Source organism: Artemia franciscana, chromosome 20 (genome assembly GCF_032884065.1).
Source record: "Artemia franciscana chromosome 20, ASM3288406v1, whole genome shotgun sequence".
In the NCBI taxonomy this organism is placed as follows: domain Eukaryota; kingdom Metazoa; phylum Arthropoda; class Branchiopoda; order Anostraca; family Artemiidae; genus Artemia; species Artemia franciscana.
In genome coordinates this window covers 4,674,350-4,735,297 of record NC_088882.1, presented here as the reverse complement: position 1 = coordinate 4,735,297, position 60,948 = coordinate 4,674,350, and the positions used below count along the sequence as shown (strand labels likewise).

The 60,948-nt window shown below is 34.3% G+C and overlaps 1 protein-coding gene across 1 annotated transcript; it reads right to left on the bottom strand.

Annotated features, from left to right (window-relative positions):
- Positions 1 to 7,175: 7,175 nt before the first annotated feature.
- Positions 7,176 to 32,702, bottom strand: LOC136040328 (multidrug resistance-associated protein 1-like). The gene is made up of 6 exons (XM_065724569.1): positions 32,553 to 32,702; positions 18,875 to 19,033; positions 15,977 to 16,168; positions 12,344 to 12,510; positions 8,830 to 9,024; positions 7,176 to 7,369 (listed from the first exon to the last, which is right to left on the bottom strand). Exons 1-6 carry the CDS (start codon positions 32,700 to 32,702, stop codon positions 7,237 to 7,239), a joined length of 996 nt encoding a protein of 331 aa, XP_065580641.1. The 3' UTR covers positions 7,176 to 7,236.
- Positions 32,703 to 60,948: the final 28,246 nt, after the last annotated feature.

The window sequence follows — 60,948 nt, the reverse complement described above, 5'->3', positions numbered from 1 at the left end:
TAGAACTTTTAATTTTTTACGAATCTTTTTATTAGTAAAAGATATACGTAACTTATAAATTAGCTTAAATAAAGAACTTTTGTGTTCTCATGTTTTTATTACATATATGAGGGGGTTCACCCCCTCGTCAGTACCTCGCTCTTTACACTAAAGCTTAAATTTTTTCTCAATTCATTAAGAATGACCCCTGAACCATAAAAGCCTCGTTTTAAGTTTTAATGCTGCTCCTTACTTCCAGCTAAAACAAGTTTCATATTTATTTTTTCATTGTTTTTTTTTAATAATGCTAATAAATCCTGCGCTCCCTTCATGGAAATTTTCTTCCCCCATGACAAAATCCTCGAAGGAAAATTCCCATCGAGAAGAGTCCCCCTCCTAACAACCCCTCCCCCAACCAAAAAATACTCCTGTAAACGCCTGTACACTTCCCAGTAACCATTACTATATGTAAGCAGTGATCAAAGTTTGTAACTTGTAGCCCCTCCCACGGGAACTGTGGGAGAGTAAGTCCTCCCCATAGACATAGTTATAAGGTGTTTCGACTACGTTGAATAAAATGGCTGTCTCAGAATTTTGATCCGTTGACTTTGGGAAGATAATTAGAGTGGGAGGGGGCCTAGGTGCCCTTCAATTTTTTTGGTCACTTAAAAAGGGCAATATAACTTTTCATTTCTGTTAGAATGAGCCCTCTCGCAACATACTAGGACAACTGGGTCGATACGATCACCCCTGGGAAAAAACAAATAAACACGCATCCGTGATATGCCTTCTGGCAAAAAAAAAATATATATATAATTCCACATTTTTGTAGATAGGAGCTTGAAACTTCTACAGCAGGGTTCTCTGATACACTGAATCTAATGGTGTGATTCGTTAAGATTCTATGACTTTTAGGGGGTGTTTCCCCCTATTTTCTAAAATAACACAAATAATCTCAGGCTCGTAACTTTTGATGGGTAAGAATAAACTTGAAGAAACTTATATATTTAAAATCAGTATTAAAATGCCATTCTTTTGATGTTTCTATTGGTATCAAAATTCCATTTTTTAGAGTTTTGGTTACTATTGAGCCGGGTCGCTCCTTACTACAGTTCATTACCACGAACTGCTTGAAACGTGAAAATCCTTGGCGTCTTGTCACTATATGTCCGAAGATTTGTGCTGATTCGATCCTAGATCTATAGCAACTTGGTTTAAATTAGGTAACTTAAAAAAACCTTTAATTTGATGGTTAGCTTTGAAAGAGGAAAAATCTCCTCAGAAATACATCGATAAAGAAATTTGCAGGAATAACCTCTAGTACAAGGTGCAATTTTTGCCTCCATTTAAAACTTAGATGAATGAAAAACTTCAAAGGTAAGATGTGAGGATACATGTGAGTATAATTTCTTCTATTTCTAAATCATGTACATGATCCTTAAACATATAAATCCAATAATGTATATTCTTTGTTGTTGTGTCTAATAAGAAGAGAAAAGTGAGAATATAATGTTACTAATTCAAAGCTTTTTTGAATTGGCTGTTCTCTTTTTCGTGGGATTTTATTTATTTTTTGGAAGTGATAATTTTAGCTAAAAAGGTGGTGTAAATGTTTAAGGAAAACAACTGAATAACAAAAAAAATCCTCGATACGTTCTCACCAGTGGCCTATAGAAACCAGGGTATGGCCCAATCGTAATATCATTTTCCAAATATCTGTGTGAAATAAAAATGTGGGCCCTGTAACCTTCCGTTGTTAGGTGGAATGCAAGGAGAAATTGTGCAGTATAAAAAACATTCTTCTTCTTCTAGTGCTGGACAGGGGCAACTGGTTTGTCTGGCTCGTGCACTATTGCGGAAAGCAAAAGTTCTTATACGTAAAAAAAGAGTTTAGTGATTGTATAGTAATCACTATTGCACATAGATTGAATACCATCATGGATGGCACCAGGTAGATTATCCGAATTAATATTTATTTCGTAATTTCTGTTGAAGTTTAATATCTGTTTTTTTTCTTTTGAAGTTAAAAATAATTTTTTTTTTATTGACGTTGAATATCTGGTTTTTTTTTAATATATTCTCTAAGGCCAACCTGACTTTTTTTGAATTTAAAAAAGAGGGAATAGTTGTGGGAAAAGTGGAAATCATAGCCAATTGTAGAAAAAAGCCAAGACAGATTGTTGAATTAAGTGGGCAGCCCAGTCAAGGGTTAATTTTATCCCTTTGATTGCCGTTGTTACTGTCTGCCATTTATGCTACACCTTTCCGTGCATGTGTGTCCCTTCACAAATGCCAAACTAGAGTCGTACCTGTTGGAGGTTCTCGCTGGGGAACAGACGCAGGTTGACTACGGGTTAAATTACTTGAAAATTTTCCTCTCATGGCTATCACTCGACAACGCTGAACTAGAGTCAACCCTCTCATGCTAATTCACGGTGGGTTGGGTTCAACCTGTTGGAGGTTCTCTCTCAGGATAATTCACGGTCGCAGAAAGGGGGAAGCAGCATATTGACAAATTTGGCAATCATATTTACAACTGATTACCCCGCCAAAGAAATGAATATGAATGGAAATAACGAGTCCAATTCAAGGCCTACAAGGGCCTCCTGCAATCTGCCTCGACTCTTATGCAAGTGAACTTGCATTTATAAGCCAAGGGATTTGGGCCAGAAACAAAAATTTCAACTGTCTACAGTCTCTTTTTGTAGTCATCTCGACTACAAAAAGTCGAGTAGACATGGGCTAGATGGGAACAATCACCTGACGATGTCAGGTGATTGATTTTTCTAACGATAATTTCGACAGGACCTGTGCCTGTCATCATCAGATTAAATTCAAATTTCTTGCCAAAAACTAAAATTACTAAATAAATAAAACTAAAAACACTGAACACTACTAATCATGAGCCGAACCTGGAATTATTGTTGTGCCATGGCCCGAATTTTGGTAGAGGCATTGATGGCTGCTGTCCTAGTAGATCTTAAAAAGGTTGGGCCTTTAGGAGAGGGGGGAAGTTTTTTGTGAGTTTTCAATTTATGGGTGATGGGTTCCCAAATTTCGCTAATGTGAAACTCATCATTGTCTTTATTAATGGCTGGTTTATTTTTAGCAATTTCCAAAGCTTCTCTGATTTTCTGCTTTAAGAGTTGGGGGACAATAGCATTAAGTGGGGCTTGGTCTAACTTAATGAAGTATAGTATCTCTTTGTTTCTATTGGAATTTAATATGTTTTTTTTCATTGAAGTTTAGTATACTTTTTTTATTGAATTATTTACGCTTGGATTCAGTTTTTCCAAATAAAGTGTTCAATAAAGCAAATTACTGTAGGCTACACTCTAATTTCTATTTAAGTTTATGTTGAGAGTGAAAGTTAACACAAAATGGTTTCAACATTACACCATTCCTCCTAAAAGCACTACAAAAATGGCGAAAAAAATGTGTAGTCCGTGGTATTTCCTCGATGGCCTATTAATACAAGGAACTATACTACATTTTATGTTAGGGCTGATGAAGCAATTTGAATAACTAAATGACTAATCAGGCCCGTATACAGGCATTCTTTTCCTTGGGGGGGGGGTGTAATAAAATAACTAAATTTTATTAGGTTATTCGAATATGTGTCCAGTGGCTCTTTCTGACCACTGTTTTCTTTCTCCTATATTTTTTCTGCTACTTTTTGTCACATTATATATTTATAATTCTCAACAAAGCTGTAGTTGTCGCATCAAACCCTTATAAGGGTTAGAATAAAAAAATGCATTCCTTTGCAACAACTAATATAAAGTTGATACACACTGCTACAAATACATTTATTTGTATATAATTTATTTATTTGTATATAATTTATTTTTATTTTTATATATATTTATATATATATTTTATTTTAATTTTTATATGATTTATTTATATAGGGTTTATTTTTATACATATTTATTTGTATATAAGTACTAATAGAAAAATATTTTTTTTATTAGATACTTTAATCGTTATTGAACTGAGTTCCATGTAATCCAATCCTTCAGAATTTAGATAATTTTTATTCCATTTCTTTTTTCAGAATTATTGAAGATTTAACGATTTTTGCAGTCTTTCCTATTTCCTTTGGCTGGTCTTTCCGCTTTCCTTTCGAGTCTTTCCGCTTTCCTTTGAAGGTTTAACGATTTTTGTACTCTTTCCTCCTTCCTTTGGCTGGTCTTTCGGCTTTTCTTTAGGGTCTTCCCTTTGGCTGTAAATTTTTTTGTTGATGAAAAAATTTTGTCAACATTCCCTCAAAAAATTTTCTAAGGAAGAAAAGTGGATATTAGCAAGGCCGTAAAATTTTTAAAAGATTAGGGCTATTGCTCAACTGTAGTTCACTCCATCCTACGATGGACACCCGTGGACCAAATGTTAATTTTTTACCCTTGGCTTATCTTTTTTTTTCATTGAGTCATTGAAAGTGCATTCTTCTCTGATGATAGAAAATAGCCCTGAAACTGCATCATAATAATTGAAATCAAACTGTATAAGGAAAAAAACGAGGCTTTAATTTCTTCCCATCACCAGGGTAATTGATTTTCTAAATTTCAATGCATTATTGATTGCACCTGCTCAATTTTTTTCAAATGTTAAAAAGAGAGAGAGAGGGGGGGGAGAGAGGGAGATTGAGATAAACGGATTTTTATTTATTGGAGTCCCCTTTTTTAGGTTTTCAGATCTTAGGAAAGTGAATCAGCTTTGGAATTGAAAGTGGTGAAATCGTTGTTTTAGTTTTTTTTGCAGAATTATGGTGTTAACCAAAGGTCAAACAATAGAATTTGATTCTCCATCAGTCCTTCTAGCTGAAAAATCTTTCACCTTCTATGGTATGGCCAAAGACGCAAATCTTGTACAACGAAGTTAAAACAAATTAACTATATAAATTTTATCAAACTTTTATGACTAGTGATTAATTGATGTATGTTTCATTTTTCTTAAATATAGCTTACTTTTTGTAAATTTATCTTAACTCTTTAATAACTATTATAGTCTTAGCTATAATATCTAACTATTAAATAAATGTTTAGTTAACGCTCATTTTGAATGTTCTTTTTTTCTACGCTTACTTATTTAAGTTACAAGTAACAAGTCTGCATATAAAATTTTTAATTTCATATTAAATGCTTTTTTACTAAAGGGTATGCTGGCTTCTTTTAAGTTTAAACATCAGCAAGTCGGAGAAAACATATTTAAACTGATTCTTGGTGATGTTATAAGATGAATGTGGCTTCCTTGGACACATTCTGCTCATGGAGTACTCCAGGAGCCCCGAAGAAACTGACGCGTGGGACCTTTCACGTCTCTGGAACCACTTTACGTTCGATATAGCATGAAAATTGGTAGAACTCCCTTCAACCAGAACATATTTGCTACTTAGTATCTTCGATTATGGTTTCAGCTGACTTTTAATTATGCTTGAAATAAACTGATACCACCAAACTTATAGTATGTCATTGTTACTGTTGATGATGCTGATAAAACTATAAACGAAAAAAAAAACGGATTCAACTTTTTTCTGGTACTTGCGTAAAATTTCATTGTCCTTGTTTTATTTTAAATCTATCTAAAAGCAGTGAGTCTACCAATTTCACTTCTGAAGTTAAAAACACAACTGAACTTATTTGACGTGTATGAGCAAAAAAAAAAAAAATCTGAAGAGAATCATATCAAATACTTAGTCTTTTGAAACTATTAATTTGGTTATTTCAACAAAGGAGCACAGAATATGGGGTATTTTGCTATTTAAGTTATTTTTATGCATTAGAAAGAAATAAAAAATACCGAAGCTTTTGGTCTTATGGTAATAACTATAAACAGAACGCTTTTTAGCATGAAATTATTCAATCACCTCCTTATGTATTCCTACATTTTACTTAACCGAGCTCCGATCCTTTTTTTTTCGCTTGGATACAGTATCTCCAGATTGGCCATTTATAATTGTTAATTTGGCTATTTCAACAAAGGAACACAGAATGTGAGGTCTTTTCCTATTTAAGTTATTTTTATGTATTAAAAAGAAATTTAAAAAAAAATATCGAAGCTTTGGGTCTTCTGGTTATATCTATAAACAAAACAATTTTTAGCATAAAATTATTCAGTTATCTCCTTATTCATTCCTGCATTTTACTTAACCGAGCTCCGATCCTTTTTTCTAAGCTTGGATACAGTGTTTCCAGATTGGCTATTTTGTAGTCAATTCACCCGAGTAGCTGATTTTGTTATTGTTAGTTTCGTTTTGGATAATTTCGATGGTGTAGTTAGTTTCGATGGGTGTAGATCCAGACAATTTGAAAATAAGAAGCAACAAAAGGCATCGCATAAAACCTTCCTTATAGTTTTTCTAAGCTGTGGAGGGGGAAGGACAACGACTTCTGCAAGTTTTAATGTAAAAGAGAAAACTAATGCTTATGTTCAAAGTGTACTTCGAATTTTGTTGGTATTAAATTTTATCCTAAAGTAGTTTCATAAACTATAACTCTATATTTTAAGGTGTAACTATCAATCAGATCATCCTGGAACTTTGCTTCAATGATAAAAGAGCAAAAGAACCAAAAATAGTAAGTAAAGAAAAAGCGAAAAATTCATAGACAGCATCGACGATTATTTTTTAACAAGAAAGATCATATTTTTCCGCTGCACAACCAGTGGAAGTTTTTTTTTTTTTTTTTTTTTTTTAACCCATTTCAAGCCATTTAAAAGCAAGTGAGTATTTCTTTTAAGAATTTTTTACAATATTTGGCATTGACGTAAAATAACTTTATTTATACATCAAAGATTTACCAACCAACCAGTAAATTTGATTTTGAGAACATTAGCAAAAATGCAAGGTAAAATTTTGATCAATTATATATGAAGCCTTTTCTATTCTGGGAATCTATTATTCTATTATTAATTTTTCTAATGTTATTATTTTAACATTAAAATTATAATGCTATAATATTACTTCCTCTTCCACTATTTCTTATTGTCGCAAAGGCTCGTTACGTTCTCGATGCTCATGGATTTACACAGCATGGTAACGCTATGTTATCTGTTTGTGCCATTAGAGGTTCATAGCTTGCTAGGTTTTCAAAATATATGGATATATTCCGGTTTGTTTCGTGTTCGTTAGGATAAATTAGCTAGCATACTTTATATTGTCAGGATTCAATCCAAGTATTAGGTTTCAACTGAAATCGAAAAATCCGAATTTTTATTGAATTTTCATGGTTTACAAAAATAGCATGTAAATACTCTATGTTATAAAGCTTCTATTTCGGTCGTCAGTAGGTTAGCATCTTTCGCCATGCCAAAAAACATTGATAAAGGGTTGTTTAGAAGATTGGCAGGGGAATCGAACTCCTTCAACTCTCCTTTATCAAGTACCATAACTCTGTAAAACAAAATTCTTAAATTAGCATAGTATGTAATGATTCCTTTTAAGGAAGACAGAACTAGCAAAGGTTGCAGAAGAAAAAGAACATATAGAGACTTGCAATAAATTCATTCATATTTAGCGGTTCTTTGAATTAAAACATATTACGTTAAAAACATGTTAAAAACATATTATATTACGGAAAATATTATTGGTTCATTAACCTTATTTTAAAATTGATATAAATACAGCATTCACAATGGTGGAATGCTCCCCATAAGCATGACGAAAACAAATTCTTAAGCAACATTGGCCAGCAATTACATAAAAAAAGAAAACGATGAAAAATCGTTTTAAAGGCCAAAAGAAAATACTTAGGAAACACACAAAGCGAATATTTTGAGAGAACAACTGCGCGCACAAAATAATATAATTAAGGAAAATGCCGAAGAAAAAACCGAAAAACGAACGCCCAGAGTCAAGAAATCTAATGAAAAAAACAGCCAAAAAATTAAAAGATAGATAAAATTCAATAAAAGGCCAAAAATTATAATATGAGAATCATAATAAAATATTATCAAATAGAATTATAAAAATATAAGAATTATATAAAACATAGTATAAATATAAGAATAAATTATAATAAAAAATTAAATATAAGAACTAAAATCAAACACCTAAGAACTGTAAAGTGAGTTTACTCACTTTAATCTTATTTTTATTTATCCTATTATTTAGATTATTTTTTCCTCATTTTTAACCGAGGTTGAATTTTTTTTATTTTGACGCCTGATAAAAGCAAAGCTTTTTAACTGCATATGAAAGTCTTTTGGTTAAAATTTTAATTTTCACTGTCCTCTCCTTGGTATTTTAAAATATGGCAGCCTAACCAAATCGATGCTTAAGCCTGTCCAGAATTCATCACTAATTTTCAAATTTTCATTAAAATGCTTTTTCACAAGGTGTCTGTCAAATCATAATCTGTGTTGACCCGTGTTTCTTTCTTTCTTTCTTTTTTTTACTTGTCTTATGATTTGTATTCTATGATGAAGAGAAGAAAAAATAAACCTGGATTAAAGTAAAGATTAGTCCCAATTTTTGCATCCTCTTGAAAACACATATCGGCAAGATATTTTATAGTATTGCGTCAGTATAAGGAATTTTGGAGCAAAAATTTAGAGGCTCCCTGGTAGTAAAACTACTAAAACTCGTAGCTCCTTATTAGGAAAGTTTCCCTAATAAATGTGAGCAGCCTGTGGAAACATTTCTTTCCAGAAGTTTATAACACCATCTCTTTTGGAAAAGAAACAAGGAATTTTTAAGTGTATGATTGAAGAGGAACAAAGAGAACACATCAAAGGGAAAAGCGATGATATTCCAATGTGACAATTTTCAATAATAATAATAATATAAAACTATTACAATTACATAATTATTATATCAATAGATAATTATCCGGGGATAAATAAAAATCCTACCGATTGCTATCCATGATAGTGTTCAATCTGTGCGCTATTGTGAGTACAGTACAGTTCACAAATTCTTTTCTTATTGTTGCTTGTATAAGATCATCCGTTTCCAAGTCAACTGCAGCAGTGGCCTCGTCTAGTATGAGGATTTTCGTTTTTCTAAGTAATGCTCTTGCTAAACATATCAACTGCCTCTGTCCAACACTGAAACGAAAATCCAGAATAGAAAAGGTGCTTAACGGATGCTATTAATCGTTATGATTGAAAAAAGGGATATGGGGATAAAAAAAAATACACGAATAACAAGTAGATCTTAAACGGAATTACATTTTTGGTAAATGAGTCTGACAGAAATTGAAATCTATTTTAATAGTCTGAAACTAATTATTGAGAGGAATTTTTATTTAGTTTTTTTATTACCTGTTTGATAAGAGATTGCAGTTCTGGTCGTTATGAAAAATGCGATGTCGTTATAACTCATTGCTCAAGCAAATCAATCTTCATCAGAATAGCGAAATCAAATTAAGTAAAATCTATCCTCGAGAATAATTACTGTTGTCAGTCAGCCTCTTATAAGGTCTTCCTCTTGATTGATGTCCTGAAACTGTCCCTTCAAGCGAAATCTTTGGGTAGAGGGAGGGGTTTTATTTTCTTGATGCGCCCGAAGCAGTGCAGTTGCTGTCTTCTAACTTTGCATATGATTTTGTCTGGTGACTTAGGTCTTGTTCTGACTTATGACACGGTCAGTGTATCTACACTTTGCTATAGCCATGAGTTTGAGGGGGTAGGATCAAGGTTCTGGCCAGGGAATTATACAGCGTTAACAGACTGCCCAGGTAAAATGAATCGGCATGATTCATTGTGATTCACTGTGAATTGTCAGAATGAATTCTGAAAATTTCAACTGGAACACCGTAGTGTTTTATAATGTGCCACAAGTCTCTTCTCCAACTGATGTAGAAGGCCCGTCGAAAATCAATAAACAGTTTCTAGAGCGCTCAATTAAATTCAATGTATCGTTCTATTAGTTGTTGAATCGTAAAGATATGACCAAAACCCTGGCTGAAAACTAGCTTTCTCTGGCAATAACAAAAAGGATAAAAAAGATTTGTAACACTTTGGTTTTGAAGGAAAATTTAGTTTGTGAGGAAGAATTAGTGACGGTAATAAACGGATTAATAGATAACAAGGCCCGAGGTGCTGACAGTGTGGTAAATGAATTTTTTCAGTATGATAGTTATGATATTAGAGATAAGTAATTGAAGAATATGAATAGGATTTTTGAAAAAGGAGGAATACCTAACAATTTTAGGAGAACTCTAATTACATACCCTCTAGGAGAAAGGTAATAAGACTGAGTGTGGTAATTACAGAGTCATTAACCTTGTTTCTGTAGAAACCAAATTACGTGTGATGATTTTTTTTATGCTCTGAGAGGCTTGAGGTAAAGTTAGAAAGAGAAGAACAGTGTGGTTTTAGTAAGGGTAGTGGATCGACCAAATTTTCTCTCTTAGATTGACAATTGAGAAGCACCTGAGTCATCAAACGTCTTTATTCTTAAGTTTTATAGATTGTGGGAAAGTTTTCGAGTCGGCTGATAGAAGAGCTTTAGCGAAGATCCTATCCTTTTATGGTATATCAGATAAATACATTAAAGTATTTAGTACTATTTACGAGAATAACAATGCTGCGGTTAAGGTTGAGAATGATATTAGTGGCTGGTTTTGCATTAAACCAGGAGTTAAGTAGGGTCACTTTATATTCCCATTTATGGTGATCATTTTGATGGAATTTGTTTTAAATAGCGCAGCAAAGACAATGTGAGAACACGGAATCAAATGGAGAAGTAAAACTCCCCTAGACTTACATAATGTTGATGATTTAAGATTCCTAGATGAAAATATTTGCAAAATTAATGAACTTTCAGAGGTTTTACAAGTTCAGGGTGCAAGAATAGGTTTCAATATTAATATTAAGAGGACAAAGTCGGTAATATTCGGAATAAGTGAAGGTGAAATGTTGATGTTGGGTGACAAAAAGATGGACAAAGTAAACAGCTTTACCCACCTTTGTAGTTTTGGAAGTATAGATGATGGGTGCTGTGAAGATGTTAAAAGTAGAATAGCCAATGCTGAAGTTCACAGTTGAAAACAGTTTGGAAGAATGAGAAGATAAGTCTGCGAGGGCTCTTTGAAAAACAGATGATGATTCGCTAAATTTTTTCCTCTGAAATTGCCTACGTCTTGTTTTGGGTACCCGACTGACTGAACGTATCTCAAAGAGTAGGCCGTCTAAGAAATGATAAGGATTATCTACGTTAAGAAATATCGTTCGATTCCTCTTTCAAGGGTTATAATGAGAGAAAGGTTGAGACGACAACGACACGTTCTGTTGATGAAGACTAAAATATTGCCAAAGATTATCCTTGCCGGTCAACCATCTAGGGCCAAACGAAAAGCATTTCTCCTCGATTGGGTTGGGAGGATGTCATTAGGAAAGATTTAAGGAAAATGAGAACTTCTTGGGTGGGTGTAAATAGAGAGATTTTAAATATGGAAAGTAGGAAGAGTGCGTGTAGCTGTCTTGGCCTCCTGCAGCAATGTGCTGCAGTGGGTTTTCAGATAGTAGCAGTAGAAAGAAACATTGATACTTTCCAGTAGCATGAATGGTGACTGCTTGAATTCTATGGAGGAAGATCTTTGTCCTTTGTCCCGATTCTTACTTGATGGCCTGTCAGATTAATTGGCCGGTAGTTTTTATACCCTTTTCTCAAGCCCTTTTTGCGGATCGGGCTTATGTATACCTTACACGACTGTGTGAGACATAAGTAGTAGACGAAGTTGCTGATATAACAGTTTGGTGTAGGTCAACAACATCATGTAAACCCATATTTATCGACTCTGCAGTGACACCACTTGGTCACGGAGCTTTTCCTCGTTTTGGGGATTCTATAGCCGCTTTTGTCTCAGATCATAGTGATTGTGATTGGGTGTCATCCTTTGTGATTGTTAAGGAGCTTAAAATGCTTTGGTCTGTCAATACTTGTTGATTTATTTTCTACTCGAAGTTTTCCTTCCATTGGCCGATCTTTGTTATTCTGTCATTGATTTTGTTCCTCCTGATTCCCCAGGTCTATGTAGAGGAATGTAGAAGTCTTTCTCTCAAGAACTCTAATGAAGGGACAAATTTACCAAAAAATTGGAACCCACATTTGATAGTCTCGTTAATAATAGGAAAACAAACCATCTAATAGGGTATAAACTGACTATTAGTATATAAACCAACTACTAAGGTATAAACAAATTAATTAATTTCAATAGAGGTGGATTTATTATGGGTTCAAAAAGCGATTCGAAAAACATACACTTGAAAGAACGTAAAATAATGTTTTCTTTTTACTGAATTGGGTCCAATTTAATGGCAAACCCTCAGGTATAACGTTACCAAATTTGACTATAAACCTGTTCTTCTTATTGATCTCTCAAATGCTTTTTAATGCCCTTGCTACATTAAGCCAGTTTACCTTAAGTTCTCTCCTCCTTCGGCCACTTCATGCGACAGTCCGGCTGTGAGTGATTTGGCAAAAGATTTTAGATGAGCCAATTCTAAGGCTGTCCAAAGCTTCTCATCTGTGTGCTGCTCAAAGGGATCAAGGTTGACTCGCAGAGTACCAGAAAACAGGACTGGGTCCTGAAAAAAAATGTGAAAAAACAAGTAGATACTTTTGTGGTGAATATCTCACTATAATTCTTATTACTTTTTAATTTGGTTTGGTAGTACTATTTGATGCATACGCACACACTTTTTCAGGTTCAAGTGTACTGACCCTTGAGCAGCCCGCGAAACGGTTAAAATTCGATAGGTCTCAATAGCATTGATGATTGGGGCTTATTTAGACGAGGGAAGTTACGCTAAGGGACAAAATTCCCGACATATTTCGCATGATGCAAAAATCTACACATTGAAGTAAACGTGGCATTTTTTTTTAATATATTGGATTCTTTCGATATTTCGCGGAATGTTTATTTTTCAAATACAGAGGGGGTTAAATTTGTAATTTTTTAAACTCTGACAATGAATATTACAAAAGAGACATTTTTCAATGAAAGTAACTCCAAAAAAATATATTTATTCTAAATATAGACGGAGGGGAGGTAGAAAAATCAAGGGGCCATGTGTTCCCATCAAAATGGCACCACTGGTCTGAAGTACAAACCAGGCTTAAGTTAATTTAGGCTTATGTACACCAAATTAGTCTTTTATGCTGATATCAAATATTTAAATTCATTCATTTCAATTTGCCCATCAAAACCAAAGTTTAAATTTGCAGTCATCACATTTATTCATTTATTCATCCGCAGAGTCTTGATGTAAAACCTACTTATTAGGCTGCTTTTTTATAAGAAAAATAGCGACGAAGACCACACTGCCTTTCCATAACAAACAAATACAACGTAGAAACAATAGGGAAAGTTTTTTCAAGACAATGGAAATTATTTATGTAGATATTTCGGCCCTATGTCCAAGGGCCGTCTTCAGCACAATACAATACTATATATATATATATATAAAAGAACTTACATCAAATTATGAGAATTAAAACTGAATATAAAAACACTTATTAAACAATTTTTTTTTAAAAATATAGCCCTAGCATCCTTACTTCAGCGAATCTTGCTTGTTTAGCAGCCTGTCTCAAAGGCCTTTTCGTAGTTGGTTCAGTACTATTATAAATTGTTTAGTAAAATATTTTGTTAGATCATTTTTAATTAAATTTGAGTATAAAGAATTTAGTGAGTATAAGAGAGTTAAAAGAGCAGTTGTAATTTCCCTCATTGATCGTGCCCTAAATATTTGCTCCCATTCATATAAATGCAGAAATAAATTTTATCAGAGATATTCTTTTTGGTAATGGATACCCCATTCCTTTTGTAAATAAAATAATTAGCCGTAGAATAAAAAGACATTCTTGTAAAATCGAAGAAGATACTTCACAATGTGAGGCTATTGATAAGCCCTCAAATATTGTCTATCTTCCGTATATCCCAAAGATTACAACAAAATTAAAAAATATTTGCACAAAAAATAATCTGTACGTAGTTTTTACTAATAATTTTAAAATCATCAATTTCTTAAATTCGGGTAAAGATAAGACCCCAGTTACTCGCCAAAGAGGGGTCTATCAAATACCCTGTGATTGCGGAAAATACTATGTCGGCAGGACCCATCAGAATCTAGACAAAAGGTTACAACAGCATAAAAATGACATAGACAAGGCCTTAATTTCAAATGGTTCCAACAATTCCTTTGATTCTGCTCTAGGTTGGCATATATTTAATAATCCGTCCCACATGATACTTTTTGAAAACTCTTCACTCATTAGTAATGATTTGGGAATAAAACAGGTGGTTCGAGAATCAATTGAAATTAATCTCAAAATAAATAAAAATATTTCTTTGAACAGGGACTTGGGGGAATACTCACTAAATTCTTTATACTCAAATTTAATTAAAAATGATCTAACAAAATATTTTACTAAACCAATTTATAATAGTACTGAACCAACTACGAAAAGGTCTTTGAGACATGCTGCTAAACAAGCAAGATTAGTTTTAAGAAATTGCATCTAATCATTTTATTCTCTTTAGTTTGAATGAGTTTATATTTCTTCATTTCATTCTTTTCGCCAGTCCTGGTTGAACTTCGCTGAAGTAAGGATGCTAGGGCTATATTTAAAAAAAAAATGTTTTAATAAGTGTTTTTATATTCAGTTTTAATTCTCATAATTTGATGTAAGTTCTTTTATATATATATATATAGTATTGTATTGTGCTGAAGACGGCCCTTGGACATAGGGCCGAAATATCTACATAAATAATTTCCATTGTCTTGAAAAAACTTTCCCTATTGTTTCTACGTTGTATTTGTTTGCTTTTTTATCTTGTTGATTCATATTATTTATTGAATCAGTCAGTTTATTCGTCATAGAAAGAGATCTACTGTTACAATCACTAACAGATTATTTGGCCGATGAAGAGCGGCTTGTAGGGGGCCTCAACATACAATAATAACAAACAGAATAAATATGACAGATAATTATTTAAAGCAATAAACCAAATCACAAAAAGCACAAAAAAGAAAACAGAGAAAAAGAAAAAATATCAAGAATAGACACTAAAATACAGTTTTAGCACTAATAAAAAATAAAGAAAAAAAAGACAAGATATAGAGAAAGAACAGAAAACAACGAAGGCCTGGCCATCACTAAACCATTATCGAAAAAAAATTAAGAGTTAGAAGGATAAAACGTAGGAAGGTTCTGAATACAGTTGTAAAAGAAAAGGAGGTGTCATTGAAATATAATCCCGAAGTGAAATCGACAGAAAAACAGGATTTCTGTGGGGTCATCTGTGAACATTTTGGAGTAACAAAGGGCCATAAAGAATAATCTAGCAATGAGGAGTACTTGCGTGATGAGGACAGGGTAAACAGAGACTGGGTACGTGGTAGCAGAATTTCATGGCATGCAAAGCTATGTTTATGTTTTATTTAGAAATTATATGCTAAGCCTGTATCTGTGCAAAGGGCATCCGAAAGGTAAAACACCATTTTTATAAAATAATGTAACTTGCTATGGAGCAGTTATACCCTTATCATTTAATAGTTCCTATTTTTCATAAATAAAAACTATTTCTCACGGCATTAAATAAAATAAATTCATGTTCCTGTTTAGCTTATGTCTCAACTTTTTCTCATATAATTCTGAGGGTTTTCCGTTTCAGAAACATCTTAGGGTTATAAAAGGGAGGCTTAATACTTAGGGAGCTTATAATTGAGCTTGTATCAAAGCTTTTAAAGCTAGTAATATTAACATTTCAAACAGGAGAAATAGAAGAAGAGTGAAAGAATAAACAGAAAAAGAAATTGTATTTATACTTTTGTGGAGCCATGTGACATTCTTGCGACAGACAGGAAAATTGATTAGATCGGTTTTTAAGTCATTTAGTTCCGCCAAATGATCATTTTTTTCAATAGCAATTTAATGTTTTGTGGGTGAACTACTTTTTAGATTATCACCTGCAAGGTTGGAAATACAATCATCCATATCCAAGTGTTAAATTCGACTTTATTCAGTACGTTATGGAGGTGTACATACCTGCGGAATTATAGTGAGGTTCAACCTGAGTGAATGTAGTCCAATTTTTGTGATATCAACATCGTCAATTACGATGGTTCCTCCAGCTGGTTCAACGAGCCTGAACAAACCAAGAGTCAGAGATGATTTACCAGCTCCTGTTCTGCCAACAATACCAATCTTAAGAGAAAAATAAAAAAACAAAACAATAAAATGTTGAATATAAAATCAGTTAATAAAAACAAACCAGCAAAAATAATAATACTACTGCTACCAACAACTCAATTTAGAGGCCAACTCACCTACGCACGCCCCTCTTCCATCCCAATCTAGTCAAAGCCTCCATCTTTACACTCCTATTTTCCATGAATCTTTCCGAAGAGCCCGACAAGGGTGATCTTGGGCAATCTTTCATCCTTCATCCGCAAAACATATCCTAGTCATCTCAAACAATCTCTCATTAGAGCCCTAGAAGGCAAGATTGAGCCACACTTTTCGTACACTTTACTGTTTGCGATATGACTAGGCCTAGTTTTTCGAGCTTGTCTCCCCGTGGGCCTATGTCATATATATACATGTATGTGCGATTAATAAATAAATGAACTTGAACTTGAACTTGAACCACACTCGGAGCAGTTGGATAACCCCTTGGTTGAGCTGCTACCAACGAGATTGGTCAGTGGCGCTAATGGGCCAAGGAAGGGTCTTTTCTGCTCTGAGCAAAAATTGTTTGCACCCACAAGACTTTCTCAAACATAATAAAAATACCACACTCGGAGCAGTCGGATAACCCCTTGTTCGAGCTGCAACCTACCCAAGCCCCATAAATATTTTCTAGGCCACAGGTTCATCTGACAGATTGACCAAACCCACAAATGAAATTTATCAATATGCAGTTGCCGGTAAATTTTAGCCCATTTCTAACTAAAACAAATGATCTGACATCATTTTTATACAATCCTAGTAAGGGCTCATGTAAAATTTGCCCTTCACTCTATCGGACTATTTGTCTTAGCTTTTTCTTCAATTAGCCATGGCTAGATGCCCACACGTACTTGATTATAATTCAATAATATTATTTCAAGAAGGGTTCAAGGGACCGCTAGGCCAAAACCGCAACTGACACAACAGTATAATCCATTGATTTATTCCAAATTTACTGTTTGAACGAGAAAGAAAGACCATTACTAGACACTTTAGAACTCGATTAATGTAGCACACCTTCTTACACTTATCTCAGTCTCATGTTTTATGTTGCCATACTTGCTTGTTTCAATCGTAATATAATATTTCAAAAGTAAAATCTATAATTTCTATAGGAGGAGACTACGAAATCACAGGCTTAATACTCAATAATATTATTTTATCGTATCAAATAATTATAAGGAAACTCATCCTTTTCATTTTTCATGAAAATGTGGCTGTTTGAGAAAAATAATCTGTTTTGGATTAAGAGATGTCAAATTTGAAGCAAAATTTAGCTAGTCAAGAGTCAAAATGTTGAGAAGTGCTGAAAAAATGGCCTTCCAAATGGAGTTTCTAAAGTACTCTACTTTGTACAAGGGTAAGTCCATGTTTATTTATAATTTAAAACTGCATTGCGGAGAAGTAAGGGTATCGTCTAAAAAAATAATTTAGTTCTTTATTTTTGCATCAAATGCATGTAAGCCGTCTCCCAATCTTATCCGATCACCGTGTCCGATTTGGTCACTCCTGAAAAAAAATACACAAAAACCACATACGTGATTTTGTTTGTGGTAAAAATTTTAAATTCCGCATTTTGGTATATTGGACCTTGAAACTTGAAAATAAGGTTGTTTGATGTGGTGAATATGATGGTGTGATTTCCATTTAGATCACCTGTTTTGTGATTAAACCAAATCACAAAAAGCACAAAAAAGAAAACAGAGAAAAAGAAAAAATATCAAGAATAGACACTAAAATACAGTTTTAGCACTAATAAAAAATAAAGAAAAAAAAGACAAGATATAGAGAAAGAACAGAAAACAACGAAGGCCTGGCCATCACTAAACCATTATCGAAAAAAAATTAAGAGTTAGAAGGATAAAACGTAGGAAGGTTCTGAATACAGTTGTAAAAGAAAAGGAGGTGTCATTGAAATATAATCCCGAAGTGAAATCGACAGAAAAACAGGATTTCTGTGGGGTCATCTGTGAACATTTTGGAGTAACAAAGGGCCATAAAGAATAATCTAGCAATGAGGAGTACTTGCGTGATGAGGACAGGGTAAACAGAGACTGGGTACGTGGTAGCAGAATTTCATGGCATGCAAAGCTATGTTTATGTTTTATTTAGAAATTATATGCTAAGCCTGTATCTGTGCAAAGGGCATCCGAAAGGTAAAACACCATTTTTATAAAATAATGTAACTTGCTATGGAGCAGTTATACCCTTATCATTTAATAGTTCCTATTTTTCATAAATAAAAACTATTTCTCACGGCATTAAATAAAATAAATTCATGTTCCTGTTTAGCTTATGTCTCAACTTTTTCTCATATAATTCTGAGGGTTTTCCGTTTCAGAAACATCTTAGGGTTATAAAAGGGAGGCTTAATACTTAGGGAGCTTATAATTGAGCTTGTATCAAAGCTTTTAAAGCTAGTAATATTAACATTTCAAACAGGAGAAATAAAAGAAGAGTGAAAGAATAAACAGAAAAAGAAATTGTATTTATACTTTTGTGGAGCCATGTGACATTCTTGCGACAGACAGGAAAATTGATTAGATCGGTTTTTAAGTCATTTAGTTCCGCCAAATGATCATTTTTTTCAATAGCAATTTAATGTTTTGTGGGTGAACTACTTTTTAGATTATCACCTGCAAGGTTGGAAATACAATCATCCATATCCAAGTGTTAAATTCGACTTTATTCAGTACGTTATGGAGGTGTACATACCTGCGGAATTATAGTGAGGTTCAACCTGAGTGAATGTAGTCCAATTTTTGTGATATCAACATCGTCAATTACGATGGTTCCTCCAGCTGGTTCAACGAGCCTGAACAAACCAAGAGTCAGAGATGATTTACCAGCTCCTGTTCTGCCAACAATACCAATCTTAAGAGAAAAATAAAAAAACAAAACAATAAAATGTTGAATATAAAATCAGTTAATAAAAACAAACCAGCAAAAATAATAATACTACTGCTACCAACAACTCAATTTAGAGGCCAACTCACCTACGCACGCTCCTCTTCCATCCCAATCTAGTCAAAGCCTCCCTCTTTACACTCCTATTTTCCATGAATCTTTCCGAAGAGCCCGACAAGGGTGATCTTGGGCAATCTTTCATCCTTCATCCGCAAAACATATCCTAGTCATCTCAAACAATCTCTCATTAGAGCCCTAGAAGGCAAGATTGAGCCACACTTTTCGTACACTTTACTGTTTGCGATATGACTAGGCCTAGTTTTTCGAGCTTGTCTCCCCGTGGGCCTATGTCATATATATACATGTATGTGCGATTAATAAATAAATGAACTTGAACTTGAACTTGAACCACACTCGGAGCAGTTGGATAACCCCTTGGTTGAGCTGCTACCGACGAGATTGGTCAGTGGCGCTAATGGGCCAAGGAAGGGTCTTTTCTGCTCTGAGCAAAAATTGTTTGCACCCACAAGACTTTCTCAAACATAATAAAAATACCACACTCGGAGCAGTCGGATAACCCCTTGTTCGAGCTCCAACCTACCCAAGCCCCATAAATATTGTCTAGGCCACAGGTTCATCTGACAGATTGACCAAACCCACAAATGAAATTTATCAATATGCAGTTGCCGGTAAATTTTAGCCCATTTCTTACTAAAACAAATGAACTGACATCATTTTTATACAATCCTAGTAAGGGCTCATGTAAGATTTGCCCCTCACTCTATCGGACTATTTGTCTTAGCTTTTTCTTCAATTAGCCATGGCTAGATGCCCACACCTACTTGATTATAATTCAATAATATTATTTCAAGAAGGGTTCAAGGGACCGCTAGGCCAAAACCGCAACTGACACAACAGCATAATCCATTGATTTATTCCAAATTTACTGTTTGAACGAGAAAGACAGACCATTACTAGACACTTTAGAACTCGATTAATGTAGCACACCTTCTTACACTTATCTCAGTCTCATGTTTTATGTTGCCATACTTGCTTGTTTCAATCGTAATATAATATTTCAAAAGTAAAATCTATAATTTCTATAGGAGGAGACTACGAAATCACAGGCTTAATACTCAATAATATTATTTTATCGTATCAAAAAATTATAAGGAAACTCATCCTTTTCATTTTTCATGAAAATGTGGCTGTTTGAGAAAAATAATCTATTTTGGATTAAGAGATGTCAAATTTGAAGCAAAATTTAGCTAGTCAAGAGTCAAAATGTTGAGAAGTGCTGAAAAAATGGCCTTTCAAATGGAGTTTCTAAAGTACTCTACTTTGTACAAGGATAAGTCCATGTTTATTTATAATTTAAAACTGCATTGCGGAGAAGTAAGGGTATCGTCTAAAAAATAATTTGGTTCTTTATTTTTGCATCAAATGCATGTAAGCCGTCTCCCAATCTTATCCGATCACCGTGTCCGATTTGGTCACTCCTGAAAAAAAATACACAAAAAACACATACGTGATTTTGTTTGTGGTAAAAATTTTAAATTCCGCATTTTGGTATATTGGACCTTGAAACTTGAAAATAAGGTTGTTTGATGTGGTGAATATGATGGTGTGATTTCCATTTAGATCACCTGTTTTGGTTGCTTTCCCTCTTTCAGACATAGGTCATATTTTCACTGGCTCGTAACTTTTAATGGTTACCATTAAGCTTAATGAGCTTTATATTTTTGAAATCAACTTGAATTTTTTTTCCTAGAGGCAAATTCAAATCAAAATCTGATCGTTACCATGTTCTAACCTTTAAACTAATTAATGAAAGTAACTGCCTAGCTTTCAGCTGAGAAGTTAGAGATGAACGTTGCCATCAGATAGGCCACGTCCTTTTTTTGTAGCACTGACAATATATAAATATAAATCTACTGCATGGTGTCCCTCCTAAAAGGGTGCTTTAGCTAAAAATTAGAAGACAAGAGATGTCAGAGAAACCAGGGGATAACTTTTTTCCTTAGTTCTAACTATAGAAATTCCTTCACATTCCCAGCTTAACTAGTTCATTTCTTGTTATCTATCTAAGAGTAACTCTAAGGGAAATATCCATGCACAGCTTATTTTTGTTTGTTTTCAGGCTTAATATAGTCTTTGTTCTTTTTTTTAAAGTGTCAGAATTTTATTTTAGGGGCTGTTTTATTTTAAGGAGCTTATTTTAAGCATTATCTATCCAGCTTTTTCTTTGTAATTAACTAATTTAATGAAACAAAAGATCCCATGATGTTTTCAAAAGCGTGTATTAACTTAATGATTATTTTTGAATAGGATTTAATTAATATTACCATGTTAAGAGTTATCTACTAACGTTAAAGAAACGTGTATGTGTTATGTTCAATAAAATTAGACTTTAAGGAATGTAGACCAATTTTATAATATTACTTTTATGAAAGGGGCCGTTGATAAGCTCTAATTTCTTTAAAAATAAAGGAATTATGAAATCAAGAGGTACTTGTAATACTATTCCTTTATCTGTACCATAAAACATGGCAAATGAAACAAGAAAATGAACCCGATTCGAGTAGATTTAATAAATGTTGACAAAAGCATCTACGAACCAAGGAAAAACGTCTTTCTTTTAGATTCACGAATTTTTCTATTGATTATATAGCGATTCAATAAGAGCCGTCTTTTTCTTCTGATTTTATCGTCTATCAAAGACCCAAAAACAACAATGTAATCATTTGGTGTAGTAGGTCAGAGTAAGTGACTTAATGACGTCAAACAATAAAGCCTAAATTTATTGTAAGGTATATGTAATGTTGTTTAACATGTACAGAAATTAAAATTTTGAAGTCCTCCCTCTCCCCAAAACAGATTTAATGATAGCTTTGATGCTTTTTATAAATATGAATTTTTCTGGAGAATATACGAAATAGGTAAGGAACTCATTCAGCTTCAGTCCTAGCTGTAAGAGAAAATGATTATTCCAGCTAAGGCTCTCTAAATTGTTCACATAATTGACCATATTTCTGAAAGTTGGTCGTCGAAAAAGTAAAATACATAGCCATATTCAAATATTCAATCTGTAGTTGGTGCCTATTTTTAGTCTATGAACTGTCCATTCCTTTTTGTGTAAATAAAAAAAATTGAACATTAAGAGCAGCATTAAAAGAAAAAACGAACAGGAATTATTCCGCCTATAAGGGGGGGTCATACTTTGTTCTTTATCTTGCTTCTAGATACCAGGCTATTTATGCTAGTGCTTTTAGTCCTTTTGATAGAGCTTATTATTCTAATTAGATACCCTTTGGGCTTCAAGAGTCGCTCTTAAAACCTGGGACAAATAGTCGAACTCCCTCATATATGGAATAATTTCTCACTGTTTTCAGTATAGGGATGCTCCTTACTTTCAGTCGAAAAAACTTCCATTATGTTTCTGATTATTTTTTAAGTAATTCTGGTAAATCTGATTTTCCCTTCTTGAAAAATTCACTTTGTTCATGGGAATCTTGTCCTTGAAAATCTCTCTAATGTATACTACAACCCCCCCCCCCTGTAAAATTTCCCATGCACAGTTCTATCCTCTTAAAATTTCATCAGACTAGTTCATGCTTTCATTTGAAACAAAAATTATTTAATTTCAAACACTATGTTTGGGGAAGATTTAAGCAGGGATCTAACTTTGATAATGTCATAACAACTCAAATAAAACCGTAAATAACAATTAGAAGAGACCAAAGGAAACTGCCTAGGATCCAAGGAACCACCAAGGAAACTGGCTGATTAAACCTAAGATGGAACCGGGGAAGAAACAAACTTTAAGTTTGATGTCCTTTGTACTTAAAGATTAAATAAGATATAGCACTTTGGTTCAGGTTGAGTCAACCACACTCTTATAATGTTATACATTTTTTTTGTAGGAAAACGTGAAACAAAGATTAGTTGATTAAACCCAATTTTACAGCAAAGATAAGCGGCTACAAAACGGCTATTGAGTTACGCTACCTTTCTCTGTCAATGGCACATCAGTGTACTTTTTCCCCCCTCCCTCTCCTCAGACTGATCAGTATAATATTATTGAAATATATGAAACAGTATTAAAAAATTTGTATGAAGGAACTTCAGTAGAAAGATAATAAGAAATGACTATAAGAAAAAAAAATTTATTTTGTTAATTCGTTGTTGTTTAATTCTACTCTGACGTTATATCATCTCAGAATTCGACAGTCCTTACTGCTTCTCCTAGATTATACTTCCCTAAATTTCAAATTATTTGTATTTTACTTTAAAAGGAAAAGAAACGATAGTCTGGTTTATTATAATTTCTGTTTATATACCCTTAAGCCAAAATACATTTTAGTTGAAAAAAAAAAACAATAAAGAAAACACTTAGATTATAATTTTGCGGTTTAGTCTTTGTTGTCTATGGGTTACTTAAGAAACTTTTTGAAAATAAAATGTATATTTTAGGGGAGAGGGTTTGGGTATCCTTTTAATTTCTGTCTTTGCCTAAGTACAACTATATGAAAACATAAGTGGTTAATTTGTTTGAGCTAATTATAGATTTTTTTTCATGGCTAAAGAGCAATTGGATCTGTTCATGTGATTTTTTTCACTCTGCTTTCATTAGAATCATTTTTTTCTTGAAAAAGTCTTTTCACTTGGGCTCAAATGAACTTTATTATTCAAATAGTTTTCATGTAAGCAGCAGAGAAAATACTGAATGTTAGCCCAAATATAGAATCAGAAGAATATTAAACCGCTAATCAAGGTTTGTGGATGCCAAGTCGCCATAAAATTTGATTCTGGGAAATTTTTTTTTTACTATTAAGCAATTAATTAATTAATGACATTATTCTCAGGAAATTGGGATTCAAAAAGATCCTAAGAGACTACTGGACAAAACGAATGAATGAAGAAATAATGCATAATGATGGCTGAAGGTTTTTGAAGGATTGTAGCGTCAAACTATTCTCTGAAATTTTATAAGTTGCATATTTTTAATGATGTCTTTTGCTTAGCTGCAGCCTAAGATAAGTTAAAGAAGCTTTGGTGTTTGTTTTTGCCTTTGTATTACGTGTAAATCTCTATTCTAGTTTCGAATCATTAGATTAAAGATCAAATTAGGTAACTATATGCACAAAATTAGGATATTTTCATCTTAACAACAGTAAATTCGTTCAATGAAATAAGCTGGTTTCATTTTTCGTAGAAGCTGCCATCTATAAGCGGTTTTGATTATAAATACTTTTCAATATTCAGTAACAAAGTCAGATTACAAATCATGGGCTGAAACAAAGAATTTATTTCCATATTTTTGAGTTTGAATTTTCGACACAGTGGGAATTATAAATAGAATATATTTTGTATGTGCCCAGTATTTAAATAAAACTTAGATCTAACAAAAAACTTGTAGTATTCAATTGAAATAGCCGATGCTATACATTCTCAATTTAACTAAACTATTGTTCATAAGGTAATTGCTTTGCTTCGGACCATTTGCTTGTTTTCTTTAATTATATTAATAAAACCATCTTTCTCTCTTTCTCTCTCTATAAAAAAAAAAAAAAATGATGTTGGCTGCCAAAGTAAATGTTCCGAAATACGTGTTCCAAAAAAACGCATAGTTCATTCTTTGTTTTGTTGATAGATAATTCCATCTATCATCCGTTGATACGTAGTTTCTAAGGTTAAAGAGCGAAGGCTGAGAAAGAGGCTGTGCATTCATATTTAAATTGACTTTATTGGTCAAGTTGAAAATTTTGTGTTATAAATTGACTTTCAAAGTTTGACAAGAAATCCTTTCTCACTTTCTGTGTAAAATTTGCCATAGATATTTCCCCTGCAATATCCTTACCATGGTTATTATTCCCACGGAAAGTCTTCATACCGCCCAAAGACACCCTTCCCACAAAAATCCTTCTCATAATAAAATGTTGTATATTCTGCGATAAGAAATACTATATAGTTGGGTTTGATGCGATTATGTCTGGGAAAAAAAATATATAAGCCAGTATTTCTCCTAGCAAAAAGTATAAAATACTATATTTTACATTGAAATAGAAGTTTGAAACTTCAACAGTTGGTCTCTCTAATATACTAAATATTAAAGTGCTTGACATTTCAAAGGTGTTTCCTCCTTTGTCAAAAATCAGGTGAATTTCCTCAGACCCGTAGCTTTTGACAAATAAATTTCGTTTTTAAATTTATATTGCTGTTGGGCTGAGTCACTCTTTATTGATAATGGATTACATAAATTTTGCAGATGAATATTCAACTAAACCACAAATGTTTCCTGAAACTTAAATGCTCTATATAAGCTTTAGATAGTTTTAAACTGATTGTATATCTCAAAATACCCTCGATAACAGTTTGGACCTATTTGTTTTAAATTTTAATCCAATTTTTTTTTTGTGGGAGTAAAAATTGCAAAAAATAACAAATTTGATGTGACGTTTTGCTATTTAAAAATGACAAAATCTTAAGTTTTTGCTGGAATGAGCTCTATCTTGACATCCTAAAACAAATATTACTATTATGATCACTCGAAGAAAAAGCTAAAAAACGGTTGCATATCTTTAAGTATCTTTGTTGAGAAGAATAAACAATTTATATCGTAAGTGTGCATTATATTCAAGGCCTTTTCTAACAAACCGATTGCTTATCAACAAAGTACGATTTGAAATACTAAAACAATTTACTAATCCCTTGTTTTCCACAGTTATCTGATCAAAATTTTGAGAGAGCCTATATAATTACTGTGGGGAGTAAAAATAACCCCAACAAGCCGCAGGGAGACGCAGGTAAGCTGTGAAATTTGTTCAATCTGTACGCATAGTATTTGTTATAGGAAAATATACAGACACTTTTTGAGAGGGAGAATTTTGTGCCTAGGGTGGGTTTCTTTGGTGGAATTTTAAATGGAGATGGAAATTTCTGGGGGAGGGATTTTTCCATGGAAAATTCTACATGGGGCGATCTGAAAGAATTATTGTTCGAAATTGTTTTTAATTGTCATACTCTCTTTCCCAAGACCGATTTTTACTGAAGATGGTTCAGGAAAAATTATCCTGAGGCTATTTTCAGTTTGGATTTCCAGAAAAACCATTTTACGGAAAGAGAGGATTTCCGAAGTGATTGAAGAAATAATTGGAAATTAGTCTTTTTCAAATGACAGCATGCTAAGGAGAATTTTTCAAGCTGAATCGACCGCAAAAAAATTTACGGGGGCGAGTTTTTTAATGTCTGAAGGGGATTTTACGGGACTTACTTTACGTGGTAGAAATTTCTACTCATGAGTTTCCTGTGAGAAGGGAATATTTAAGAAGAGTGAACCAAATATACAGGCGTTATTTAAAAAATGATCAAAATAAAAGAAACATTTTTTAACTGAAAGTAAAGATCATTAAAACTCAAATGAACAGAATTTACTTTGTATATGAAGGGAATACCCCTCTCTTTAATACTGTTATTTACGCTGAAGTTTGACTGTTTGTCCCAATTTCTTAAGAACAGCTACATAAATATTGGTCGTTTGAATAGAAAAGGAAGCATTTCGTAAAGTCCTTAAAGCTTTAGCGTAAAGAGCAAGGCATTGAGGAGGGAAGCGCCTCCTTCATAAGCAATTTCTGTTTGTTTTGAGTTTTAATTTTCCCCCATTAATTTCCAAAAAAAACTTCTTCAGTTAATATCCATTACAATTATTGTTTTTTAGGAGTAAGAAGTGCAAAAAATTACCAATTAGTTGTTTAAAAATGACTAAATCTTAAGATTTTGATGGATTGAACTCCATCTTGACATTCTTGACATTCACTTAAGGAAACGCGTAAAAAACGGTTGCATATTCCTAAGTATCTTTGCAGGGAAAAAATACAATCTGTATCTTAACTACGCATTATATTTAAGGCCTTTAAGACATCTTCAAGCTATGAAATTTGTAAAATCTACGTATATCATTTGTTTTTGGGAATTTTTTAAAATCTACGTATTTCATTTGTTTTTGGGAAGTATAGACACTCTCAGAGCGGGAGATTTTGTGATTGGGGTGAGTTTCTGTGGTAGAGTTTTTCATGGAGAGTGAAATTTCTGGGGGAAAATTTTGTAGGAATTTCTACCTGGGGCGATTTGAAAGAATTAAAAAATACGATTTCTTAACTATACGTAAAGATCATTAAAACAAATAAGCAGAATTTATTTTGTATATGAAAGGGCTGCCCCCCCCCCCTCAATACGTTGCTATGTACGCTAGTTTGACTGTTTGTCACAATTTTTTAAGAACAGCTACTGAAACACGGGTCGCTCAATTAGAAAAGAAAGTTTTTTTTAAAGCACTTAAAAGCTTTAGCGTAAAGAGCAAGGTATTGAGAAGGGGAATAACCCCTTCATAAACAATAATTTATGTTCTTTTCAAGTTTTAATGGTATTCCTTACTTTCAGAAAAAAAACTTCATTTAATATCCATTACATTAATGCTTAACTTAGTGTTTTTACACTTTAAGTGCCGTTTTTCATGCGTTATCAACATCCACAGGTTTGAATTCTTTCAAGAAAAAAATATTTCAAGTGCCATTTGGAGAGCAGAAGGGTATATAATCTCAGAAAATAAAACCCTTGTTGCTTCTCATTTTAGTCAAGATATCAAAGTAATAATAAAGGTAATAATAATTTTTGCAAAGTAACTGTTTTAGATTTTTTTTATAAGAAAGTTTCTTTTGGAATTTTGACAAGTCGCTACAGACAGAGCATCATATTAGATATGATCTAAATCAAATTTGAAACTCATAAATTTGAGTCTTCATCTAACAAATCAAATGACTAAATTGTAATTGAAAACATATTTTTCATTTTATGAAACCAGCTTTTAAGCCTCTTAGAGGGTTTTTAAATTATTTCTGGCCTGTATTATTACAATTACATAAGTCATTTCATAAGTTAGGTGTCCTATACTTGGTTGTATATTTTTCTTCGTTTATTATTTCCATATTTTATCTTTTTTTTTCAAAAACTGCAGAATAGGGTTGGATTTCAAGCGAACATTAATTTTTTAGCCGAAGTATGACCCTCGAGGTTTTACGATAATTTCTTAAATGTCCGTTAGTGTAGATATTATAGGGCTATAAATCTTTAATTTTCTTTAAGGCTACAAAATTTTTGCAGCTGCAACGAATCCAAGGAACAAAGATAACTAGAAAGTATTCTCTGTACCAGATCAGAAAATTTAAGTTGAGAGTGGAAGAAGAAAAGACCGCGTATTTTATAAAATAGTCTTTTGTTTCTAATAATTTTTATCGATTCAATGTTTCTTTTAATTTTTTTTTGCAATGCCAACGAGTACTAGATAGGTATGAGAGAAAAGCTAGGCGAAGTAGAGTTGACCGAATAGAGTGAAAGGATATGAGGATAAAACAATAATTCCAGATAGGATAGAATTGCCCCTTTTCAAGAAATATGGCCATTTAAATCTGTTTCAATAAGAGTCCCACTAGATATAAAACAAAGAAATATCAAAAATTACCTATTTGAACGAAAACCATCTACAAAATTTAACTAAATTTTCTGTACAATCTCCTCCAAAAATATAATTTGTACATAAATGAACAAATATATTTTTAAATATAATATCTACATTTATTTTTGTAGATCCTACACCTCAGAAGAAGGTATTTATAAATCATAAACTTAAAAAGATATCCTTCTTCTAGACATTAATTTATCTCTTAACTGCCATCTTTTGATCAAAGTACTTATTGTACCACGGAATTCCAGCAGACCCACAATTATTAAGTGAAAATACATTTTCCATTGGGGTTTCATATCAGCTTATGGAACAAAAACCAGTTTTTTGATGTAGCGCCTAAGCGTACCACTTTTCGAAAGGGTCCCTTTTGGTTTAGAACCAGCATGTCATCACCTTCCTATTAGCCTCTGAAGCAAAACAAGTTTTGTGACGTCAGGTCTTAAATGTCCCCGTATTCCATATTAGTATCTTTTTTAATCAAATTGGAATGGCCGCGAGAAACCTGTTTTGAAGCATGGCATGAACGGCTAAGTCTGTTTTTGAGAGACCCATAATCACTTGTCACTTGATAATACATATTTGTGTCATTATTTTTGAAGATTTTTGCTTAACGATGTAATTAATTAATTAACAATTAATTAATTAAAAATGTAACAATGTATTGCTTCACAAGTAAATCAAGTGAAAACTACACTAAAGTGTGTGAAAGCATATAAAGTGTGTGTGATGATTTTTGTTTACATTCAACCCCTGTAAAACAGCCGGAGATATTCATTTGATTTTATCCCTTGCTATATAGTAGCCCTTGCTGATTTTATTATTTAAGTAGGTTTTAGTTTTTACCTTTTTTTTACTCCCTTTAGTTTTCCGAGTAAATAGTCAGTCCTGCCAAACGTTTAAGTACGAGTGATGTTGACTTTTTGTTATGATTTACTTTGGTTTTCAGTAATAAAAATATTTCTTTATAGTTTAGATTTTATAAAATGGAATTAGGTGAAAGAGGAAAATAAAAATGGTTCAGACTTGTGTTATAAGTTAAACAATAACCTCTTGCTATGTCCTTGGTCAAATTAGAGGTATTGAGCAGCTTGAGGAGCGACGGAGTGACTAGGCAATTTGACGAGTGTGGCAATAACAGTAAAAATCATTTTTCGGGGAAAACGAGGGGAAGGAGTGACGTTTTCAGCTAGTGAAAAAAACAGGGCCAATTGGGGTCAGCTATATTCAGCGCTAAGTGTATATTTTGAGAGTGAAACCCTTGATAATCAAACAACCAATATCGAAACACAGGAAATGAAAAGTTGAAACAATGGCAACAAAATGAAGATCTTGCATGAAAAATAAAAAAGATTGACTGAATAAAAAAAAACAAGCTTAATCAGTGCTATTAATACACTAAAGAAAGAAACAAATACCTTGATAACAAACAACAAAGTGTTAAACAGCGGAAATAAGAAAATAAAAAACCCAACAATGACAACAGATATTCAAGAGTCACCCTCTTATATGAAAAGCGAAAAGGTGACGGAATTTAAAAAAAAAACTCGTTAGGAGTGATTGCAATTTTGGAAGTGGACTGCATGAATCGAGATGTCTTTGAAGTCTTCTGGACGCTGGGTGGGGCGCATATGTCTAGTCTTTATAGCAGATAAATAAGTGACTGCTTAGACAATTTATCAGCAACTGCTATTAATTATTAATAAGTGTAAAAATTATGGTCTTTTATATGAATTAGCACCAGAAAGCCAGGTCACCTAGAATAGAAAAGTGAGTTAGAATCTTATATCCTTCCTCTTTTCCAAACTAGATAACTGGTACAAAACTTCCGTAAAATTTGACCATATACATTAAACTAACTAAACAAAGGTTCTTCAATATGAGTTCCAATTTTTGTATCAAACTAACTAAATAAAGGTTCTTTCATATTGCACTACACTTATGAGTTCACCCCTTATTCACAACTTATTTGTAACTTAATACAAATAGTTCACGGAATTTGTGACATGTCAAATCTCTGTATTGGCTTCACAGGCCGGCCACTACGGGTTACGTATGGGGAGATCTGGGGTTCTTCTTAGGTTGAGCGTATGGTGTTTGGTGCTGGAAGGAGTTTGCGGAGCGCTGAGCTACACTCAAGATAAATGGGTTGGGGAAGGGTCTTTATCGGTGTTAAAGGTGAGAAGGGGGTTATTAATGATGGACGTATAGGTGCCGGTGAAGTTTCGGCTTCGGGGCTGTCCTCGTCATGGTCAGCGAGGTCTGGTGATTGAGGATGTTGGTTAAACGAAGTTGGTAAGTTCCAACTTCGGTTGTTTCAATTATGTGGGATCTCGGGTTTTCACCTATCCGGCTTGCCAAAGTTTCCGGCTTGCCAAAGTTTCCTACAAATTTGAGCTCGAAATGGTTAATCGATTCACAAAGGTTTTAGTTCCTTGACTGTCTGTCGTGGTATTTGCTTTGGCGTGACTGTTTTTTTATCCGATTCCGTCGAAATCGTTTATGGCAAACTGTTTTTGGTGTGGGAAGCTGTTTAGTGCAGGGAACGACTAACCTCAGGTTTCTGCTCATCAACAGTTGTGATTGGTATACTAGATCGTCAACTGGGGTGTTTCTGTACTCCAGCAGCGCTAAGTTGAAATCATGTCCCGCAGTATCTGTTTTGATAAGAATGTCTTTGACTGTTCGCACTGTTTTTCTTTGCTAGTCCATTTCACTAGCTCGGGGACGATGTGGTTTAAGAGGTTTCCCAATTGTCAATGAACTTCCAGAATAGTGTGGATGTGAACTGGGGGGGGGGGGGTTTGTCAGTTATTAGGGTACGAGTGATTTTGTAGCGTGCTATTTTTTTTCTTAAGACAGGATATTATGTGATGTGCATTTGCATTTCCCCCCCAATTTATCGACTTTAAAAAAGCGACTGTTCCTACTTAAATTGTCACTGTTTTGGTAGGTCACGGAGTAGCTGATTTAGTGATGATAGATTGGGGATATAACTTGCAAGATAGTTTATCATTCCTAATAGTGTCTGGAGTTCGTCTTTTGTAGAAGGGGTTCTTATATCACGCAGCGCTCAGACCTTTTCTGGGTCTGGGTTTATTCCGTTTTCTGATATCACATGCATGAAATACATATGCTATTGCACTTAAATACGCATTTTAAAGGTTTTGTTTGACTCCTTTTTCACGAGCTCTTATGAGAGCACTGAAAACATTCGCATCATGTTCCTTAATGGATTTTCCTGAGATAATAATGTCTTCAATAATAATAGAGATGCCTTGGATGCCTTCAAACACATTCTTATGAACTTATAACGGCCGTATGGTGTGTTGAAGGTCGCCAGCTGTGATGATTCTATGTCTAAAACCAGAGACCAATAACCGTGACAAGCGTCCACTTTTTTGAAGAACTCTGCCTCAGCAAGTCTAAGTATTACTTATTCGAATGTTGGTATGAGGTGGTGTGGCCTTTTGATAGCCTTGTTTCGGTCATGTGGGTCGATGCAGACTGGGAGGCTTTTTCCAGGCTTTTCAATTACAATCATGACGTTTACCCAATCTGTTGGCTTGAGTACCTTTTCGATTTCTCCGGGCTCTTCCATCCTATTGATATCTTTTTTGAATTTATCTTGCAGGAAAGTGGGGATGGGTCTAGCTGGTACAGCTTTGAAATCAGCTCCTCCTTTAAGTGTGATGTGGCATTCTCCTTTGAGCTGTCCGATACCTTGGAATATGTCTCAGAATTTTTCTGTGAATAGGTCTGGTTTCAGGACTTTTGAATTTCTATTTTCAGGATCAGTTTTATTAGTTTAAAATTGCAACTTGATTCAGAGCCTAGAATTGGTATGGGGGCATCGCTTACTACGAAGAAGGGCTGTGTTTCATTGTATCTGTTTTTGTGTGTGCATTTAAGGTCACATATTTCAAGTGTGGGGATTCCCTGACCTCCAAAGCTGGTAAGTATCTTTACTGTCTTGTTAATTCTTGGTCTTGGTTTGAGAATATTCAAAAATCTTTCAGGTATGATATTAGCTTGAGGACCAGTATCGATTTTGAAATTGACATTGATTTGTTTGTTGATCAATAGCTTTACATATGGCTGATCATCAACTTTGTCCATATTTATAATATCAATAAATAGCTCATCGCTACTGTTGTTTCTGTGATCATGATTTTGCTGTTGTTGGCTTATAGAGTCTACTGATTTTTTAGTGCTTTTGCAAACTTCTGCAAAATGATTTGGTTTGTCACAGTTGCTGCATATCTTTGCTTTAGCTGGGCATTTGTGGGAGGCTGAATAATCTCCACCACAGTAATGTATTGTCAGCTTGATGTGGAATAATTTATTTTCTTTGTTTTTTGACAAAGTCAACCTTCTGCTTCATGTATGTTTCTTGATATGGTTGGTTTCCACTTGGATCAGATTGTGACATTGTTTTGAGCAGCACCTGGGTTTCTACGTGCGTTCGAGCAATGGTAACTGCTTTTGACAAGGTAAGGTTGGAACCTGCTTGAAGTAGTTTTTTCTGACTTTTGCTAGTGAGATTCCACATACAAATCTGTCTCTTATTATTTCCTAAGTAATAGCTGTCGTAGAATAGGCAGATTTGCGAGCCAGAATCTTCAAATTGGTTATGTATTGGTACTTTGAGAAGACAGTGCTTCTTTGTGGGTTGAAGTATTCATTGAATTTGTTTATATATGGTTGAATTTAATCTTGCTCTTATGTTGTGAATGTAAAAGTACTAAAGATGTCTCTTCCTTTATCTCCAAGCCAAATTAGTAAGAAGGTGCACTGGACTTTTTGAGTTTTTTCACTCAGCGGGCCTTCAAACATCAGAGTGCATGGTTTTCAAATCTTATCCTTGCTGCTTTAGGATTGTCACTTGACCAATCCATTGTTGGGAAGGGAACACTAATTTTCATTCTTCTGTAAAAGGCTACTGACACCGACTAAAAACTATGGTATTTTATTTGAATAAGCACCAGAAACCCAGGTCACCTAGAATAGAAAAGTCAGTTACTATGTTACATAATTAATATGTATTCTTCCTAGTAACACTTAATGTTTGTCTTTCCAGTTTGGTCAGTCAAGAAGAAATTTCTGTAAGAGCAACTAACGTAAAAAATCAAGAGATAAAAAATAATAGAGGGCAGATAATACAAACTACAGGTTAACTCAGTCATTGTAAATTTTGAAGTCACGGGGTAGTTTCAAGAATTTAGAAGAAATACAATCCTCATTACTCCTAGTACATTCAAAATCAGAGCAACCAGTTGGCTAAACTCTTGAAATATTTTTCTTTTTCTTATTTACAAGGTAAGAAATCCAAGAACGCCTAGAGTCTTTTTGATCTGGCTGCACTCTTTGGTTTTGATTGTGAGTTTATACATTTGAAATTTTGAACCCTCTTAATGATATATCTTCTATATATATATAAATAAGTTGTCTGTCTGTGTGTCTGTCGGGTGACGTCTTGTTTCTGTGTCGACTGACGTCATGAAGTTAGTTCTCGTCATTTTTGCTATGACGGTGACGTCATTAAAGATATTTAAGACATATATGTTCAAGTAAAAATCTATTAATGTTTAAGTTTAAAATGACTGATGAACTTACAATAGCAAAAGCCGATGAAGATGCTCAGAGTCTATGCCAAAAAACTTGCTGCTGATAGAGAAAGTCAGAAAAGAAAGCGTGCCGAGGAATCAAAAGAACAGCAAGGAAACAGGCTTGAGGCTAAAAAACGCAAAACCCTACAGTTAGATGAAGATCCACCTGGAGAGCGAGAGTCAAAACATATCAAAACTGAAAATGATAGCGATGATGATTGGGTTCGGGATTTTGACTTAGATAAGGTCATCAATGCCTACCAGATTTTAGTTAAAAAAACAAAGGTTCGGCGATATGTATTTCATAGTGAAGATGAAAAATAAAGAAGAAAAAGAAAACTGAAAAAAGAAAAAAGTGAAAAAATAAAAAATACTAAAAAGAAAAAACACTCAAAGACAAATTACAGACCAGGACACAAATGACGACCGGGACAGAGGGAATATAAATAACGACCGGGACACTCAAAGAGAAATTACAGACTGGGATACCGGGACACAAATGACGACCGGGACACAGGGAATATAAATGACAACCAGGACACAGGTATTTAAGAATATCGTTCAAAGACAAATTTTTAATTGTAAGAAGACCGTTGAAAAAGAAATTTCTAATTGTAAAATGACTGAAGAACCTACAATGGCAACACCCGAGGAAGCTGCTCTGAGAGGGAAGTCGAAACCCTTTGGCAGCACATTAATATTGCTTGCGGGAGATTTCAGGCAAACATTACCTATAATACCTAGATCAACTCCTGCAGACGAAATGAATGCTTGCCTGAAAAATTCTAATTTATGGGCACACCTAAAAATATTAAAATTAACTATAAATATGCGTGTCCGATTGCAAAACGATGACTCTGGTCAAACATTTTCAGATCAATTGCTGGCAATTGGAAACGGAAAGCTCCCAGTAGACTCAATTTCAGGACGTATACAACTACCTGCTTATTTCTGTAATTTAGTGACGTCCAAAGATGAATTGATTGAAAAAGTATTACCGAATATTCTAAACAATTATAAAAATAATAAATGGCTAAGTGAAAGAGCGATTCTCGCACCCAAAAATATAGACGTCCACAAAATCAACAATATTGTTTTGACCAAGATTCGAGACCAGGCAGTCCTTTACAAGTCAGTCGACACAGTTTTGGAATCAAATGAAGCGGTTAATTATCCATCTGAATTTTTAAATTCCATAGATCTTTCAAGATTTCCAAAACACGTGCTACAACTAAAAATAGGCGTACCAATAATACTGTTAAGAAATATCAACCCACCAAAGCTTTGCAATGGCACGCGACTTGCCGTAAATGGAAAACCTAATAGAGGCTACATTCTTGACAGGGTGCTTCTTGTTGGTGGGGGCACTTCTTGCCTCCCCAAACCCTCCCGCATGTGTAAGTCATTACGCGCCATATTAGTTACTTGCCATTCTCTGTCTTTCTGTCTATCTGTCAAGTGACGTCATTATAAGGATTGATCTGTATCTTGTCATAAAGTTAGTTGTCTTCATGTTTTTGTGGCGATGACGCTATTAAAAGTATTTAAGAAAATCGTACAAAGACTAATTTTTAATTGTAAGAAGATCGTGGACAGAAAAATATTTAATTGCAAAATGACTGAAAAACCTACAATGGCAACAGCCGAGGAAGCTGCTCAAAGAGTGTATGCCAAAAAACTAGCGGCTGAAAGAAAAAGTAAGAAAAGACAGCATGAAAAGAGAGCGTGCCGAGGAATCACAAGAACAGCAAAAAAAACAGGCTTGCGGCTGATAGAGAAAGTAAGAAAAGATTGCGTGCCGAGGAACCACCACAACAGTGTGAAAACAGGCTTGCGGCTGATAGAGAAAGTAAGAAAAGAAAGTTTGCCGAGGAATCACAAGAACAGCAAGAAAACAGGCTTGCGGCTGATAGAGAAAGTAAGAAAAGAAAGCGTGTCGAGGAATCACAAGAACAGCATAAAAACAGGCCTGTGGCTGATAGAGAAAGTAAGAAAAGAAAGCGTGCCGAGGAACTACCACAACAGTGTGAAAACAGGCTTGCGGCTGATAGAGAAAGTAAGAAAAGAAAGTTTGCCGAGGAATCACAAGAACAGCAAGAAAACAGGCTTGTGGCTGATAGAGAAAGTAAGAAAAGAAAGCGTGCCGAGGAATCACAAGAACAGCATAAAAACAGGCCTGTGGCTGATAGAGAAAGTAAGAAAAGAAAGTGTGCCGAGGAATCACAAGAACAGCAAGAAAACAGGCTTGTGGCTGATAGAGAAAGTAAGAAAAGAAAGCGTGCCGGGGAATCACAAGAGCAACCTGAAAATTGTCACCTGGCATTTAGGTACAGCCCAGTCGATGATTATAGCTTGAATAGATATGTTCAAATCGGGACTATGTCTAAAATTTGCCCTTATTGCAAGGCCTTGAAATTCAATGGTGAAACAATGGGAATGTGTTGCGCCTCAGAAAAAGTTAAACTTCCTCTACTGGCTGCACCACCAAACCATTGAAAGCTGCCTACTGGAACTCCGTCGGAATCTAAGCATTTTTTTATCACCAATCAGAAAATGCCCAAATTGAAATCCAGATCAATTTATGCCTACTTTCACAGTAAATTGGAAATTTATCATAGAGCAGGGTCCCTTCTACCATTCTCAGGCGAGAATCATAAATTTTTAATATTTTACTTCATCAGTGATAGAAATTCTCAATTGAATGCACGTTAAGAAATTTCTCCCGACGTTGAAAGGACAATCGTTTCCCAATTGCAACATCTTTTCCACGAAAATAATTATTTAGTGCGTCTGTTCAAAACAGCCATCGATTTGATGCCTACTGATACGCATAAAATTGTTATTTCTGCTGAAAAAACGAATCATGGCCAACATGTGCGTAGATACAATGCTTCAATTATCGACGAACTGGCAATCGTTATGGTCGGTGATAAGTTTTTACCTCGAGATATTATTATTCATAAGCGAAACACACAGTTTGTAAGAATTGCTTAAACTCATCGATGCTACGATGCCCTACAATATCTTATCATTTTTTGGGATGGAGCCGAGGGCTATCACTTTAATATTCAATTGATAAATCCAGCCACTAACAAAGAAATGAATAAGAAATGAAGTTCAAAGCATTATTATTCCTATAGACAAATGATTCGGAAGGATGAAGACAAATATATTTTAAAATGCCGTCAATTGTTTCACCAATACATCGTTGATATGTATGCAAAAATTGAATCAGAACGTTTGCTATGTATCCGTCTGAATCAGACCGAGCTTTGCTCTGAACAATACATGTATTTGCAAGATGCAGTTGCAAATGACGGTAATACCGCAAACGTTGGAAGATTATCGATTTTACCTTCGTCATATGCTGGCAGTCCCCGATATATGCATGAATATGCTCAAGATACTATTGCGTATTTTCGTCTCTATGGTCGTCCAGATTTATTTATTACATTTACATGTAATCAATCTTGGGACGAGATACAACTGCTTTTACATCAAGGACAATCGACGGTTCATAGACATGACATTACGGTCCGTGTCTTCCGGCAAGAGTTGAAATCACCGATAAACTACATACTAAAACTTAAAGTGTTTGGGTTAGTGCGATGTTGGATGTACCCAGTGGAATGGCAAAAACGAGGATTGCCACACGCACGTATTTTAATCTAGCTACATGATAAAATTACGTCTAATGAAATTGGCGATGTAATTTCTGCTAAAATTCCTAATTTAAATGTCTATACCTTGAGGTGCACTGAATGAAAAATCACTATGCATGGCCAAAGGAAGGTGCACCAAGCAGTATCCTAAACGTTTAGTACCCAATACAATTACTTGCATTGATGGTTATCCACAATATAGAAGAAGATCTAATGAAGATGGTGGTAAAGCAGCAATAATAAAGAAGTATAAGGGTACCACATCGAAGTAGATAATCAGTGGGTTGTCCCATTTTAACCTTTATTGACAAAAAATTTAATGCACACATAAACGTTGAATACTGTAACTCCGTAAAGGCAATCGAATACATATGTAAATACGTCAACAAAGGCAGTGATATGGCAGTTTTTGGCTTGCAGTCCGAAATCAGTGATATCGACGAAATCGTACAATATCAGGCTGGAAGATGCATAAGCAGTAATGAAGCTGTTTGGCGAATTCTTTCATTTCTGATACATGAACGTAGTCCAGCTGTTGTTCACTTAGCGGTACATTTACAGAATGGTCAACGTATTAATTTTTCGGAATCCGTGGGAGTTTCTGTAGAATGCAAATTCAGAGGCAATTTCAAAGCCGAATGAGCAGTTCTTTCACCAGGCAGCAACGTTGCGGCTATTCCGGACGACGCAATTGCCAACACTATGTCATTTTTTGATCGAATTGATGCCAGAATCAGTTTTATCACAAACGTTTTACCAGTACCACCTGGTGCATCCAAAAAGAAGATTTCTCCAACGTTGTTATCACCACAATGCATTATCGTATCATAAATGTCTTTTTGCTCAGACGTTAACTTAGAAATATCATTTTGTACATACGACAATAGATCACTAGAGCTGTAACTTTCTTCACGATCCAATTCTATACATGTCGACATTACATTACGATTACAACAGCAGCATTATGATTAGGTGAAGGCATTCCCAAATCCTGAAGAGGTTTGTTTGCCATACATAGGCACAAATTTATATATATGTATATATATATATATATATATATATATATATATATATATATATATATATATATATATAAATAAGTTGTCTGTGGTTCTGTCGAGTGACGTTATGTTTATGTGTTTACTGACGTCATGTTTGTCGACTGACGAAATTACAGACCGGGACATTGGGACACAAATGACGACCGGGACACCAGGACATAGGGAATATAAATGATGACCAGGACACTCAAAGAGAAAGCGTCCGGGACGCAAGGAATGTTCGATTAGCTATCACCATCAACAAAGCAACGGGACACAAATGACGACCGGGAAACAGGGAATATAAAGGACGACCAGGACACTCAAAGAGAAATTACAGACCGGGACACCGGAACACAAATGAGAGCCGGGACAGAAATGACGACTGGGACAGCAGGACACAGGAAATATAAATGACGACCGCGACACTCAAAGAGAAATTACAGACTGGGACACCGGGACACAAATGACAACTGGGACACAGGAAAACAACTACAACGGGGACGCGGGGGGGTACAGGGGGATATATAAATGACGACGGGGATACAGGGAATATTCGATTAGCAATCACCATCAACAAAGCTCAAGGGCAATCATTAGAATAATGAGGTATAGATCTGAATACATATTGTTGTTTTCCCATGGACAATTATATGCTGCATGTTCAAGAGTCGGTAAACCTGACACTCTATTTATATGCACAGACAATGAGACAGCCAAGAATGTTTTATATTCGCAAGTTTTACGTAGTTAAAGATATGGGTAAACACCTCTTCGAAGTAATAGAATTTTAATGAAAATCAGATCATCAGATTCTACATATCAAAGAGCCTTTGGTAGAGTTTTCAAGCTCATATCTGCAAAAATGTGGAATTATATATTTTTTGGCCAGAAGAAAGATCAAGGATGCGTTTTTATTTGGTGTTGTTTATTCCCCAGGGATGATCGTATCGACCCAGTGGCCATATAACGTTGGGAGTGTGCACATTCTAACGGAAATGTAAAGTTCTAGTACCTTTTTTTTAAGTAAAAACAATTGGAGGGCAACTAGGCCCCCTCCCGTGCATTTTCCCCCAAGATTGTTCGATCAAAATTTTGAAAACTTTTTAGTTCAGCATAGTTAAAAGGCTCAATGACTCTGTTTTCTTAGAAAAAATGGCCCCCTAGAGTTCTTGGGGAAATGTTTTTAAGTTATAAAATTTGCCGATTGTTAACGTATATTATCGGTTACTGGGATGAATGTATACATTTTTCGGGCCGGGAGAAGAGGAGGAATTTCCTTCTGGGAGGTTTTATCACAGGGAGAAATTTCCATAATGATGGAAGTTTTCAGGGGGAAATTTTCAGAGGAAATTTACACTGAGTGAATTTGAAAATATTCAAGTATTCAATTTGTAAGTATCTTAAAAAATAGTATGTTTGTAGTTTGGCATATTTGTGTATGGTCAACAAAAATTACTACCAATAGGAGTTGGGCTAATGTCCCTTTCTCTTTTCCGATACTGTAAAACTCTAAAGCCTGTTATGTCCTTCCTGTTTTATTGACAACTATTAAATAAAAAAACTAGTTTTTGACTGAAAGTAAGGAGCAACATTAAAACTTAAAACGAACAGATATTGCTCCGCATATTAAAGGGGCTGCTATCTTCTTAACACCCCGATCTTTACGCTAAAGTTTCAATCTTTCTCTCAATTCTACTTTATTCAACAGTAAAAACTTTAAAGTAAACAGCGAGGTATTGAGAGCAGAACAGCCTTTTTATATGCGGGATAATTTCTGATAGTTTTCAGTCTTGATGTCGCTCCTTACTTTCAGTTAAAAAACCTAGGTTTTTTATATTTAATTTCTGAAATTATTTTTTTCTGAATTAATGCATGTTTGATTTTTGCTTTCCGCACATAAATTATAGAAATGAAATTTGCGTATTAATTCTTTTTTTGGGTAAATGGCTGTCTCTTAGTTTTTATCAGACGATTTTGATAAGAAAAAAGGGTGGGGGAGGACCCCTAGTCGCCCTCCAATTTTCCAGTTACTTAAAAAGGCAACTAAACTTTTAATTTTTAGCGAACATATTTAATTAGTAAAAAATATACGTAACTTGAGAATTAACTTACGTAATGAGAAGCGTCCACCCCAACACCTAGTTGGTGGGGTGCTTCGCGCCCCCTAAGCCCTCCCCCCCCCCGCGCACTTAAGTCATTACGTGCCATATTAGTGACGTGCCATTGTTGTTGTGTCCCTGTGTCCCACCTCTGAATATATATATATATATATATATATATATATATATATATATATATATATATATATATATATATATATATATATATATATATATATATATATATATATATATATATATATATATATATATATATATATATATATATATATATATATATATATATCATGAAAAGAGAAATCACCAATGCAACAGCACAAACACACAAAAAAAAGAGAGACAGGAGGAGAAAAGGAAGACTGTTCTCCCAAATTAGTGATTAATACAGACCAGCACTTGAATGAGGCCCCAACCCTACTCATCCATACAATCAAATAGGTCAAACAGCATAGCCACACACAATCAACCATAAAGAATAATCTATGAACAGGTAGTCATGTCGTCAATAAGTATAAGTCGTCATTTACCAAACAATAGAAAAAATAATATAGACAAATAATTCAGAGGCAACACCCAACATAAGGGCTCATCAGGAGAATACACTGGCCTATATAGGGTTTCGCCACTCTAAATTCTCATACCCAGCACAGTGTTGTGGCTACCACAGAATATCCATGGCATCCCCGCGTCAGGTATCACCCCCAAAATACATGCCCACGACAGAAAAAAAAACAGCAAATGTAAAACAACCAAGTAAAACCAAAACAAGCTTATCCTGTTAATATATCCCTCCCTTTATCAACAAAAGGTAAACTAAATATTATAAATTTTACCAAATCACAAATATTAACACATTGCAAAAAACCTGAATGAACTAAACAATTATAGAATTCATCTTTACCATTTGGCTAATTTTTAAGAAAATCCACTCAATTAGAAACACAATTCAAAATAAATGGCACTGCGACAACATTTCTCGAACCTCCGAAATTACTTTAAAATTTCTTTAAGTACTTCTAGATAATTCTTTTGATATTTATTTAAAGGTTTGTTATATTGAAAACTAAATTTTTTAAATTGCCAAGTTAATTTATTTGCAGAAAAACCTCTTGATATCAATTTTTGGCTTAAGATTTTACATCTATTTTCAAAATCAATATAATTACTACAAATCCTTGCATAACGAAGTAACTGTGAGAAAAACGCTGAATATGTGATACTTGAGTGTATATTACTTTCAGGGTATGGGAAACTAATCACTTCAAAATCATCCGTTTTATTATACATTTTAAAACTTAATTTATTATTATCACAAATATTAATATTTAAATCTAAGAAATGATCTTCATGACCAGCGCCATGACTAGGCTCAAGAACAAGTTCTGATGGATATATATTTTTAGAAATATCAATGAAATCCTTACAGTTTAAGACCAAAATATCATCTAAATATCTTTTATTATTTGACAAAGCATGTTTTAAATTAATTGGATTATTCTTATCCATCATATATATATATTCTAGTTGACTTAAAAACAAGTCGGCTATAAATGGGCTTGCATTCCCCCCCATGGGAATTCGCACAATTTGCATGTACAAATCACCCCCAAATCTTATATAAGTATTGTATAAAACAAATTCCAATAACTCAAAAATCATATCCAAGCTGTAACATATATATATATATATATATATATATATATATATATATATATATATATATATATATATACATGTATATATATATATATATATATATATATATATATATATATATATATATATATATATATATATATATATATATATATATATATATATATATATATGTTGCATATAAATAAATTGTCAGATTTACTGACTCTTGAACATGCAACGTATAATTGTCCATGGGAAAAACAATCCGTATTCAGATCTATAAGTCATAATTCTATTGATGTGTCCCTGTTTCCCGGTCGTCATTTATATTCCCTGTGTCCTGGTGTCCCAGTTTTGTAATTTCTCTTTGAATGTCCAGGTCGTCATTTATATTCCCTGTGTCCCGGTCGTCATTTGTGTCACGGTGTCCCGGTCTGTAATTTCTATTCAAACAATCCCTGTGTTTTGGTCGTCATTTATATATCCCGGCTGTGCCCTCGGCGTCCCCGTTGTAGTTGTGTCCCTGTGTCTCGGTCGTCCTTTATATTCCCTGTGTCCCGGTCGTGAATTGTGTCCGGGTGTCCCAGTCTGTAATTTCTCTTTGAGGTTTCCGGTTGTCATTTATATTCCCTGTGTCCCGGTCGTCATTTGTGTCCCGGTGTCCCAGTATGTAATTTCATCAGTTGACAAACATGACGTCAGTCGACAAACAACTTCATGACGTATACAGCTCAATCCTTATAATGACGTCAGTCGACAAACATGACGTCAGTCGATACTCAAACATGACGTCACTTGAAACACACACAAACAGACAACTAATTTTTATATATAGACTAGCTATTTGGTTGGCGCTTCGCACCCCCCCCCAGCACCTAGTTGGTGGGGGCGATTCTCCCCCCCCCAAACTCCCCGTGCGCGTAGGTTGTTACGCGCCATATTGGTTATGCACCATTGTAGTTTTGTTCCTGTGTCCCACCTGTGAATATAGATAGATATAAATAAATTTTTAAATACATAAAACTTGCAAATATACAACATTCTTGGCTGTCCCATTGTCTGTGCGTATAAATAGATTGTCAGGTTTACCGACTCTTGAACATGCAACATATAATTGTCCATAGGAAAAACAATCTGTATTCAAATCTATACCTTATTATTCTAATGATTGCCCTTGAGCTCTGCTGATGGTGATTGCTAATCGAACATTCCCAGTGTCCCTGTCTTCATTTATATATCCCCCTCTACCCCCTGGCGTCCCCGTTGTTGTTGTTTCTCAGTGTCCCTGATTACTAATCGAACATTTCTTGTTTACCGGTCGCTTTCTCTTTAAGTGTCCCGGTCGTCATTTATATTCCCTATGGTGTCCCTGTGTCCCACCTGTAAATATATCTTTGCCAAGATCATTTTGTCCCACGGACTTCTGTTAATAGTACATTGTATAATAAAAATTTTGCATGCAAGTTACGTGGTAATGTTAATTGTAGAACAACCAATGTAATTTACATATTAGATTGTAATAAATGCTGCCTACAATATGTGGGGAAACAACTAATAACATATATAAAAGATTTTCTGGGCATAAGACAACAGTTAATAATGAAAAAACTAATAACTATCTAGTTCAACATTGTAATAATGGTAGATGTTCCATATCAGATATAACTGTCACAATTTTAGAAAATTTAGAATTAGAAAATTAAAATAAAGAAGAGAAGAATAATAGACTACGTAAACAGGAGGATTTCTGGATCCATACTCTTGGTACAGCTTATCCTTTTGGGCTAAATGATCGTGTAGCAAAATATGGTGACATGTCTCATGTTGTTGTTAAATGTATTGATGGTTTTATGGACCATCCTTCTTTTACTTGTCCTACTGAACGTAAAAAACGATCGAGAGGACATAGGAAAAATAATAGAAAAAATGAATTAGATGTATGCTTTCTATAGATCTATGCCAGCTACTTGAATCTAGGGGTATGATTTCTGTAATAAAATGTCTAAATAATTTATCAAAGAGGAATTTAATCAAACTTTTCTGGATTGTTAAGAATAATACAGCTCTTGATTATAATTTTAAAGTAATATGTGATACAATTTGTATTCTAACTGAAACGAAATTTATTTCAAAAAAGAAAAAGTTCGATAAGATGAGTAATAAGGATAACAGATTATATTTACCTATTAATTTTACTTGCAAGCAGATTGAAGATATTAATTTACCAGAAATTTTAAATCAGCGGCTTGTGAAACAGGCCCTTCCTAGTAGTTTGAATTATAATGATAGTCCAGTTTTAACTTATAAATTTTCAAAAACTATTGGGCAAATTATTTTTAATTATAATTTAATACTAAAAAGACTAGATAGTGATATAAATTGGAAACCGGTTTGTAATTGTAAGCAACTTGACCCATTTGTAAATCCTACTTACAAACATGTTATAACAGGGGACTTGTCAATAATAAAGCAAGATGATCTTCAAATTATAATGAATAAAGGGGCTAATTTCCGTCTTTCTCATCATCTGAAACCATCGAGTGTTCTTGATGGCTTGGAAAATGGTTTTGATTTATTTATTGATAAGTGGTGTAAGAAAGAGAATAAAAATAAAGAGAGTTTTCAAAGTTGGAAGAATTTAATTATTAGTAGAATAAGAAATAAAGTATATTCTAACTTAAAAAATAGTAACACTGAATCATTATTTTTTAATGCGAACATTAAACAAGCAATTGCTAATCTAAAGAATGAATTTGTAATTGTGCCAGTGGATAAAGCTAATAATAATTTTACCATAATTTGCCAGAAGCTGTATTTTGATATCTTAAAAAGGGAGTTATGCACAACTAATGTTTACGAAAAGGTAAATATAGAGGATGAGAATTTAATTGAAAAGACTGAAGAAATACTTTTTAAAAATTTTAATATTAAAATAAATGACAATGATAAAAACTTCCCTTTCCTGTATTGGACTGTAAAATTTCATAAGAATCCCCCTAAACAACGGTTTATTGCTGGAGCAGCTAAATGTCCAACCCGCAATGCTGCTACTGACCTTTCTTTAATTTTAAAGGAAATTGTAAATAAACTTAAAACCTATTGTTCTGGTATTCAAAAATTTTCGAATTTTAATCCATATTGGAGTGTTAATAATTCACTGCAGGTGATAGATTCTTTAACAATGGTTTCAGCTAAAAGAATTGAGTCTTTCGATTTTGCGACAATGTATACTAATTTATCACTTATGGTATTGTTTGATAATTTAAAAACTGTTATCAAAAAATCTTTCCTCTTAAGAAAAGCTATATGGACAAATTGCTTTAATACTACAGTTAACTTGAGATGTTACAGCTTGGATATGATTTTTGAGTTATTGGAATTTGTTTTATACAATACTTATATAAGATTTGGGGGTGATTTGTACAAGCAAATTGTGGGAATTCCCATGGGGGGGAATGCCAGCCCATTTATAGCTGACTTGTTTTTAAGTCAACTAGAATATAAATATATGACGGATAAGAATAATCCAATTAATTTAAAACATGCTTTGTCAAATAATAAAATATATTTAGATGATATTTTGGTCTTAAATTGTAAGGATTTCATTGATATTTTTAAAAATATATATCCATCAGAGCTTATTCTTGAGCCTAGTCATGGCGCTGGTCATGAAGATCATTTCTTAGATTTAAATATTAATATTTGTTATAAACATAAATTAAGTTTTAAAATGTATAATAAAACGGATGATTTTGATTTTGAAGTGATTAGTTTCCCATTCCCTGAAAGTAATATACACTCAAATATCATATATTCAACGTTTTTCTCAAAGTTACTTCGTTATGCATGTATTTGTAGTAATTATATTGATTTTAAAAATAGATGTAAAATCTTAAGCCAAAAATTGATGTCAAGAGGTTTTCTGCAAATAAATTAACTTGGCAATTTAAAAAATTTAGTTTTCATTATAACAAAATTTTAAATAAATATCAAAAGAATTATCTAGAAATACTTAAAGAAATTTTCAACTAATTTCAGAGGTTCGAGAAATGTTGTCGCAGCGCCATTTATTATGAATTGTGTTTCTAATTGAGCGGATTTTCTTAAAAATTAGCCACATGGTAACGATGAATTCTATAATTGTCTAGTTCATTCAGGTTTTTTGCAATGTGTTAAAATTTGTGATTTGGTAAAATTTATAATATTTAGTTTACCAATTGTTGCTAAAGGGAGGGATATATTAATAGGATAAGCTTGTTTTGGTTTTACTTGGTTGTTTTACATTTGCTTGGTTTTTTTTTCTTTCATAGGCATATATTTTGGGGGTGATACCTGACGTGGGGATGCCATGGATATTCTGTGGTAGCCACAACACTGTGCTGGGTAGAGAATTTAGAGTGGCGAAACCCTATATAGGCCAGTGTATTCTCCTGATGAGCCCTTATGTTGGGTGTTGCCTCTTAACTATTTGTCTATATTATTTTTTCTATTGTTTGGTAAATGACGACTTATACTGATTCAAGACATGACTGCCTGTCCATGGATTATTCTTTATGGTTGATTGTGTGTGGCTATGCTGTTTGACCTATGTGATTGTATGGATAAGTAGGGTTAAGGCCTCATTCAAGTGCTGGTCTATATTAATCGCTAATTTAGGAAAACAGTCTTCCTTTTCTCCTTCTGTCTCTCTTTTTTTCTTTTTTTTTGTGTTTGTGCTGTTGCATTGGTGATTTCTCTTTTCATGATATATATATATATATATATATATATATATATATATATATATATATATATATTTATATATATATATATATATATATATATATATATATATATATATATATATATATATATATATATATATATATATATATATATATATATATATATATATATATTAACTACGTAAAACTTGCGAATATACAACATTCTTGGCTGTCCCATTATCTGTGCATATAAATAGATTGTCAGGTTTACCGACTCTTGAACATGCAACATATAATTTTTCATGGGTAAAACAATCTGTATTCAGATCCATACCTCATTATTCTAATGATTGCCCTTGAGATTTGTTGCTGGTGATTGCTAATCGAACATTCTCTGTGTCCCTATCGTCATTTATATATCCACCTCTGCCCCCCGGCGTCCCCGTTGTTGTTGTTTCCCTGAGTCCTGGTCGTCATTTGTGTCCCGGTGTCCCAGTCTATAATTTCTCTTTGAGTGTCGCGGTCGTCATTTATATTCTCTGTGTCTCGGTCGTCATTTTTGTCCCGTTCGTCATTTGTGCTCCGGTGTCCCAGCCTGTAATTTCTTTTTGAGTGTCCTGGTCGTCGTTTATATTCCCTATGTCCCGGTGTCCCGGTCGTCATTTGTGTTCCGATGTCCCGGTCTTTAATTTTGTCAGTCGACAAACTGGACGTCAGTCGACACACAAACATGACGTCACTCGACACACACACACACACACACACACACAGACAACTTATTTTTATATATATAGATAGATAGATAGATAGATAATAGATAGAAGATATGAAAATTAGTTGTCTGTCTATCTATCTATCTGTCAAGTGACGTCATTATAAGGATTGAGTTGTTTGTCGTCATGACGTTAGTTGTCGTCATGTTTGTTATGACGATGACGTTATTCAGAGTATTTAAGAAAATCGTTCAAAGACAAATTTTTAAATGTAAGAAGATCGTGGACGGAAAAATGTTTAATTGTAAAATGACTAAAGAACCTACAATGGCAACAGCCGAGGAAGTTGATCAAAGAATCTATGCCAAAAACTTGCGGCTGATAGATAAAGTAAGAAAAGAAAGCGTGAAAAGAAAACGTGCCGAGGAATCACAAGAACAGCAAGAAAACAGGCTTGTGGCTGATAGAGATAGTAAGAAGAGAATGCGTGCCGAAGAACCACCACATCAGTGTGAAAACAGGCTTGCGACTAATAGAGAAAGTAAGAAAAGAAAGCCTGCCGAGGAATCACAAGAACAGCAAGAAAACAGACTTGCGGCTGATAGAGACTGTAAGAAAAGAAAGCGTGCCAAGGAATCACAAGAACGACATAAAAACAGGCCTTCGGCTGATAGAGAAAGTAAGAAAAGAAAGCGTGCCGAGGAACCATAACAACAGTGTGAAAACTGGCTTGCAGCTGAAAACTGGCTTGCTCTTTCGATGATGGGTAAAAAAACCAGGAAAAGAGGCTCTTGTGGCCAGAAGTTCATTAGCAAATACTAAGAAATACAAGAAAATACCAAGGATCAAAGAAATAATCAGGAGTATTCGAGAGAATATGAGTACGAAATGGTGAGTGCTATTTTAAAAGCCCCCGGAAGAAGGTGGACAACAGGGAGATGAAATCAACGAGGATGGTTTCCAAACACACTTTGAAACAAAGGTGTTAGAAAAGATTGATATCGAAGGGAATTTTGAAAATGATAAGATGGGCATGATGTTCAAAGAGTGTATGAAAATTAAGGAGTGCAAGGATATGGAAAAGATTGACCTCCAAGAGAGTATGCTGGAATATTTTGAGCTGGAAGAAGAAAATCAGTTCCAGGTTAATGACGTCTATAATGAAAACGATGATAAAATGACCCCACAACAAAGAAGTAACGTTAACGAAACTGTGTACACAGGCAATGAATTATATAAAGAAAAACACCTGGACTCTTACCAAGCACAGATTTATAGATTTATATATAGAAAATCGGCTCTTAATAAGTCTTTTTTTAATGTTTCTTTTTTGTGGAAAAAAGAAGAAGATTTTTCAAAACGATCGACAAAGTTTTATTCAGGTAAATCATGGCGCATCAGTTCGTAATCCAGTTGACCCACATCTTAACAAAACCAAGATATATAGCAGTTTGTCCAAAAAAGTACAAAATTTTCAAAAGGGTCGACCAAGTGTTATTCAGGAAACACGTGGTGCATCACTTTGTAATCCAGTGAATCTACATGTATACATAACCAAGAAAGCGGCACTTAAATCTACTGAGGCTGCCATAATCTGGTAGTGGGCCTTCCCTTGTGCTTATGATTTGGATGTTTTGCTATGTAATGTGTATTTTGTCAATAACACGTGTATACTTAGCAAAACAAATGAAATCAAAAGTACTTTCAGCGTCCCCTCAACGTGGTGGGGAAGCGATAACAGGGTGATGTAAGATATGAATTTTTTGCTAAGAAAATGATAATCAGAGTTAGGATTAATTTCACATATAATTATTATCGACCAAAGCTCTTTTTTTCTATGATAATTGCAAATGGGTTTCCACTAGTTAAGAATTTTGTACTTTTATTGATATCCAACTCCACTCTGGCTAAGCACGCTGAATCTGTTATATTGAATAATATACCTCGTTTTTTCACAGCACACTAGAGGTAATATATATAGTAGCAAAAAGTTCTAATCTCCATAAAAGATTTTTGACACACATCGAAAACCACACACACTTCATAAACCTGAATTTTTGCATGTGCAACGACATAGGTTTCCGATAGAAAACCTAGTAGCAAATAAAACATGGCTCTGAGGTTTTGCAAAACTTCCCAAATTTTGTCCTGTGAAATATGTGTCATGTTCAGAGAAACATTTTACAACTGTATTTTGCTTATACTGCGATCCACATGTTCGAGGATAAGATCATGCATACAAATCAGGTATGGTGTTGTAGATCCCTATGAAATAGTGCTGAACTGTTTAGGATGAATTAGTGGTTCAATTTTAACTTTAAACTATTAACAACCACACTCGGAGCAGTCGGATAACCCCTTGCAAAGATTGGTTAATAAGCAATAAACTTGCAGCAGCAAAAATTGTTTGCATCCACAAGACTTTCTCAAACACAATAAAAATACCACACTCGGAGCAGTCGGATAACCCCTTGGTCAAGCTGCAACCGACGTGGTTGGTCGAGTGGCGCTAATGGGCCAAGGAAGGGTCTTTTCTGGTCTGAGCAAAAATTGTTTGCAGCCACAAGACTTTTTCAAATACAATAAAAATACCACACTCGGAGCAGTTGGATAACCCCTTGGTCGAGATGCCTTCGACGAAGTTGGTCGAGTGGCGCTAATGGGCCAAGGAGGGGTCTTTTCTGCTCCGAGCAGAAATTGTTTGCACCCACGAGACTTTCTCAGACACAATAAAAATACCATGTAAGTTTCATTAAGTTTAGACTTACCAATAAAAAGTTAAGAGCCTGAGAAAATTTATCTTATTTTAGAAAATAGGGGGAAACACCCCTTAAAAGTCTTAAGACTTTAACAAAAATAACACCATCACATTCAGCGTATCAGAGAAGCCGAATGTATAAGTTTCAAGCCCCTATCTACAAAAATATGGAATTTTGCATTTTTTGCCGTAAGACAGATCGCGGGTGCGTGTTTATTTGTTTGTTTTTTTGTTTGTTTTTGTTGTTGTTTTTTTCTGTTTTTTTTTTCACAGGAGTAATCGTAATGACCCAGTTGTCCTAGAATATCGTGAGAGGGCTAATTCTAACGGAAATTAAAAGTACCAATATCCTTTTTAAGTGACTGAAAAAGCTGGAGGGCATCTAGGCCCCCTGTCCCCAGATCAAAATTCTTAGATAGCTATTTTATTCAACATAGTCGAAAAAATTAATAATTATTTCTTTGGGTACGACTTATTCCCCCACAGTACCCGTGGGAGGGGCTGAAAGTTACAAACTTTGACCAGTGTTTCCATATAGTAATGGTTATTGGGAAGTGTAAATACGCTTTCAGGGAGATTTTTTTGGTTGGGAGAGGGGTTGAGGGGACAGGGTTACACGGGGGGAACTTTCTAAGGAGGAATTTGTCAAGGGAGAAAAACTTTCCATGAAGGAGGCGCAGAATTTTTTTGATTTTTTTAAAGAACAATGAAAAATAGAACATGAAAAAGTTTTTTCAACTGAAAGTAAGAAGCAGCATTAAAAATTAAAATGAACAGAAATTATTATACATATCAGGAGTTCACCTCCTCCTAATACCTCGCTCTTTACGCTAAAGTAATTTTATCAATTTCAACTCTCTATTCTACGCTCTTTGTGATTTAGCGGTCATTCTTAAGGAATTGGGACGAAATTTAAACTTAAGTGTAAAGAGCGAGGTATTGACGAGGGGATGAACCCCCTCATATACGTAATAAAAACATACGAATATAGAAATTCGTTACGTAAATTAATTCGTAAGTTATGTATGTTTTTACTAGTAAAAACGTTCGTAAAAAGCTAAAAGTTGTAGTTGCTTTTTTTAAATAACCAAAGAATTGGAGGATAACTAGGCCTATTCCCTGCTCCTTTTTCCCAAAATCGTCCCATCAAAATTATGAGGAAGCCATTTAGCCAAAAAAAATTATTTTATGTGCAAATTACGTTTTAATTATTCATATGCAGAGCCAAAATCAAAACATGCATTAATTCAAAAGCGTTCAAAAATTAAATAAAAAAAAAGGTTTTTTAACTGAAAGTAAGGGCGATATGAAAACTTAAAATGAATAGAAATTACTCCGTATATGAAAGGGTGTGTTCCCTCCTCAACGCCCCGGTCTTTATGCTAAAGTTTTTTACTGTTTTAAAAAGTAGAGTTGAGAGAAAGAGTCAAACTTTAGCGTAAAGAGTGGGGCGTTGAGGAAGGAACAGTCCCTTTCATATACGGAGTAATTTCTGTTCGTTTTAAGTTTTAATGTCGCTCCTTACTTTCAGTTAAAAATAACTTCTTTTTTTTAATTGCTTGCAAAGACAAGGCTGTGGACATTTTTCAAGATAATGATTATTAACAAAACAATTTTTTATTTACTTTTTCTGACACTACTGGCAGCTGCCAATTTACTGCAGTTAAACAATGTAAAAGACGAGTGTTTTGAATTCCTTGCTCCCCAGCTTCATCCTTCTAAATGCCTTGGAATTAGAGCATTTGCCGATGTTCATGGATGAGTTGAACTACTTAATTTAGCTGATAAATACACGGAACAATATTTCTTGTAAGTTTCATTTGTCATTATAGTTGAAAGCCTGGTGAAGGCACTTGGGTCTATATCAAACAATTCATGATAACGAACTATATAATATTTGCATGCTGCTTCTAGCATTACTACCACCGCTTCTGCTGCTAAAGTACTACAACTATAACTTCCATTGTGACTACTTGTAAGGCAAAGAGAATTAAAATGTAAATGGCCACAAAAAGGGGGTCAAAGGGGCACATCAGCAATATTTGAATGAATGAATGAATGAATGAATGAACTTTATTACCCGTAAAGTATAAAAAACACAAAGTACGGAGTATTATAAATAAATATAAATAAATAAACAAAAACAAATACGATAAACAGCGAAGAAAAACGAAGAAAAAATTTCTGGAACGAGTTACCGTATCAAGATGAAACTTCAGAGGTATCATTAGGGGGGGTGGGTGTTAAAAGGCAACATGTCCATTTTACAACTGTTATTAATACTGCTGCTGTTTCTGATACTACTACTAAGAATTCACCATTACTACTTCTCCTACTACCACTACTACTTATGTAATACTAGTACCATTAGTTGTAAGTCTGTGAAGGTGAAAATTTGAGAGAATATTGTTAGTTTCTTTCAGAATAGCATGACACAAGACAAAGAAAACAGACAGAAGAGACGGAAAATATATAATTTGGGCTATATATTTGCACATTAAGGGGGGGGGGGAGTAAAGTATTTGGGCAGTGTGAAATTAGAAAACAACTCCTACTACATTATATGCAAAGTAATTGCACATAACCCATTGGCATGCAGATCCAAGGTTTTCATGGATCGTAGCTGTTATATCTAAGGAACTGCTAATTGAATTAATTAGGAACTTTCAAGGCATGTTGGGGGGAATGTGAAATTAAATTAAAATTTGAAGTATGTGCATCCAGATTGCGAAAGGGGCTTATCTGCAATATTCTGCAGATAGGCAGAAACTGTCTAAAGGTGTTTAGTTGAAATTTACAGGGCATGTTTAGGGTGATATCAATGTAAATCAAAAGACTCTTTGTGCATTCGGATGGTTTTAAAAGTATATTTAATATCTCAGAAATCGCTAAATGAGTTAATTTAAGACTTTCAAAACGTACGAAAGAATGTTGAGTTAAATCGAAAGACACTATGTGCGTTTAAAGTCAAAACTGTTTCTGAGGTATCCTAGAAATGCCTATGGGAATTAAGTTGAAATTAGTATCCTCTAATCCATGCGAGCACAACCCTATCCCGATGTAATATTGGAGTTGCTAACACCTTTTTTCATCATTTCAAGAATGTTCAAACTGGTTTTCGAGAATTTCTTGGTATGTCTCGAAGAATTTCAAGAATGATGCGTGAGCTGGTATTGCGTAACTATTCGTGTTGTTGGGGAAAAATACAATACGTTCTGTGACAAGAAGTGGGGGTCATATAAATTTTGGAGGAAGATTATTTGATTGAAAATTGAAAGTTCTAGATCTATTTTAAGAGTCAAAAGTGGTCAATGGGCCACTAGCACCCCAACCCCCTCTCTGCTCTCTTTTCTCATATTATATCAGATCAAAATTATTATATAGCGATTCTGTTCAAAATAGTCCAAATATCAAATGATTATTGTTCCGGGTTTAAAACTCCTGCATCCTCCAGCCCTCGGGGAAAGGGCAAATAAATTATGCTAGTTACCCATCGTTAACATATAAAGTGTTAATGGACGGCGTGGTCGTATAAACTTTGGAGGTGGTTCATTCGATTAGAAATTTAAATTTCCTCTGCCCTTTTTAACAGTCAACATTAATCATATTGTAACCATACACCCCTCCACCTTGATACACTTGTTTCCCCAAATGTATCCGATTAAAATTTTCTATTTTTTCAAAATATTTCCAAACTCAATATAATTCAAACTCAAAAGGGCCAGAAATTGGAACTTTTTTGAACTAATATAAAAGTATATAAACAAATTCCAAATTCAGATGATATCATAATTTTAGGAGATTTTAATGCCCATAGTAATTTATGGTGCAGATGTAATGTGGTAAATAAATCAGGTAGGAGTATTGAAGCTTCACTCCTATCTACCGATATGATTTTCTTCAGCTAAAGGAATACCTACCAGAATAAATTCTCGAACGGGAGACTCTACAACCATCGATTTGATTATGGCTAACCCAAAAATTTCCTGCTCATTAGTTGTTGACATTTTACATGACCTTGTTCGCCAAAGTGATTATAACCCAGTGATTGTGGAAATAGGCAGTAACTATCCTAATGGAATTAATGAAAGAAGAGATAAGTTCAGAACTGGAAATGTCAGTTGGGATGATCTAACAGCTAAGCTGAAGGATGTCAATATTAGAGCTAGAGTCACCCTCTTATATGGAAAGCGAAAACGTGACAGAATTAAAAAAAAACTCGTTAGGAGTGATTGTAATTTTGGAAGTGGACTGCATGAATCGAGATGTCTTTGAAGTCTTCTGGACGCTGGGTGGGCTGCCTATGTCTAGTCTTTATAGCAGATAAATAAGTGACTGCTCAGACAATTTATCAGCAAATGCTATTAATTATTAATAAGTGTAAGAATGATGGTCTTTTATATAAATTAGCACCAGAAACCAAGGTCACCTAGAATAGGAAAGTGAGTTACAATCTTATATTCTTCCTCTTTTCCAAACTAGATAACTGGTACAAAACTTCCGTAAAATTTGACCATATACATTAAACTAACCAAACAAAGGTTCTTCCATATCAGTTCCAATTTTTATATTAAACTAACTAAATAAAGGTTCTTCCATATGGCACTACACTTATAAGTTCACCACTTATTCACAACTTATTTGTAACTTAATACACATAGTTCATGGAATTTCTCACATGTCAAATCTCTGTATTAGCTTCACAGGCCGGCCACTACGGGTTACGTATGGGGAGATCTGGGGTTCTTCTTAGGTTGAGCGTATGGTGCTTGGTGTTGGAAGGAGTGTGCGGAGTGCTGAGCTAAACTCAAGGTAAATGGGCTGGGGAAGGGTCTCTATTGGTGTTACAGGTGGGAAGGGGGTTATTAATGATGGACGTATAGGTACTGGTGAAGTGTCGGCTTCGGGGCTGTCTTCCTCATCGTCAGCGAGGTCTGGTGATTGAGGATGCTGGTTAAACGTTTTTATATGTGGCCTGTCGCGTTGTTAAGTTCCAACTTCGGTTGTTTCAATTATGTACGATCTTGGGTTTTCATCTATCCGGCTTGCCAAAGTTTCCCACAAATTTGAGCTCGAACTGGTTGACCGATTCGCAAAGGTTTTAGTTCCTTCGACTGTCTGTCGTGGTATTTGCTTTGGCGTGACTGTTTTTTTTATCCGATTCCGTCGAAATCGCTTATGGCAAACGGTTTTTGGTGTGGGAAGCTGTCTAGTGCAGGGAAAAACTAACCTTAGATTTCTGCTCATCAACAGTTGTGATTGGTATGCTAGATCGTCAACCAGGGTGTCCTGTACTCCAGCAGCGCTAGGTTGAAATCATGTCCCGCAGTATTTTTTTTTGATAAGAATATCTTTGACTGTTTGCACTGTTTTTCTTTCCTAGTCCATTTCACTAGCTCGGGGACGATGTGGTTTAAGAGGTTTCCCAATTTTCAATGAACTTCCAGAATAGTGTGGATGTGAAATGGGGGGTTTTGTCGGTTATTAGGGTACGAGTGATTTCGTAGCGTGCAAATTTTTTTCTTAAGAAAGGATATTATGTGATGTACATTTGCATTTCCCCCAATTTATCGACTTCAAAAAAGCGACTGTTCCTACTTAAATTGTCACTGTTTCGGTAGGCCACGGAGTAGCTGATTTGATGATGATAGATTGGGGATATAACTTGCAAGATAGTTTATCATTCCTAATAGTGTCTGGAGTTCGTCTTTTGTAGAAGGGGTCCTTATATCACGCAGCGCTCAGACCTTTTCTGGGTCTGAGTTTATTCCGTTTTCTTATATCACATGCCTGAAATACGGTATGCTATTGCACTTGAATACGCATTTTAAAGGTTTAGTTTGACTCCTTTTTCACGGTCTCTTATGAGAGCACTGCAAACATTCGCATAATGTTCCTTAATGGTTTTTCCTGAGATGATAATGCCGTCAATAGTAATAGAGATGCCTTGGATGCCTTCGAACGCATTCTTTTGAACTTATAATGGCCGTATGGTGTGTTGAAGGTCGCCAGCTGAGATGATTCTTCGTCTAGGACCAGAGACCAATAACCGTGACAAGCGTCCACTTGTTTGAAGAACTCTGCCTCAGCAAGTCTAAGTATTACTTCATCAAATGTTGGTATGAGGTGGTGTGGCCTTTTGATAGCCTTATTTCGGTCATGTGGGTCGATGCAGACTGGGAGGCTTTTTCCAGGCTTTTCAATTACAATCATGACGCTTACCCAATCTGTGGGCTTAAGTACCTTTTCGATTACTCCAAGCTCTTCCATCCTATTAATATTTTTTTTGAATTTATCTTGCAGGAAAATAGGGATGAGTCTAACTGGAACAGCTTTCAAATCAGCTCCTCCTTTAAGTGTGACGTGGCATTCTCCTTTGAGCTGTCCAATACCGTTGAATATGTCTTAGAATTCTTTTGTGAATAGGTCTGGTTTCAGGACTTTTGAATTTTCTACTTTCAGGATCAGTTTTATTAGTTTAAACTTGCAACTTGATTCAGAGCCTGGGATTGGCATGGGGATATCGCTTACTACGAAGAAGGGCTGTGTTTCATTGCAATTGTTTTTGTGTGTGCATTTAAGGTTACATATTCCAAGTGTGGGGATTCTCTGACCTCTAAAGCTGGTAAGTATCTTTACTGTCTTGTTATTTCTTGGTCTTGGTTTGAGAATATTCAAAAATCTTTCAGGTATGATATTAGCTTGAGCACTAGTATCGATTTTGAAATTGATATTGATTTGTTTGTTGATCAAGAGCTTTACATATGGCTGATCATCAATTGATGTTTATAATATCAATAAATAGCTCATCGCTACTGTTGTTTCTGCGATCGTGATTTTGCTGTTGCTGGATTATAAAGTTTACTGGTTTCTTAGTGCTTTTGCAAACATCTGCAAAATGATTTGGTTTGTCACAGTTGCTGCATATCTTTGCTTTAGCTGGGCATTTGTGGGAGGCTGAATAATCTCCACCACAGTAATGTATTTTCAGCTTGATGTGGAATAATTTATTTTCTTTGTTTTTTGACAAAGTCAACCTTCTGCTTCATGTATGTTTCTTGATATGGTTGGTTTCCACTTGGATCAGATTTTGACATTGTTTTGAGCTGCACCTGGGCTTCTACGTGTGTTCGAGCAATGGTAACTGCTTGTGACAAGGTAAGGTTGGAACCTGCTTGAAGTGTTTTTTTTCTGAATTTTGCTGGTGAGATTCCACATACGAATCTGTCTCTTATCATTTTTTCACTAATAGCTGTCGTAGAATAGGCAGATTTGCGAGCCAGAATCTTCAAATTGGTTATGTATTGGTACCTTGAGAAGACAGCGCTTCTTTGTGGGTTGAAATATTCAGTGATTTTTTTTTATATATGGTTGAATTTAATCTTACTCTTATGTTATGAATGTAAAAGTACAGAAGATGTCTCTTCCTTTATCTCCAAGCCAAATTAGTAAGAAGGCGCACTGACCTTTTTTATTTTTTTCTCACTCAGCGGGCCTTCAAACATCAGAGTGCGTGGTTTTCACATCTTATCCATGCTTCTTTAGGATTGTCACTTGTCCAATCCATTGTTGGGAAAGGAACACTAATTTTCGTTCTTCTTTAATAGGTTACTGACACCGAGTAAAAACTATTGTATTTTATTTGAATAAGCACCTGAAACCCAGGTCACCTAGAATAGAAAAGTAAGTTAGTATGTTACATAAGTAATATCTATTCTTCCTAGTAGCACTTAATGTTTTTCTTTCCAGTTTGGTCAGTCAAGAAGAAATTTCTGTGAGAGCATCTAACGTTAAAATCAAGAGATAAAAAATAATAGAGGGCAGATACTACAAACTACGGGTTAATGCAGTCATTCTAAATTTTGAAGTCACGGGGTAGTTTCAAGTATTTAGCAGAAATACAATCCTCATTCCTCAAAAAGGAGTGTTTCCAGTAGATTGCAAGTTTCCGTAACCCCTGGAGCTTGGGAGTTTATTATATAAGTTGACAATTGTTTACTCATAGCTTTTATAGTGCAAAGGAGGATGTTTGATATTGGGTGCACATGGTTACATAAACAGGTTTGCACAGGTTTCATTTTTTAAAGTTAAAGTTAATGAAACTCTTAAAGTTCAAGTTAAGGTTGAAAGTTACGAAAACGTTTCCCAAAAAGTTCATGCGCTAGCAACTCGGTCCAAATATCTCGAGGCTTGCAAGCCGAGAGTAGAGTACGTGAAAAACAGCTTCATCCGACGTTGCACTCGAAATGTTTTGACTTCGATCTAGAACAATCTTGCTTAGGAAAGTATCCCTAAAAGTTTCTGTTTTTACACTTTTAATTAAACGAAAATATAATAGTCATTTAAAAACGATGATAAAAGACTGGCGACAAATAAGATATTCAGTTATACCTGGCGCCACATATTTAGAAAAAAAATAAAAAAAATAATAAAGTACTGTTAACTTTTCTTTTTACAGTTTTTAACTTACCCACCCAAAATTGAAATTTCTTCCTCTGTATTGACTCGAAATATTAGCTGAAAAGGGAATTTTTAAGTATTAAGGGCAGTGCTGCCACCAAGGTCAGTTCCTATATGCTACAATTGCCAGAATTTGAGTGCTACACCGTGATTTTCAGTTCCTACTTTCCCATCAATTTTAGTTTTCACTCGAACCAAAATAATCTTTCTTCAATACATTTCTTACCATTAAGGCGCAGACCCTTGAATCCTAAACTTGACCCAACCTCAAGTCACACGATAAATCTAGTACAGCCTCAACTTTCAATATGTCCTGTCAAGAAAACAGTACAGAAAGATGGCTGGTTTGGCAACTTCTTGAGTACTAAAGTTATCCATAGTTTTATAGGTGACTGTCTCCCCTAGGAAGAATGAGGGCTCCTTAGTTTTGGCTTTGAACAGTATTTGGTATTTGGACACTGTGAAGTAAGAAAACAATTCTTATTCTGCATAATATGTAGCACATATTATGCAGAATAATTTTGCCCAGCAAATTAGGAATGCAGACCCGCTATATTTTACCCATCCCCATTATGTAAAATCTAGAGGTAGAAGTACTCAAATTGGTATATCTCATTAGGATTCAGCGTCAGAAAAACATATTAGAAGAACATTAAGTAGGGCATATAGCTCAGCAAAATCTTACTGGGATGGAGGGAGTATAAATCCAGGCTCCGAAATTAGAAGCTTTTCTTTCAAAGAAGATACAACTGACATAACTCAGTCGTGTTTTGTGAATTACGTAAAACAGATGTGCTTTTATGAGTTACTTCAATTATCGCGGTACTTTCTCAAGTTAGGCCAAAAACAGAAAAGTCATATATTCTAATAAAGGCAAAAATAATAAATATAAGTATATGCGAAAAAGATGGTCTACTGAGTATCTAAATTTTAAGAGAGTAGGCTACGCCTTCTCCTTAGTTTTGCAAATTTTAATGCAATAAGCTCTTTAATTTGCGTTTACCTTACTTTTATGTCCCCTTTCAACTTTATCCTATTCTACCCCTTCTATTGTAAAATTCACACGCCTCTACTGCTACAAATTAAAACCTTACACAACATCCATAAATAACATGCAGGATATTCAGACACACTATGTAATTAGCCAAAAAAATATATAACTTTCATGTTGAAAATTCTGTGCATTAGAATACTTTTTTATTGCCTAGAACAAATAGTAAGCCAACATATGTATTTCAAAATAAAATAAAGTACTGCTACTGAGTTTTAATCTCACAGATATTGAAAACCTTTTTGACAATATAGTCACTGCAGTCAGAATCATTTTCCACATCAACAAGAATTGGCGAGGACACAAAAAATTATTTTCTTATTATTTCAATATTTACCTTCAGAAAAAAAAACAAAAAAAGTAATTATAATGAGAATACATGAAAGCGAACGATACAAGATCCTGAACTTGCAAAAGGCCTTTGGCGAAATTTTCTTAATCGTTTACTTCTCTACACCGTCATTGACAATTATTAAATTTTTATGATTAATGTATAAAATTGAAGGTAGATATTAAATTTAATTTTTTTAATTTTTGCTTTATATTGAAAACCATGAATCTTTCCCTTGTCATGGGTGCGGATATTGTCTAAAATCAATTAACAT

Coding starts and splice junctions, on each gene's coding strand:
- LOC136040328 (XM_065724569.1), bottom strand. CDS start 32,702: ATGGACAAAGTTGATGATCAGCCATATGTAAAGCTATTGATCAACAAA. Junction 12,511..15,976: donor ACCTCACTATAATTCCGCAG/GTATGTACACCT, acceptor ATTTTTTTTCAG/GACCCAGTCCTGTTTTCTGG. Junction 9,025..12,343: donor GAAGGAGGAGAGAACTTAAG/GTAAACTGGCTT, acceptor TTTTCGTTTCAG/TGTTGGACAGAGGCAGTTGA.